Source organism: Beta vulgaris, chromosome 5 (genome assembly GCF_026745355.1).
Source record: "Beta vulgaris subsp. vulgaris cultivar EL10 chromosome 5, EL10.2, whole genome shotgun sequence".
Taxonomy (NCBI): domain Eukaryota; kingdom Viridiplantae; phylum Streptophyta; class Magnoliopsida; order Caryophyllales; family Amaranthaceae; genus Beta; species Beta vulgaris.
Window position 1 is genome coordinate 61222861 of NC_079206.1, and position 67075 is coordinate 61289935.

The following is a 67075-nucleotide window of genomic DNA, read 5'->3' on the forward strand; positions in this document are numbered from 1 at the left end:
CCAGATATACCTCCATGATTAAGTTATTGCATGAGTTTATACGTTCCAAAAGTTTGAAGAGTTTAATCTCAATCATATGTGAATATGTCTATGTGATAGTGGATCAGCGGTCCCCCAAAGCACTCCAAGCCTGTCGTATGTGAAGCTGAAAAGTGCACAAGTCACTTAGTCTTAAGGGTTGTCCGGTATATTACGGAGATTTAACATATTTATCAAACAAGTGACATTTTTGTAAACAAAATGTCACTAACATCTAATCGTGGATGTCAAACATCCAGCCATGGTTTTGAAAGAAAAAATCACAACAGAATATTTAAGCTCTATAACTAGATATTTATGATTGATTAGTCTTACATGCACGCAATGCGTGCGATAGCGTGTGAAATAGAAAATAAAATTAATTGGGTCGAAAAACCGTCTTTACATTTTGTTTTTTCAAAAAACTGATGTTTATTTTGAATATCTACTTTCCCTCTCTTTTCATTCAAATGAAAAACAGGTAGTTATCTCCCTATTTTTTTCTTTTTCTTTTATTCTTTTTTCTATTTTTTGGTGTCCCCCATGTGTTGCCTTATACTTCCTCCGTTTAGAAATAGTTGCACCATTTCTATTTTGTGCACTATTCACATCTTACACTTAGATTGTCTTTGGTGATTTATATTTTAGGAAAAACATAGTCATGTGGGATCTTGTTAGATTTGTCTCGATGTAAATTTTTTTAATATCAACTTTTTATAATTTTTACTTATTGATAATTAAAGATATTAATGGTTGAAATCATACATCGGCATGCGTGAAAAGTAGAAACGGTGCAACTATTTCTAAACGGAGGAAGTATAATAGAGATTAACATATTATTCACATTACGGAAATGTATTCTTAATTTCTCTTAGTTTTTACTGCGTCCTAAACTTATATAGGTGAATTGAGAGATGTTAAAAGAGGCAAAATGAGCATTTCAATTAGATTTGAGTTGGAATAATTCTGTTAGGATCATATTTGGGTAATAGTTATTCTATTTGATTTTGGATAAATTTATATATACGCACTTAAGTTTTGGGTTTATATCTTTTTTTTTTAGGGAAATGATATATGCAGCTTTAAAAATTGCATATAAGAAGCTAAAACTGAAAGTATTAAGCAATAAATATGCATCAATTATATCGATTGACGTGTGAATTGTGATTATGTCATAGTTATTCCATGAATCCACTTTATATGGACAATTACGAAGCACAAGACATGTGGTGGTTGGTCCACTTCTCGAAGAAGCTTGTTTTAGGAGTTTTTTTTGCCATATCCACTCTCCTCACCGTGGTAGTTTTGATGGACAAATTCTGCTTCCTCGATGATGAGGAAACTACCCCAGGTGTTGAGAGTATAGCCCACATGCATGTGAGTTAGAAAATTGTTGTCCCACATTAAAAAATTACAGAGAGAATGACTGACATATAGATTGTCGGGTTACTCCACCTACTTCCAACTTGTCGGTTTTAGGATAGAACGATCCTGTCAACCTTGTATGTGGTCAAATTGATCTCCTCCGGTGTGGGCTTGTGTTTGGCCCAACGAAGTTTATCACTAGTAGATGTTTTATCTTCATCGATTTTGATCGCCGCCTCCGACATGCCTGCTTCTCCACGAAGCTAAGAATTTCCATCTAGTTTCTTTTTAGGTTTTAATTTATTTTCTTTTCTCTTGTATATTAATTTCCTAACGGCTTCTCCCTGAGATGGGCCTTTCACAAGTCTGGGTTCCTAGTGGTCTGATGGTCTCTTCTTGGAATAAGAATTCTACTAATACTTCATGTATTTAAAAAATAGCCATGATATTTCCCCCTTTTATACTTGAAAAGCGATGACATGTACACTTTATCTTTTCTCATCAATGTTTGAAATGAATCCACACTGATATAGATATCAAAACACTAATATCAATGCGTCTTATGTGAGAGTGAGACACGTCCAAGTCATTTAAAATGTCGGGGACAAGACACAAGACCCTATTATTAATTTATACTTTATAGACATATAAACTATCAGTTTATAAGCTTAGACTGATAAATATTATAGTTTAAATCGATTAATATCTGGGTCAAACATATATGTTCTAATTGTTAAACTAATAGATGTTTAGTAGATGTCAGGTTTAAACTAGTATTTGTCTCATTCATGTCTTGAACTGAGACGGTCTCAGGCCACACAAAACTTTTCATTTTAATATATATATTTTTAAGATATCAACCTTTTTAAATTTTTTAATAGTATATAATCAGCAATATTTAATGCTAGAGAATAACATTTGATATCTAGAAAAAAGAAGAAGCAGACCTAGCGTTAAATATTAAATATAAATAGAGGAATATGTGTCAAACATTTTAAAATTTGGAAAGGGAGTATGAGTTAAGCTTTTACAATTTTTTACTGGATAACTAGTATTTAGGCTCAAGAAATATAGCGGGTAATTATAATTTTCATATATTAATATTTAATTTAAAATTATAACACCAAACATTATTTGGTTTAGTGGTTAACACTTTAAGATTGAAGTCATGTAAATACTCTAAGTAATAGTGTCACGTGGAATAATTACTTGTTTAATTAAGAACGTGTTTTAATATAGTATTATAAATATAATATATCATAATACCCTTTACATCATCAAAAGCCAAAAAGTTATAAATACCCTTTACATCATCAAAAGGAGGATAGAGAAAAACAAACTGCACAAGTTTGTGATGAGTACTCTTGTTATTTTATCACTTTTTTTTTTTAATCCATTTAAGATTTAAAAGATTCTAAAATAATAAGTGTTTCACTTATTATAAAACGGAAAAAGTATTACTCATAATGTAAGTAAACAAAATAATCTATCGAAATATAACCAACACAAGTCAATCCCTCTAACTATTGCGTGGCTATGTACTTATGTTAGTAATGAGACTAGCCTTTTCTGCACGCGATGCGTGCTTGAATTATTTTAGCGATTATTATTAAATTTCATCTGAATGTAATTTTGAAGGATGTAATTTACAATCATCATTAGTTCTAATTCTAATTAAATATCATGCGGTGTAAATACAAATTATAAAAATTACTTGATGAAGAAGTTGCTTTGTTGGTATTTTTATTACTTGTTAATGGATGTTGTATATTGTTATTGCATTTCAAAGTTTATGTAAAATTAAAATTTTATGTCTTTGATTTTGTAATTGATTAGAAAACTGTTTTAGTTATGTTGATTTGTTCTTCAATCATAAACTTTTTTCTTTCAATATACATATTTTTATGAAAGTTTATTTTAACTACTTTGAACTTTCTTTGATATACATATTGAAGGGCTATGATTGAGGAAAATTTCAAAATCTTAATAGGTAATTTTTTTTATTGGATGAAGAGTTAAAAAGTCTTTTCGAAGGGGACACCATAACTCCTCCCTTGACTTATATAATAGAGATAATGAAATCGAGTAATCCACCAAATGGTTTTTTGCATCTTTATCTATTTTAGGGGAAACGCCAACCACGAATAGATAGAGAGATAGACACACGTCTATACTCTATCCTCAACGCATTGTTAGATATTGAGACCACTGTGTTACTTAGCTTGTGTGGTGCGACAGTCAAAGTTAGTAAGTTAGCATGATTGATTCTTCACTTATTCAGTCATTCTACACCATTCAGCTTGGCATCATTCAAATCATTCAATCACAAGTTTAGTTTTTGTTTATTTCCCTTATGGACTGATACTTGATTCTGAGATCAATAAACAAAAAATCCCCACACCACATAAATGTGGATTTTGATGGTATTTTAGAGGCTTGTGGTGTTACATTTTTTAAATGATATTCTAAGATTTTTTTTTTGTTGTTGAACTGATATAAAAGTGTGTTAAAAAAAAAACAAAGTTTAGATAGTCGGGACGACGAAAAAGTGGCAAATTACTCTCAACATCTACATCAATAGTCCAAGATTACTCTCTAATTTCAAATTGGAGCAAATTAACCACTGACAAAGCCATACAATTTTTAAAGAGGGGTCATTAGTGAGGAATTTTCGTACATCAATTTCGTTTAAATATATCACAATATCAATTTATATCAAACTCAAAAGATATTCAACGGGTGGGTGTGAGTGAAGAGGCAATTCTTAATAGGGATGTTAACGGATAGGATTTGGACCACATCCTCTAGGATCCGTTGGGTATTAAAATTGAGGATCCATATCCGGATTCAATGGATCCTACAGATCCGGGTCCAAAACAGGTCCTAATATATTTTCTTTATATGAATCTAATTTTCACGATAATTAAAGATTTTATACAACAAAACAGCGCCATTTAGCATTTCATTTGTCGAATGTTGAAGTGAACAAGTACTTTCAATTTGGTCATATCAATTACCAACCTGGTACACACTTTAGTATCCATGCAGGTTCCATTTAAGTTTTTTGGTAGCCATGCAGGTAGTGTTAATGCTCGGATACCAAAATTGCAAGTTTTCGTCTTTTTAAGGTGTTGCAAGTTGTAAAAGCCAACAGAAACATGTATACTTGTACAGTTAACAACATTTATTGATCTTCATAGTTTGTACCTTTTTGTGTACCATCAAGGATATGCCAGAGGGAGAAGGGTCGTTGCCAGATCAGTTTGGCAACTTTCTCTTAAAGTTTGCCGTTTGCTATTAACAGAAAGTCAGAAAGTATGATGTCCTATGTACATTTTTCTGTTTGGCTCAGTAAATGAAAGTCTTATGATGATCCTTTAGACACTGTTTGGACCTATAATATGTGGGCTTATTGCATACTGGGCTAGGAGTAGCATTGTACTACTCTATACTAGCATGATTTTTGTTGCCAATAAACTCGATATGACCAAATTGAAAGTAGCCAAACAAGGCCTCTTCCCTCCACCAAGCACATACTCCGTCTCTTTTTAATTACTATATTATGTTTTATCTTGAGTTATATATAAGAGAAAATTATAAAAAATTATATATTTAAAAGTACATATTAAGAGGAATTCAACAAGATTCCACATGACTATGATTTTCTTTACGTATATAAAATAAAAGGAGGTCAAAGTCGTAATGTGAATAGTACCCATAAGTTGAATTGAAGTGAGTATATAAGGAAACAATGCATGTATCAACCACCAATCCAATGGGGAAGAGGGAGACAGTATGAACCCCTCCTATGTTTTATTTTATTTCAACGTTTCCTTTAATTGAAGGTTTCATATCAATTACAAAGGTTGCGTATTTGATAATGTATTCTATTTATCTCTCATCTATTGGATTCTTACAGTTTTACATACGGCTCACTTTTAATCTATCTTTATCTTTCTCCTATTCACATGACATTTTTATACAGTATTTTTTTAGGTGAGAAGAATTCCCTTGCAAGGAAAGAGAAAATTGAGGATCTTTTTTGCAAGGGGTGAGAATCGAACCACTAGACCAACCTTAATTTTTACATTTTTATAAAATATGTCAAGAGGTAATGTTGCAATCTCATAAATGTCTTGTTCTCACCCAAGCACCTCATCTCAACACATAAAAATACCAAAATACCCCACCTTAGAATTTTAAGGGTTCAATCTTTGTGAAACTTATTCTTATAACTCGTTGGAATTTATTTGAATTTAATAGAACTTATCTAAACTTATTTTTCATCAACCCTCGACCGTAAGAGAGGCGGGGGTAACCACCTGGTAAAGACGGTGACTTGAGTTCAGACTACAAATGTAAAACAGCTTACAAAAGGACATGGATACAGTAACATCTACATGAGCGAACATCAAGTACCTTAACAAAAAAGAAAGGGTACAAGAGACTTGGTCTTTATTCTTCAAAACCTGGTCACTCATTTACAAATCTTATTCATAATATTACATCACACAAATTTCAGAACTAATCATTGCGAAGAAAAACTACAGAAGCCGCTATGGTTTTGTATATAAACCATAAGAGCTTCCACTTTGATTTAGTATTAGCTTCATTCCAATTCAATCATGTGGCAGGAGCTCTATGCCATGGACAATGAGGCCAGACTTATACACACATACCTCCGTTCCCATCAATGTCATCTCCAATACAGCAACATCACTGTCTACCTGATTAAAGTATTTCCCCATGTCTATCTTTATCCATCTATGACCATTATCTCTACGATGCTCGAAAGCTTCTTCACCCTCTAGAGTTTCAAGAATATCATCATTATCGGGTGCCTTGAGATAGTAAGTTTTTGAGGCATCATAGCTACTATCTCCTAAATATGCACCATTAGAATCAATCCTTGACACAAAAACCTTGACAGGGACGACATCAAAACCACGAGACCAACCCCCGATCATGAAAGAAAAGTACATGTGGTAAGTAGTGTTTGGTGAGAGCAATTTTGTGCTTATTCTGCCTGCTATGTGAAGCTGGGCCACTCCCATGAGTTCTGCCACCTCTGGGAACCTATAATGGGAGCACATCAAAGTGAATAATAAGCAGCTGCGCCCTTGGGGGAAAGTCACTTGAGCTCTGTTTGGCTGAATGGAAAAGACTGGACTAACTACATATGAAATGTTACAACTGAGAACAATTCCTTTTTATTCATCATAAAGTTTATTTTTTTAGGAAATAATTTGATTGTATGGGTTTAATAGATATCTCTAACACAGTGTTCACCAAGATCTCTATCCTTTCAAAAGATTTCTTATTAGGTGTAACTCAAGTAACGTGACATTATTTCACTAGAAAAATATAAGTGCTCCACCTTTGAATTATCGCCACATTATTAGGGACCACATACTCTTATATGCACCAGATTGATCTGCCCTTTGCAATACTAATCAACTTGCTGCAAATTGTTACATGACCTCAAGTGTGTGCAAGTATAACATCTTGATTAATGAAGAGGGAGAAAAAGAGAGAGACCTGGACTCGGGGAGGGGTTTCCATTTCCAGCAATGAGGACTATCACCCGATTCGATTGCGAGTTCTCTGGCACCAAGCATATAAGATTTCTTTCCAGTCCATTTATCCAATGAAAAGCTCTACAAAAGAATAGCACATCAGACAGTATGTTACACCGAGTAATAATCACTTACTCACTACCTGGGATGTGATGTATGCACTATGCCAGGGAGGATTTTAGGGATTGACTTAAATTTTCATTTCAGTAATAAAAATAAATTATAAGACCCACTTTTCCTTTTAACCCTCATATTATTATTGAATATGACCAATTGACTTCTGAGATTGGAGACTTCGTCAATCTCTGATTAGCCTCTGAACCAGGGAGGATCATAAGATAATCTCAGAGATTGATAGAGATTGTCAATCTCAATTCTCAATAGGCTCCTAGCATGTTTCTTTGTTAATTAGAAGTACTACGCCCCTACAAAAGTTTCTCTGTTATTGATCAATAATCGCTTAACTTCAAAAGATGTAGACATTTCTGTCAATCTCTGAAATTAACTTACTAGTTCCCATTCCAGAATGCAAGAAACCAGAGAGTTATCAAATCAAATATAAACCAGAAATAGTTCCGCTATCTCAGCTCTCAACGAATACAAAAAAGGGTCTTTTCGTTTTAGTCACAAGGAAATCAATTTGTACCTACAGAAAGTATACAACTAAACCCACATGTACCAGTAAGCCACAGGGGCTTTGCAGCCAGCCAGCCAGCCACTAGTACCATTGTAGCACCATGGTGCAGGCACCCTACAGGGTTGAGATAATATGTCTCAACTAGTGTCTCATCTTGTATCCCATTTCTCTATATCTTAGGCACATCACCGAATTACAATCATATAATTGGTAAATTTAGATGAGGACATGAGGTGGCTTTATCTAAGATAATCGGACATAAGATGAGACACAAAATAGGTTAGAAGATATCTACCGACCCTGAGAGTGACCCTGAGAGTGCCAAACTATGGCTCAAATGACATTGTTTCTATCCACGATAGCAGGTTGTTGAATAGAAGCTCAATGGAGAATGGGCCAACCAGCAATACCATATGTCCACCAATTATCGAACAAACGATCTCTACAAATAACCCTCCCCTCTGCATTTTTATACAGCCTATTCATCATATTTGCTTACGTTTCATCAGTCAACCCTGCGGTCCGCGGACAGCTCAGATATTCTTCCCTGCAGCCATCCTGCCTGCTAGCGCCTAGAGGACAAGACAGCATACCGTCCTTACTCCCTACTCATCATTCCAGTTTCCAACCCCAAAACACCACAACTATAGATACATCCATAAATGAAAGAATGAAGTTTTCGTATTCGGGTTGATCAAACAAACAACTATCTTCTAAAATTCAGTGTTCTTAAGATGAATACATATCAGTCACAAAATAATGAACACTAAAAAGTCACTCATGTACATAAGTGATTTAAAACAGCTGGCGCTTCTTTACAATCTTGCAATTTCTATCAGAAAAACAAAAATTACTTTACACATTACAACTTACAAGTAAATGGTAAACACATATAGATCAAAGAGATGAATCCCACTAAATCAACCCTTAAAAGACATAATTAATCACTAAAATAGATAGCCAATTTTTCTTCATCAATTGATAGCAGCTAAACCCTAGAAAAAAATTATAAAATTTAACATAACCCATTTCTCTAATTGATCTAAAAGCACAAAAAATAGTACTTTAAACAACAATTAACAAAAAATAAAGAACAATTACATAAAAACATAAACCCAAAAATTCAAAGATTAAAAATTTGGTAACAAAATTACCTTGTGACCATCTTCTAAGAGAATGAAAGAACGGCAAAGATGAAGGACAAGATTCTTCTTAGAAAGAGAAGCAGATGGGCGTTGGATGATGGGTTGAAAATCAGACGGCAGAAATTTCTCCCAAACAAGATCAGATTTTGCTAAAGAATGAAAAAGTTTGCAAACAATGGAAGATCGGAGAACATAGAAGGGAGAAGTGAGAGAAAGGATGTGAGAAAGACAACCTTCTGGTAAGTCTAACAAGTTCATCCCTTTCTTATTGCTTTCTCTCTCCTCCATTTTTTGACTTCTCTGAGTTGTTGAATACTTGAATGTTGGTTAAAGATGGGTTTTCGACATTTTTATTATAAAATGAGTAAGAAATTTTATAACTTTTGGCAAGGAAAATGAGTAAGAATTGAATAGAAGAATTTCACCTTCACATTACTGGGTCTAGCAGTCTAGGTCAACTTCAAGTTCACGTTTGTGTGTTTCTTAGATGACCAAGAATGACCAAGAACAGTTGGCCCCGCAAGATACACACTTTCGGTTTTGCATATGTATTGTGTAGAATTGTTTTTAGTCATGGCTTTGATTTTTCTTTTGCTTTTGCCTTTTAATGGGTTAGGTTAGGAGAATGTTTGCTCTCAATAATCTTTCGTGTTTGTGGTGAGAGGGTAACGCCACGTGACGATGTTACGTTGTCATATTGGTTATGTTTGACAATTAGCGGATAACTGTTAGCTGATTGTATTAGGTGATAGTTGATTGTAATAACTGATTTGACTAACTGTTTGTATTAGTTGTTTGTATAGAGAATGTGTTTGATAAGTACATAGTTATGTAAAATGACCAATAAAGAGATGTACATAATATGTTGTTGTATTCATGTTATTTTAAACAGTTTTAGGACATAAATGTAATTGATAAACTCATTCCCAAATCTCTAATGCCAATAAGCTCCTCACATCAACTTTTTCGAAAAGAGATTTTTGGGCTCAATGGGCTAATTGAAATATCTCTTTACCAGACACTCAAATTAGAGGATTGAATAGTAAAATTTTCTAATATGAACCTGTAATTTTACCCCAAACCATTCTTTAGCAAATAAGGTCGTAATTATATTGAAAATGGTTTGATTGAAAATGGTTTGAGAATGTGGATGCTTAACCTTAACAGTATTATACCTTTTTTTTTTTTTTTTTTTTTTTTTTTGCTTTGAACTGAACTTAGCTAAAGTGAGCTAAACTAAATTGAACTAAAACTGTAAGAGGAACCTAGCTGAACTGCACTGAACTAAAGTGAATTAAACTAAATTGAAATTATGCAAAAAAATAATGAAGAGTTAGTCATCCTCAAATTTGATCAAGTCCCATGTAAATGTTATACTTCCTCCGTTCTGTTTTAAATGAAACATTGGATGAAATGACACTATTCACTAATCAATTTTAACTCCAATTTATCGCTATTATATAAAGAAAAACATAGTCAAGTGGGATCTTGTTAGATTCGTCTCGATGCATACTATCAAATTATAACTTTTTTATATTTTTTACGTTTACACAACTAAAGATATTAATGACTAAATAAGCGCGTTGGGTTGCGTGAAAAAGCAAACGTTTCATTTAAAACGGAACGGAGGAAGTATGAATTTTGGGTCACTTATGTTCTTACACCGAGCATATATCTACTCCGAACATAATCATCCAATTCAGGTTATGATAAGGGATTTTGAGATTGAGCTGATATAGTTTAATTTATGATATTAATCCAATATGTATTCTTTTGGTTTTCTCTTACCGGAGTATATATGAAAATAGCCAATATTATTTATACTAATATATTAAAAAGTGTTCTTAAGCAAGTTTATGCACCATGTAGCACTTGATTTCCTTTTAGTTGTTTTATTCCGTGTATCATCATTTCTTAAAAAAAATAAAAACATATTCCATATAATATTCGACCACGTGACCTCAAATTAATATATACTAAAGTTTTAACTAGTGAGCTTTGCAACATTAGATTGTCTTTTTTAACTTGAAAATCTGAGGCATCATCCGGGACTAGAATCTAGTTTACGTTTAAATGATGGCAAGAATATGAGATGAACCTCTAAAAAGCAACCTAAGATGAAAATTTCCCAGATTGCTATACGCCCACATTAATTTTGAAAGGAAGTTCATATTTCTAACTCTTATGATGCCTGAAAAAGATGCAATTATGTGATAGTTTAATTTTAGAGCTATTGAGTTTTTTTTTGACAACGAAAAATCGTACATTAATTAAAAGCGTAAGTACATCCTAATGCTAATACATCCAAAGCTAAACCAAACAAACGAACCTAAGTGAACTTTATGAGCTCATACATTCCATCTAAAACCAAAATAAATACGACAGATAAAAAGTCGCGTAGGAAGGGGGGACTTTGTTAGTCATTGCTTGTGATGGTGGAATCAAACCTCGGATGGCTGATGGAAGTGAGAGAAGAAGCGGATGATGTTCACGATCTGGACAACGAACAACCAACGACGAGCGTCGCATCTCACCGCATGAGCAATCCCAACAATCCGCTACCGCTTGGGAGGCTCATGGTTCTGTGAAGAATCACGTTCCTTTGTGATCCATACTCTCGCTCGAGAGTATTTCTGGGTTCTCCATGAGATTGGGAAAACGTAGATGGGTAGGCGTGCTGAAAACCCCCAGATGTAACTGAGGGGTTGCCTGCAGATTTGAAGTTTTCAGGGCAAGGACCATTAAGATAATTGCCAAGCTAAAAGAGAGCCAAACACGTTGAACCCTCGAACATACTTTCAGTTTGCAAAATTGAAAAACGTATGTCCCAACCATGAAAAATTATCACCGCCTCGTCCATGCGCACGAACTTCGTGAATCACCTTGTCCCTCAGCACATATTCCCAAAAACCGACATATTCTAATATCACAACTTTGAACCATCATTCCTGATTCAACTAACAAACACTTATCGATGGTCACAACTAGACCTGGCAAAGTTGGTCCTGATCCGAAAATCCGGTCCGAAATATCCGATCTGTGGTCCGATCTGGGTCCAAACGAGACGGTCTGAACCTTGATCCGAATCCGAAACGGTCCCGATCCGAAATAATCTTGATCCGAAACTCACCCGAAATCCGAATGATCCGACATAATCTTACCCGATCCGAACCGATCTAGAACTGATCGGACCCGAAGGTAAACCGATCCGAAATTATTGGTTTCGATTAGGCTTTGATCCGAAATACCCGAAACTTACCCGTTTTTTTATATAAAAAAAATATGATTGGCATAAGTATTCCATTCATTCCACCATAGTCCGATTCCGATCCGAAATAATAGTCCGAACGATGACCCAATCCGAAACGATCCGACCCGGTCCGAATGTAATTTGATCCGAAAACGGTCCGATCTGAATTGGTCCGGTCCGATTCCGATCCGAAATAATAGTTCGAATGATGGCCCAATCCGAAATGGTCCGATCCGGTCCGATCCCAGTCCGAATGTAACTTGATCCGAAAACGGTCAGATCCGAATTGGTCCGGTCCGAATCCGATCCGATTGGTCCGATTGCCAAGTCTAGTCACAACCAACCATGAACAACATATTTTACAACTCGAAAACAACGCACTCCTATTATTTGGAAATTTAACACACATTTGAAGAAAAAACCTGACATACGGGGAAGGGGGAGGGGAAGGCCGACACTAATAGGGGGGTAGGGGAAGGGGGAGCCCAACTTTAACAAGGGGGAGCCCAACTCTAACAAGGGGGAGGGGAAAGGGGAGCCCAATACACAACCAGGGGAGGGGAAGCCAAAAACAACTAAAAGACTAAATAAGGGACTGTGTTTACCAGACGCTGGGATGGGGACGGAGACCATGAAAACCGAAACAAACTTACAACAGTGGAAGCGGGGAAGACTGAACCAAAACGCAGCCCAGATAAATCGCGACCAATAGGCGACGGAGACCCGGGAATGAAATTGAAAACAGCGAAAGACGACGCAACTGAGGGAAGGGGTTAACGACACGACTTGGGGAGGGGAATAGAGCAACGTAACGAATGCGACTCAGCGATAGGGGAGACGACACGACACGAGGATTGGGGGGTGGGGAACGATGCAACTGGCCGAAAAGGAGACAAACACTAGGAGGGGTGGGGGAAACGAACGAAACATAGCGATGGGGGAGACGTCACCAAGCGCGACTCAGGGAAGGGGGAGGGGCTCAAACTGGTATCGTGAGCCCAAGGTGTCTCACACGGCGGCAAGCCCCCTAGGGTTGTCTTTGGGTGTTGGGTTCTTAGGTTTCGACGGGTAGTTTTTTAGAGAGAAGAGGTAGGGTCTCTTATATGACTTCAATTATCGTTAATTAGTAAGGCAAATATATATTTAAGCAATTGAATTAGAAATATTAAGTATTATGGATCAAAAGTTGCATTTTTATATTCCTACTTTAGTAGAAATCTAGAAAATTAAGATGATAAAGACCGCTAGTTTACTCAAGCACAATTATTTTATAGTTCCTCTAACCCAAAATATATTTTTCGTTTTATTTTTCACGATTAAGAAGATAAAGACCACCAGTTTACTCAAGCACAATTATTTTATAGTTCCTCTAACCCAAAATATATTTTCCGTTTTATTTTTCACGATTCAATTTTAAAACCTTTGACCGCATATTTTAATTGCTATATATATACAGACAAAAACATACTCATATGGAATCTTGTTACATTCGTATCAATGTGTAGTTTTATAATATATTTTTTTTTTGGAAAAATTGACAATAGAGGTCTGAACTTTGGGTGATAATTTTTAAAATGTCTGAACTATTGATTAACCTGTGTAGGTCCCAACTTTAGGGGGTCTTAACTTTTAGCGGGCCTCGACGACTTAAAACTGAAGATTTTTTTTTAAATCTCACCTAGTTCCTACATCCCTCCCTCAATTAACCCTTCTGATGTGACCCAAGTTTTACAAGTGATGACCTATTAAGCCAGTTTTAAGTCACTAAGGCCCGCTAAAAGTTAAGACCCCCTAAAGTTGGGACCTACACAGGTTAATCAATAGTTCAGACCTTTTAAAAATTATCAACCAAAGTTCAGACCTCTATTGTCAATTTTTCCTTTTTTTTTCTAATTTTAGTTAATGTGTAACTAAAGATAGTGATGGATAAATATACATATTGACGACTGCATAAAAAAAAGCGGGAACTATATTCTAGGACAGAGGGACTATACAACAACTTTCATACTAATCTCAAGGATATCTAAATATTGATAATTGTCTTGCCTTGTGGATCTTATTGACGAGGTTGCGTTAACGGTGCATCTAATTGTTAACGATGCGAGCTTGGTGAGAGATATACATATTAGTGATAGGAAGCCGAGATATATCCTTTATTGGTGGCCTAATACAGATTATGGGGTTTACTCAACAAATTCCGGGTATTGGTTAGGGAAGCTTGGCCACACTAGGGGTTGGATGGAACACTTTGGTGGAGATAGGAGTGAGTTATGGCGAGCGATTTGGAATTTTGGGGGAGGGGGGCTCCTAAATTGGGCCACTTCGTGTGGTGCGCTTGCTAGGGGGCTCTTGCTACTAAGGATAGGCTGCGTGAAAGACATATTGTTGAGGATGGTGGGTGTGGCCATTGTCATGGAGAGAGGAAGACCATTATTCATGCAATCTTCCACGGCTCTTTAGTGCAACCTATTTGGAAAAATTCCCCGTTTGCTCACTATCTGGCCGATGTCACGACGACCTCCTTTTTCGATCTCTTTACATGGCCGCGCTCAAGAATGGACAATCATGGGCTGTTGTCGTTCATGGCGCTCGCTTGGGCTGCGTGGTCCTATCACAACTCTGTTGTGCATGAAGAACCAATCACCATTAATCAAACATCTTATAATTAAACGTTTTCATCACCAATCACCATTAATCAAACATGAATAAGCATATCATTTTTAGGGAATTAAATGGAAAATAATACAGTTTTGAAAATAATTGTCACTTATATTTCGTCGCTCAACAAACTCACCAAGTTATTTTCTGATGCAACAAACTCACTAAGTTATATGACAAATAGATCTACAATTTCATACGATATTGAATATTGATCTTACTTCGAGTTTATCCTTCAATTTTATGACTTTAATTAATGTCTTGCCATGTTGAATATAAGAAATCAAAGAGGAGGAAAACGTTTGAAGAAGACTATCGTACTTCTTATTCAATTGACAATAACAACTTAGCTTAATTGCTATATATAGGCTACAACTTAATTGCCTATATATAGGCTACAACTTAACTAATAATCAGAAACGAAGCAACTCCTAGCCTAGAGACTAGGAGCAAACATCTCATTAATTAATCCACTAAATCAAATAAACACATGTTATTTGACTAAAAACAATTAACTTACATCAATCTCCTAAAGATAAGATGCACTAATTAACTAACTTTGAAGCATAACATCCAACATTGTATGCAGTTTGTACTTGGCCTCAAAACCCAACATTATCGATCATACCAAGTCATGCAGTCTCTCATACACTCTCGAAGCCTCCACCCCAACTCTTGAACTCCGAGCCTGTAAATCAAACAATTTGCAATTGTAAGCCATACATTATCTGATTTAATCCAAAATCTCTCCTACGCATGAATCATGATTGGAGGATTTATCTATCTGTTAATATAAAATCAGGATTATATTTCCAAATATCACAATACATAAAAAGTTCCTCTCACTAGTTATGTCGAATTGTATTTCCTGCTATAGTGAACAACATTGTTGACTATGTACTAGCAGTGTTACTTTACTCGTACGAGACGTAACACGTAATCACGTAAATAACATGTTTATTTGGTGTTACAGCAAAAACATCTTAAAATTATGCTAGTTATATGTTCATACCTTGGCATGAAGAGTGTGGATGATGTTGTTCCCAGAAGTTGAGTAGGTAGCATTCACAACTTCAGCACCTTCATCCTCGAGAACCCTAATGATTTCATGTAACTTGATGTCATACCCTTGTTCAATTACCAGTTGCACTGCTAAACTACTACCCAGATCTTTCACTTCGACGATTGGAAATCTTGGATTCGCCACTGTTACATCGTTTAAAATTGCGTTTTGCTGGTTAATAGATGGTCCTTCTTGGTTAACCAATAGCTTCAGTTGCTCTTTACTCTTGTTTAAGTTGTCGACTCTCTCCCTCAGCTCCACTATGTAATTTGTTGCTTGTTCTATCTGATCAGCTTGAGATACCATATTCTACAGAACAAAAGTTCAATTGACCTAATAATATTAATACCAAACCCATTATTCAATCAAATAACAGAAGAATATTTGTTATCCTATAAATATATGCATGCATAATTGCATATTATTGGACTAAAAATGAGTTAATGAAGAATATACAAGCATGCTTTTATAGGGGAGAGCTAGAGTTTTTAACCCATGTAGTTGATTCACCATGTTTGACGATATATATTTGAAAATTATTATGTGTATATCATGTGTAGCGGAACTAATTACCTATTAACCAATCATATTGTTGGACGATAAGCCAAAAATTAGAACAATTAACTTATGTGGGTTGTGCACTACCCTTAGCTCCTAGTCCTAAATCAGAATTTCGCCGTCAATGGTGAGGGACCAATCAACTCCGATCCAATACACAACTTAAAAAATACTTCTTTAATTTTGTTTATCTTAATCATTTTCCTAAAATTCCCATTATCTTTCCGACATTGTGGAAAAGGTTATGTATTGATATTTCGCATAATCATTATAGTCAAAATTGGCCTCAACACCCTAAACTATAACTCGGCTGCACCCAACACCACCAACTGCGACTAGTAGCCTAAACACCACCAACTATGGGGTGGGGTGTATTTCGTACCATAAATGAGGCCGGAAGCCTAAAATGTTGCTGAAGACGGTGGGTTTTTATGATATAGACTGCACCTCACCCCGTAGTTAGTGGTGTTTAGGCTACTAATCATAGTTGGTGTGGTGATGGGTACACCCGAGCTATAGTTCAGGATGTTGATGCCAATTTTACCATCATTATATAGAAAATCTTCCGCAGGCTTAACAGATCCATACATTCCAATTTCCAGGGCCAACTTATAGTTTTTAGCTAGAAGGTTAACTTTTTGCACATCAGCACATGTATTGATGAGGGACTACAATTGCTAAGATAATAAGATGGCAGGGCCAAGCTTAGAGGAAGATTGATAAATAACTCAATAACACGACTTTTCTTTGCAGGATTGACTCGGGTCATTATTAGCATTGCTAGTTTGATTCAGTTAAAGCTGTTTTTTTTTTTTACTAATTAATGGGGAAATTTTTTATATTGATTATTTGAATAATACATATTAGCGTTTTCTTTTTGTTGTAGCACAAAATGTTGCATGAAGTATGATTATTACGTACAAAATATACATACCTTGAGTAAGTGATAAGTCATCTTAGCAATTTTTTTATGCTGTAGCACAAAATGATGCATGAAATATGATTGTTACGTACATACAAAATATATCTACCTTGGATTGGAAATGTTGAGGAGGAATAATAGAAGTGAGGTCAGAACAAAGTTCAGTAATGCGATTTCTCCAGCTTTTCTGAGCAATACTCTTCTCCAGACGCTTTGATGAAGATGGAATATCACTTTTCCTTTTCATGATGCAAAAACCTACTTAAAAGAGAGAGAACGTAGCTTAAGAAAGTGGGAAGGATAAAACTTACTAACACGTTTCAAGGGCAATTTATAGATCCTTATTTGAGTACTATTTAGCGAGTATTGATTATGAAAATTGACAAGGAAACTTGATGTTTTTACTTACGAACGTCTGTCATGACGTAAACACGCGAAGCTACTGCCAGTATCCAACTTGAAATTTATTATTTTGGAATTGAAAGAAGTAAAGACAGAAACAGCTTGAAATTTATGTTCTAGCAGACGCGCGCACACCGGCCAACATGTATAGTATTCCCGTATGTACGTCTGAGTAATGAATACAACCGTTAGGCTAGATACATGAGCTTACTCATAATTAGAAGTCGCAAAATGGACCCAAACTTGAGACCCTTTTTTCACCCATAAGTTGCAACGATACGGGATAGAAACTAAAAGAGGTTAGATGAAATGACGAGTCTTTGGAAATCCTTACCTGAGGTCAGGAGTTCGAGCCCAAACTTTAGCACATGCAACGCCGCACCCTAAGATACTCTTCACGAACCACTTGCAAAATATTATAATGAATTTACCAATGATGTCTTGGCCTAGTGGTTAAGATTGAGGTGCTGGTGAACGATAGGTCAGAGGTTCAAATGCCCCTCCCCTTCTTTATACGGCCTTCGTGATTCATATGGATATAGAAAAATACGTAATAGAACAGAATCCAAAATAACCTGACCCCAGCTCGTAAGAACCCAAACTCAAATATGACTAGTACCCGAAAACGATCTGAACCGAACTTACCCTACCCGAAGTGACTCCCTATGCCTCTCAAAAACCACACCGAAAAATGAGAATAGGTTTTATCTTGCAATGCAAGAAAAATTAAGTTTGTGGTTTTTTTTCGCAAAAAATGTTTTAAAAGGTTTTTTCTTACAAAAATGAACATTTTAAAAAAAAAATTGACAAATTTTCCTTTCATAAAGTTGGTACCCAATATATACTTTCCGAAAATTTGGATCCCGAAGTTTGAGTATCTGGATTTTATTGGTTTAGTTCATGGCAGTGGTGCTCATAAATACCCGATTCGTTTTTTCGAATATTCGATCAAATTTGTTTTTGTTTTCAAATATTCGAATTTTTTTTGGATAAGACACGTCTCGTCAATTTTCCTTTTCGTATATCCGAAACATGGACATTTTTCGAATATTTTCGATACCCGATCCAAAATATTCGTTTTCAAGTCCGGATATTCGAAATATCCGATGATCAGAAACTTATTTTATGAACTTTTCCTTTGAAAATTTCAATGTTAAGTTTTCAGATATTCGACCCGGATTTTCATTTTTCGAGTCGAATTTGGATCACATTTTTCCCGATCCGAAATTTTCGAACATGCGAACTTTTGGATCAAATATCCGAAATGAACACCCTAGTTCATGGGCATCATTTTTAGTGGTATTGATTAAGGCACTCGACTGATGCTTATCCCTAGTGTTCACAATATTGTCAAAACTATATGTTGGGAGCTTATGATCCCGTTATTTTGAATTAAATTAATGGAAATTTAGTTCAGTTTAGATATATTCCGTTCATTTCAATTAGTTGCCGCTCACAATTTTAATTCAATTCACACAAATGAAATTTATTTCACTTCACTCTTAACACTCTGTAAGAATAAAGAGTGTAGTCTTATCAAATCCTTAAAATAACAAGCAAAGAGTGGTTTCAGCATTTATATTGATATACGTATATGTAGGAGACCATGTAAAAAAGCTAAGTAAAATCTGAAATCAATTAAAGGAGGTGTATACTCCAAATATTTGTCTAAGTAGACGCATATCCTGACTTTTGAACTTTAGAGCATACCCAGTGCCCAGTGGTTGGACTCTTGGGAGTTCATGAGGAGAGAGAGGGAAAAAGTAATAATAAAAAATAGGAAAGAGTACAAAGAGGAGAGAGAAGAAGATGAACTGGGCATTGGGATGGACCGTTCATCCCAAAAACTTGTCAGCCAAATTAAAGTTATATAAAGGTGGACATGTGGCAAGAGTATATTGGGTTAGTTAATTTGGTTTTAATTTTTTGGGGTATGGTAAATAGTAGGAGAGAGAGTTTGATGATCCTTTAAATCAGTCTAACCATTGAGAGTAAAAAAATAAGGGTTTTTGGGTAAGTTGGGCATAAATAAGGTGGTGGAAAGAGAAAGTAATAAAATAATTGGTGACCCCTAAAATTGGTCTAACCATTGGTTATGCTCTTAGTCCTCTAAATGCGAAATTGTAGTTGACCACTAGTCTAAGTTTTTTTAGAAGACTCGGACACATAATTAAGTACCATTAGATTTTTATGTTTCTTTCAATTGATACTAGAAATGGAAGATATGAAAGTGTCTGAGTATTTTAAAGATTCATATGGTTGGTTGCCAAGACAACCTCTCCTGTAAATAAATGCAGCAATAGATATTCATGGTTTGAGTGCCATTTGATATTCATATCTCTTTTAATTGGTACTAAAAATGGAAGATGTGAGTATCAAACAAAAAGTATTCAAGTCTTCTAAGAACTCGGACAGTTGATTGTCAAGACAACCTCTCTGGTAGATTAAGAATGTTGCAGCGACAAATATTCATGGTTTAAGTACGTGTACGTTATCATGTTGTCCAGTGTTTCTGTGAAGTATTCTTTTCCAGCTGCTCTGATAAAGATACGGAATCGTGGTCGCCAATACTCATCGTGATATAGTACGTTGGCTGAATACAAGCTTGACTAGAATAATCCTAATCTTCTAAAATCTCGACGAAAAGAAAGATATTTCTTCTACGATCGAAGTCTTCAAGGCTTTTTCGACTCTTTAGATATGAAGTATACGTACTACTGGACTACTAGTCTAGTACGTATGTTTTCACGTTTGTCACTATGTGAACAGGCTGAGGAAGGTGGAAAAGTCAAGGTCTTTATTGGTCTTGTTTTCATTTCTAAGTAAGGTTCATATCTCTGACAGGTAACAAGTACTAGGGTAGGTTCTTATATTCCAAAAAAGACACACACCGGCCAACACTACTCACTACTCCATCTGTAATATATGCTACATATGTTATCTTGAAATGGAAATAGCATAATATATGAGTGTACATAAATATTCGATTCGATAAATCTGATATCTTATTCAATTTTTTAGTTTTTGGATATTTCAGATTGAATATACGAAAATTTTCATATCGAATATGGATCAGAAATTATAGCTTGGATCGGATTAATGAAATAAACAACCCCTAACACAATATTTGGTACCTGTTAGCTGCTGCATTATTTTTAAACATTTTTTTCTCAATTAAGTATTAGTCGATTGGTTGAACATATAATACTTTTCCCATGTAGTATCCTATTTTTATCGTTATTAATATTTTACTGATTTATGTATAATCGACAGAAACTAGTAGAAATTACTCCTTTATTCCTGCTATTGAATTGATGTGACAGAAACTAGTAGAAATTACTCCTTTATTCCGCTATTGAATTGATGTGATTTTACCTATACATCGCAAACCTTTTTTTTTTCTGGGGGGTAAGGATCGAACCCTTGACCTCAGGAGCCAAGGGGGGAGCGTTCTACCCACTTGAGCTAACTCCTTTCCTTTACACCGCAAACCGTTTGAGTAGGGAAAAAAAGTGTGCGAAATTTCCTATTGCTCTGATTTTATAGAGAAACAGCAACAGTCGATTGAATTTTTTTCATTAATCTATTGTTGTAGTAACCGCAAAGGATTTTAATAAAAGTCGATTTTACTAATAAAAGTCGAGCTAAGGATTTTAATGTTCATTTATGGTAGGCGCTGTTACTTCACTCTCTTGGCTCCTCAGTCCTCTCTCGCTCGTCCTCCCTCTCTCAGTTGGTCTCCCTCCTTCAAATGAAACAAATCTCGAGCTTCCTCTCTCTTCCTTCTTTTAGTCTCGAGCTCTCTTTCTCTCTCCTCTAGTCATCCAAAAGTGAACCAATTGAAGCTTTCTCCTTCCTCATCCTCACCAACCTAAATCTGGCCGTTGTAAATTGAATCTCTCTCCTCCCTCATTCTCATGAGCCTCGTATAATAGCCGCCTATCACCAACACTTTAAATGGTCCGACGCTCGTCCTTTGACGGCAAGGCGCTTGACACTTGTCGCTCGTCGTTCGACCACACGAAGACCGTTGCTCGAGCACACGAAGCACGCCAATCTCCAACAATGTAAGCAGTCGTCGCTCGACCACAAAGTCCCTGGATTCGAGTGATTTGAGGTCGGAATTGGAGACCCCTAATGACGTTCATTTTTCAAGGTCAAGTGTACCGGAGTTTATGTGGATAGTCGTTCGATTCTTTTTTTTTTTTTTGTAGTTAAATTTTTTAATTTGTTTATCAAGATTTGTCAGGGGGGTGATTTTTTTTTGGATTTTTTTTATTTTTTAGAATTAATATGATGTTAGGTTTTCTGATTTTTGATTTTTGATTTTTGATTTTTTTAGTATATTCTTCTCCTATATCTCTTTTTTTGGGAGTTAAGTGTCTAGGAGGGTACTGAATTTTGATGAAAGTATCAGTTAAGGTACTGAACTTTCAAATGTACCAGTTAAGGTACTCAAATTGGACGGCCGTTAGTCTAAGGTACTAAACTTTGCTTTTTGCCGTTAACAGTCCCTAAATTAAAAGTAAAATGTGACATGGCAATAAATACATGGTGACGTGGCAATAAAATACAAAATGACAGTTAATTCAGTACCCTTTAATTCAAAAAAGCCAGCGAAATTCTTCAACGGTAACAAATGAACATATATATTTAAAACTGAACCATATTAATAGATATATTAACATTCAAAAAATCATCTCTCTCAAGAAATCAGGAGCAGCAAAAAATAAGAACTTCTACAACACGAAAAAAATCTGATATTGGTGGTGTTCTTCCATCAGCAGCAAAAAAAAATCAACTTCATCACCTTCCATTAATCAGGTACAGTACAAAGCAACTGCATTAAGGAAAATAAACCTAATGTTAATTTTTTTGCCCTTTTTTACCAATCTGAATTTTAATTCATAGTATTTTGTTCACCTAGGCAGCATAATGTCAAGAAATAGCTATGGTGGTTCCATGCCCCAATTCCCAAAAGATGTCATTGTGGGTTTGTTGTAACCAAAATCAGAGCCTGGACAAGGGACAACCCTGGTAGAAGGTTTGTAGCATGCCCTGACTACGATGCTGAGACTGATACAAGGGGGTGCAAGTTATTCAAATGGTGTGATGTTGAAGAGCCTATAGAGTGGCAAAAAAATGTGATTTTGAGGTTAATGGAGGAGAAGCAGGAGCTTAGAAGGGAAGTGATGTTGCTGAGGCACAATTTGAAGATAGCAAATGAGAAGGCAAGGAAGATTGAATCAAAATATATCATGCTTAAAATGAAAAAGGGTGGATTTATGTGTGTTAGGGCTTGGATTTGTGTACTCCTTGTTGTTCTTGTTTGTTTATGGTACAATATATAACTATGTAAGGGGTTTATTTAGGACTCTAATTACTATATCAAGCCATGTAGTAGCATATTATTAATTAAATATAAGTTACCTTTTAACTATTTTCTCCTTTGCATCCTTTTAGCCATTGCTAGGTCCTGAATATATATAAACAAACTAATTCAGAATACATGTGCAGATTATAAGTTAAGAAAATGTTAGCTAATTCAATCAAATCACATACCTGTAAGGCTTGGCTAGTTATTGTTTGTGAAGCTTGTGAACCCTCTGGTTGTGACTGGCTAAATGAGTATTCTTGGCTGAATGAATATATGGTCTGCTCACCCTCATAATCTGAATAACATGCTACTCTTCTTTGTGGGATTGTGTGATTGAGGGGTTGAGTAGGTGGCTGCTGTGGTGGCTGCTGTTGTTGTGGTGGCTGCTGTGGTTGGAGAGTAGCAACTCTTTGGTAGCCACTTGGGTAGGTGTATACACCTACACCTCTATGGTGCATGGGTATAGTAGGTACATTCTGTGCACGGCTACTAATTAACTCACTTGCACCCATGCGCACAGACTCTGTAGGTACATTCTTGCAACCTCTCTTGTTATGCCCTTGAACACCACATAGGCTGCATGTCATTACTGAGCATGTTTTTTTCAATTTCCCTGAACTTGTAACTTCTCCAGCTGCCTTCCTTCTCTTCACTTGGCGCCTATTGTGCACTTTCTTGAGTTTTGGCGCATTTACCAAAGTTTCTGAACTAGGCCACTCTTCTGCTCCATTTATAGGCTCCAACAAGTAGTCATATGCCTTCAAATACACTGATTTGATGAAGAATGGATTAACATAATGTTCTGGTTGATCAACTTTGTTCCAAATTGCAACCACTGCATGTTTGCATGGAATCCCACTTAATTGCCATGCATTACAGCTGCAAGTTCTAGCTTCCAAATTGACAACATATTTTGTTTGTGTTGCCCCTTCCCTCACCCCATAAGAGAACCCCCCATCCCAGAATGCATTCCATCCCCTAGCACCAATCTTGTGCTTCTCAACTTGCTGTTGTATTCTTGGACACAACACATCTCTTTCTTCCCTATTTCATCCCTCTTCTTGTGTAGCCTCTCCATTATCCCCTCCCTGATGTCTTCCAACATAGTAATTATAGGTTTATGCCTTGAGTTCAATATGTAGGCATTGAAAACCTCACTCATGTTGTTATCCACACTATCACAACAAGACAGAGGAGTGTAGAAGGCTCTATACCATTTCTTGTAGTTCCTATTTAGGAGATTATCAGCAGCTGCATTAGATATTATCCTCATCTTCTCTCAGTTAAGCAAAAATTCATTTTCTGTGGTGCTCTTAGCCATGATCCAGAACTGCTTCCTATACTCTAACCCACCACCAAACACCCCTCTGAAGTTACAATACACATGCCTTGCACATACCCTACTCTCACTTGGGGAAACACATCTGACACAGCCTTCAATAAACCTTTCTGCTGATCAGACATGAAAGTGTAACCACACCTTCATTTGATAATATCCTCCCCTAAAAATGTCAAAAACCATGTCCAACTAGAAGTTGATTCAACCTCTACTACGCCCATGCAATTGGGAACATTTGGTTGTTCCCATCCCTCCCAACAGCAACTAAAAGTTGTCCATATAGGGTCCTTTTAAGAAACATCCATCAAGAGATATAAAAGGCCTACATCCAGCTAAGAACCCCTTTTTCAGTGCCTCAAAACAAATGTACATTCTTTCAAAAATATTTCCATCCATCTTAATTATCACTGTATTAGCTGGGTTACTTTTTTTTATCTCTGCATCATACCTTGGCAGCAAGGTATATTGCTCCATATACTCCCCTACTATCAAACTTTGCCCCCTCCTCCTAGCTCTATATGCTACATTTCTGCTCACCCTAATCCCCCACTCTAGCCAGACTGTCTCTATTATATCTTGTAGCCTCAGATAAGGATTTATTTTGAACTTGCTCTTCTAATTTTTAGCAATCCAAGAAGCTGTCATGTTTCTGTTTTTAGGGGCTCTTCCACAAGTGTGATCGGGCACCAAGGTTTTCACCATAAAGTTTCTCTTAAACTTCTCCAATGAAGCCCAAATTCTCCAAGGACATCCTTTTTCCTTGTTCATGCATCTAGCACCTACCCTGTTGGGGTCATTCCTATCGAATGGTAGTTCTCTCCCAATCTCAATTGAGTAGTCAATTAATGCTTTTCTGAAAGTCTTTGCATTACAAACTGTTGTCCTACAAAAAACTTACACTCAACTCCAACATCCCCTCCATCTACCCCTTTGCTGCAACTGGGTGTTTTTTTTTTTTGAAGGTGCAGCTTCTAAGTACCCATACTCCTCATCTTCATCTTCACTATGACTGTCAAGATCAGTATCACCTTCAAAGTCACCATCAAATAGATTTTCCCTAATCCCTTAGTTGCAGATACTCTTTTTAACATCTCTATTTCTTCATCAAAAGACTGTTGTTTTTTCTTTTCATCACTGACTTTGGTCCTGGCACTAACTAATTCATCATCATCCTCATTTGTGCCTTCTGTATCATAGTCTATATCTACATGGGGTTGGGGTCTAGTATGGTCAGTATTTTGAGGAGGGACCAATGCCTCATCTCCATCACACAACAATTGCACTAAGGACCCTTCACCATCTAAGGACCCTTCACCACAATGAATTGACCCAACTCCACTCCATCCATTACCCACTCCAAATGGCCTAACTATTGCATGTTCTGTGTACACATGTACAAGCTTGTATTGTTAAAGTAGTGCTAAAAATGGATCAAATAATTGCTTAGCATAGCCCAAGAATCTAATACCAGTACTAAAGTCTTTCCTAGGATCAACAAAATGCAGCTTAATGATGTTATTGTAACCCAAGTTGTCTATGATTTGTTTTACATATGAAGCATCAACATTATCAGGTAAGTTTTCAAACACACTTACTTGACCACCTTCGTATCTAATGTCACCATGTACAAACCACTCTCCACCATGGTGCACACTTATGCAAGGTTTTATTTCCATAAAATCTGTCATACAAAAATTTATATACTAAAGTAAGTGCAAGGAATGGAAGAACACCAATGATATTGTAGGATCCATAAAAACCATTCATATATAGTTATATAGTAAAGAGTACATAGCATTCATTACTACAAAAATTGGCAAGCTCCAACCAATTACATAACAACATACTAAAGTTTTTTGGAGCTTGCATTCATATAAACCACAAAACAAATCTGTCATAGCAGTGACAATCACCCTAAATAAAGCCAGTGGCTGTCACATTCTACCCCTCCTACAGCTATGACAGAGGCAAAAAAATCAAAACCCAACCCAAAAAAAAACACCAACTTCCTTCATCTTCAATCCTCTTTGAACAACCATGGGAACCCATCAAAGTATTGAGTCATGTCTAGAGATGGCAATGGGCCGGGTCTGGGTCGGGTCCAGCCAGACCCAGACCCGTTTATTTTTTTAAGATCCAGACCCGACCCAGACCCATTGGGTCCAGAATTTTCAGACCCGGACCCAGACCCGCTGGGTCTGGCGGATCCATGGGTCCTAAATGGGTCCTGAATGGGTCCTTGTTAGTTTCTTATTTTAAAACTATTACACTTATTTTACAGTAGCTAATTTGCAAATTAACAATAGGTACTACTTACTAGGTAGGCAACTAATTACCATTTCAATTTGAACCAAACTAATTTACAGTGGCTAGATTCAAACCAAACTAATTAACAAAACTAATTAACAGTGAGTCATAGCTAATTTCGAACCAAACTAATGGACGATTCATACCTTGCGAGTTGCGATTGCGAAGTGGACGAATGCGAGTTGCGAGTTGCGAAGTGGACGAATGCGAGTTACGAGTTGTAAGAAAGGTGGCTGGTCGTCGACGAATGGAGGTCGCCGGATTGTATGGTTAACTACAAATTCAACTACAAATCAAAAAAAAAAGAAAAAAGAAATGTGTGATGAATTGATGATAATGAAGAAAAGTAGGAGAACAAACCAGTTAGAGAGTAGAAACAAGGAAGGATTGTTACTGTTAGAGCCATGGAGAATTGGAGATGGAGTTAGAGAAAGAAAAAAAACGACTGTTAGCCTTTTTTTTTTGAAGAATGTTACTGTTAGAGACTCCTATAGTCATATTAGGGTTTTAGTTTTTTTAGAATTTTTTATTTTTTTAATATATTATTATATATGGGTCTGGGTCTGACATTTTTGGACCCGGACCCAGACCCGACCCATGCTCTCTAGGACCCAGACCCGACCCAGACCCATTGGGTCTAAAAAAATGGACCCAGACCCGTATAAATGGGTCGGGTCCAGGCGGGTCTGGGTCGGATCCAGGACCCATTGCCATCCTTAGTCATGTCCTTGTTGATCCAAGCATGGAGGTCCGTCCCATTGTTGTAGATAATATCATCTATTATCCACTTCTCAATGTGCCTACGATCATTAAGCCAGAAATAATGACTACTACCATATGTTTTGAGTCTCCACCAAAGCCTCCATTTCTTACAAGTTAGCTCAAGCTTGTACTGATCCTCCCACCTTACCCTAGAGAAAATGTGGGTCACTAGGATATCTTGATGCGAACACAAAGGGTGTGCATGGATAAAGCTTCCATACCTAGTCATTAACAGAAACATAAAAAATTAATTAAATTTCACTTAACCCTAATCTGTATAAATTATACTTTAAGTTTAACAACTAAACTTCATAAACAATTAACACCCACAATCTGCAAAACCCAAATCCAATTACAAAAAAAAATTATTTTACTAACCATCAAACCCTAAGCGTCATCAACATGCAACAAAAATCCAACAAAAACAACTTAAACTAGTTCCAAAAATCGCCTTTTTAAACAAGAAAAAAAAAAATTACTTTTTACTCCAGTTCACAAACAACCAAAAAGGTAACCAAAAAGTACTAAAAAAGGAAAACAAAAAAATAAATGAAGTTCTGTACAAAAAAAAAAATGGAGTAAATGAAGTTCTGTAAAAAAAAAAGGAGTAAATGAAGAAGAATATACCTTCTTCAGAAGTCTCTGTAATTCTTGGGAATTTTGGTGGTTTTGGTGTTGGCCACATACTATGATTATAAATGGCGTAAATGAAGAGGACAAGGAGTTGCAGTGATTTAAATAAGGACAATGAAAAGAAGGAAAGTAAATATAAACAGTGAAAGAAGGAAAGTAAATAAAGACAAAGAATACAGAGAGTTGAGATAAATACCCGCGAAATAAACCGCCTCATTAAAAGTAATCATTAGGTGGCGTTTCGTGTTGCACACGCGCCTAGGAAAATGTACCAAACGGTGCATTTGACAGAAATTCACCATAAAGTAACGTCCATCCAATTTGAGTACCTTAACTGGTACATTTGAAAGTTCAGTTCCTTAACTAGATACTTTCATCAAAGTTCAGTACCCTCCTAGACACTTAACTCCTTTCTTTGGTACGAGCACATGTAAAAGTTCTATGTCATTACTTTGAATTGTTGTGTTTTATTTTCTTTAAATATTTTTATCCTTCAAATTTGATAGCAAAATGCAAAAAAAAAAAAAAATTATTACCTAACCAGTACCTATTACTGTCGTTTTGGACAATAGTCGCAGCAATATGTCAAACCTATTGATGCGGATCTAAAATCGTAGCAATAAATTTTAGCTATTAGTGCGCCTTGATTTGCGATGGCGCCAAATCTACAACAATTGGCCACTGTGAAACCGCATCAATATACAATAATTCTACTAATGATATTTAATATAAGTATGACTAACTTAAGTTCATTATACCTCTTATAACATATGACTTTTACATTAAGAAAACTAAAAACTAGAAACTAATTATAGTTGTGATGCCGAATAGGTCCTAACTTTCCATGCAAAAACGATGTTCATATATTACATCTAAGAGGTTGTTTGGTTCACTATTTTTTGGCTCCAAGAATCAAAATCAATTATCGAGTTTCTTACTTCTTGTTTAATAGTTCAATTCCTCATCAATGTATTACCATTACTTTATAGTAACGAATTCCCCCAATTTATTACCCTCGCTTCCTCTTCAAGTAACAAAATACATTACTTGGTGGTAATGGTTATCATTCATTTTCATTCCTTGACTTGAACTAAATATTCAATAAAAGTAACTATTTTTATTGAGATGGTATTATGTCAGACGAGTCTGACACAAAACCACCTCGTCGGACAAAGCGCCAACACGCACAAAAATGCGCATCCTAACTTAAATATTTTCAGTTAGTGTTCACATTGCTTCAGTTAGTTCCTCTAAAATTTTCATTTGGTATTTATATTACTTCAGTTACTGTATAAAATTTTCATTTACACAAATGTATTCCAACCAGACTTATTATTTTCAGTTAACTCTACAAATTTTTCAGCTGGTATTTATATTGTTTCAGTTATTGTTTAAATATTTTCATTTATAGAAATGTATTCCAATAACACATTATTTTCAGTTAGAGTTTTACAGTTTTCAGTTGGTCTTTATATTATTTCAGTTACCTCTTTAAATTTTTCATTTAAACAAATGTATTCCAATCAAACTTATTCTTTTCAGTTAGTGTTTTTCACGAGAAGCTGCGTCAGTCTTCACCTTCTTCGACTTCGAACTGCATTACAGTTACATCAACAACAGCAACATCAGAAAAACACAATAACACACTAAAAATTTGAAAAAAAAAATCAGCGAAAAATCCAACCAAATTATACCTAGAAACTTCATCTCTGATCCTCTTAACCATATTTGCGATGTAGTATGTTAAATCAATTTTCGATGGTAATCAAATATAGAATTTCGAACAAAAATGGAGTAAATTGGAAGAGAAGAAAAGCAAAAAATCGAGAGCAAAAGTAGGAATAAGAAGAAATTTTGAAAGAAGAAGAAAGATTGAAATAAGAACAATGAAGAACGAAAGAAGTTTAAAAACCGTATAAAAACTTAACTGTACCGTTAAACAAAAACAAAGAAAAGAAAAAAACCAAAAAAGCCTGCGCGCGCTTATAAGTGAAACTTTTGGGCTCAGCCCGTCCGACCAAACACATTGGGTCAGACGGTCTGACCCTATAGTTTTACGTTTTTATTACTATTTTCCTCCTCTATTTGTATCCATTTCCTTTTCATTCGATATCTTGAACCAAATTACAAAACACCTAAAATGTTTCAAGGGAGATTTGACTGTAGTCGGTAGATAACATGGTTTTCATGAAACGAAGATTCTACATTTCTCTCACCAAATTTTATGTTTACATTAGTTCGATGATAAAATTATGCGCAAGAATGAAATAAGAGATGTGTGATAGATATTGACTGTTAAAGTATTACTAGTCATGAACTCATGACAAAACTTAATTCGACACTTATAGATCTCATGAAACCTAATCAAGGAAACAATTGGGGGGGGGGGGATAGCATAAAGCATAAGGTTCACAGGATGGTATATACTTAGGGGGCGTTTGGTTCATATTATGGTATGGGTTTGGAATCAGGAATGAAATCAAGGTGGTATGGGTTTGGAACTTGATACTTAATACCTTGTGTTTGGTTTCATTTAGGAATGAAAAATCTTCTTTTATTTGATACCTAGAGGTAAGGTATGAGCCATACCCACCTCCCCCCATGAGTTTCTAAACCCCATACCTTATGGGTTTGAGGTATGGGTTTAAAATTTAGAAATAAGTTAAACAAACACTAGGTATGGATTTTGTTCATTCCAAACCCATACCTCATACCTAAAACTAGTGAACCAAACACCCCCTTATGTGTTTGAATTCAGTAATCAAATCAGGGTGATATGGAAATGAAACTTAATTTTTAATACGATATGTTTAATTTGATTGAGTGCTGAAAGGAATATGATCACTTATCTGTGGTTTAGAATAAAACATTGTGGATTTGATTATAAAGTATTTCTATCATAATTATACATACATGGAGAGCTTTTCAATTATCTCATAGGTAGACCACATAGAACAAGATGAGGACACTTTGACTGTTTCAACATTAGTCTTCCTACTTTTTTCTTTCCTCACTGTCCGTTTAGTTTCTTTCTTAAATTGCGCAACAATTTGTGTACTCTTTTTTTCTCTTTTGTGGCAGCGGTTCAATTCTCCTTACCTTTAAAAAAAGTTGTGTAATATTTTAAGGACAAGGCAAAAAAAAAAAAAACTTCAACAAAGTGGAAAATGATTATATATTACAAAGAGATCCGCAGGTAATGCTTGACGACAAGTGATCAGCAATTCAGCACACAAACGTGGGGACTCATCACCTCCCCTTCTCTCTCATCTTCTGTAAATTGTTAATAATGTTAACTAAGTGTTTGGATTAAGTCCACCTGAAGGATATGTCCTTAGACATCCCGATAATAAAAATAAATAGGGATAATATTATAAAGATAATAAAGTTAATTATTTTAGTAATCGTATATTCTTGCCAAGGAATAAATATGATTAATAGGACAATGTTGATTGGGCCACAACTAAAATAGATTAATCCTATGAGGTCACACATTGTACCACAAGTTGGACAAAGCAATCCAAATCCATTTAGGATTAGGGTTGGGCCGGTTCAACGGGGATCAGGAGGAGAATTAATTCTCCTAGCTATCCTATGACTCTTCTATTATATATAGGATATACGGTTTTTCACCATATACCCCCGACAAATTTTTTTTTGCACCGTATACCCTTTCAATTTTCCAAATTCACCATATACCCCTCACTTTTCGAAAAATACATCAACTTGCCCTTTTGACTAACGGTGTTAAACTTCCGTTAGTCATTAACCCCTAATCTCCTCTTTAATCCTAATTAACTACACTAAATCCTAACACTAACCCTCAATCCTAAACCTAACTAACCAAAAAATACCTAACTCTAAAAGCCCACTAGCCCATACCCACCCTCAGCTCACCACCCCACCCCTAGCCCACGACCCACCACCCCCTAACCCTAACCCACCCTAACCCTAACCAGCGCCACCACTTGACCCACCCTAGCGCCACCACCTGACCCCCAGCCTACCTGCCGCACCTCCCTCTCCCCACCCCCCAGGCTGCCGCACAACCCCCTCCCTACAACGCCCAGCTTGCCACGCCTCCCCCTTCCCACACCCTCTTTGTAACACCCCAATAATTCTCTCTTTCTAGAAAATACTTTTATAACAAATCTAGAGAATTACCCAGGCATTATCGCCCGTGTGATAACGTTTCGGCTTACTCAGAATTTTGCAGCGGAAAAAATTTACTAAAAACCAACTTTATTGAAACCATTAAATAAATGACAATGTTTGAAACTAAACACACCAACTAAATAAACCTCAAACTTAGTAAAATGTCCTACGAAAACAACTTAAAACTATGCTAAGTATAAGCCTCTCCATTCCAGATTCCCAATGAGATGCATCTGCGAACCTGTAATGTCAATGCATACTGACTCTGCTCACCAGAAGGATCATCACAGGATCAATAGGCAAAGCCATGATCACACACACAACAAGCACGTAATCAGCAAAGCTGAGTACTACATATCAGACATAAATAATCCTAAGCATGATACTACAAACATAACTTGCAGGAATAAATAATAACATAAGTAAATAATACTCTACAGACAACTTTTACTGAACTACACTGACCCAACTTTTATTACTTTAATGGAATAGTTATTGGACGAGTTGACCAACCAAAATAGGAAATACGGTCATGACTCCGTAACCAAATGACCTGCGATATCGAGGAACCTTTGAACTAAAGAGGAATGGTGATCAATCCAATCCTGAAAATACATATCACGCGGACTATGTATCCCAACCCTTAGTGTCCAACTCTAGACGTGCACCAGTCTAAAGTCTATAACTTATTCTCGTTTCACTTTACGTTAAATATATTTTATTACTTGTGTTGACACCAACCAAGCAATAACACATAAAATATAATCACACAATCATACAAAACCTTTTTATCTTTGGATTAACAAGTGTTCACAACTTATCAATCAAGACTCCTTTTATTTTTTTTATCCTTTGTTGAACCTAGCCAACAGAAATCGTACCTTTATATAGGTATAACTCATACTTACCAAATAAGATCCACGGTTCTTATAAGATAAATAAATAATCTCAAGAATCTATGTAACACATGATTCCAACTTACTTACATTAATTCACTCACGAATTAATACCAAAACTGAACTTATCTGCTTGCATCAAACTTCCATACAAACAGTCATACTCATAAATATTCTTAGTTCACATGTAGCACACAGGCAAGTAACATGTAAAACAATTTCAGTAAATCATATATATGAACAACAAGGTCCTATACATGATACTAATAAATAAAAACATCCCTAAGGCATGTTTCTAAACCATATAGCACGTAGACTATGTACGTACCTTGTGTAAACGAAACGGTAGGCCACTTTTCATCTAAAAGTCCCCTACTATGAATTCTCCGCCTAGAAAATAAAATAACAAGTAAATACTTGAACTAAAAATTTACAGCAACTTTAAAAACGTCCCAAACCCTTTTAAACGTCTTTAAAATCGTTTTTATGTATTAAACTTTCGTTATTTTTAATCCCTAGTATAGTACAACTATTCTAGTGATTAAAAACATTAAAAACCTTTAAAATACAACTTTCTGAAATTCCAGCATTTATAAAATTTATAAACCTTCTGAAAATATATTTAATGCATATAAAAATCATATTTAATCAAAACTCATATTCATACTTTAAAATATAGTTTCTAGTGATTTAAAACCCTAAAAACCATATCTTTCATAAAATAAAACTGAAAATAATAAATCTGAAATTATTATTTTTATACATATGAAAACCGAAAATATATTCTTCATATAAAATATAATTTAAATCATAAACATGCTAATAACAATAAAATAATGTAAAAATTAATACTTTAATGGAATCTTAGAGAAGAAGAAAGAAAACAACACAACAAGGAGGAAGGAAAGAGGCCCGGCAGCTGTGACAGCAGCAAGGCGGCGGCAGCAAGGCTTGGCTTCAAGAAATATTTGTGACGTTTCTTGTTCAACAAGAAACGTTACTTAGCGAAGAAGAAACGATTTTTGAGAGGAAAATATGGAACTCACGCACAAAGGAAGAGGAAGAAAGAGAATGTCGAGTGAGAGGAGGAGAAAAATTATGAATGGCGTGATGTATATAAAATAATTGTGTGGGATAAAATAATTGGGTTTCGGGATATTTACAAAAAGGCTAATCCTTTTAGGTTTAGGAAAGAGATAAGATTTAAAAAAGATTAATGACTAATAAGATGATCAACTTAGGGCTTTAATCATCAATAGGACTCTTTTCCTTTTTATCCTTTTAGGAGTTTCGATTCCATTAAACTTCTTTTTCAATAAATACTTTTAATATTAAAGCTTTTATTAAGACATGCTTAATTAAAACATTTTCAATTTTATTAAGCTATGAAAATATTTTTAGTTGACTTTTAAAAATAGTCAACCCTTTTTAAAAGTCAAATCATTTTCCAAACTCATTTGGATTTAAATATAACTACATAAATACTTTAATATATTTATGAAAATCCTTTAAAAATGTGGGGGATTACAGTCTACCCCCTTAAAAGAAGTTTCGTCCCGGAACTTAACACAAACCCTCGTACTTTCAAAAGTTTGAACTAAACATTTTCGAAAACTTTTGGGGAAAAGGTAGTGCCTCTCGTGCACTTTCCCATTTTTAAAACACTTGTGTTACTATGAACACTTTTCTTATGCGGAGACTCTACTTCTTTTTTTTTTTTTGATAATTTAGCTTTATTAAATTGGGCCAGTAGCCGAAGGATTACAGTGGAGGGATATAAAGACCCATGGTTAGATGCTAACAAAGTGATTATTACAGCATTGAGGGAACATTTGCTACTATCATATCCACGCTAGGAATTCTGAATTTCTGTGAAGACCTTGCTTGGCTAGGGCGTCAGCCACTTGGTTAGAGCTTCTTCCTTGATGCAAGATGGTGAATGGTGGGTCACCGACAGTGGCATTTCTTATATAGTTCAGCTGAAAAGCTAGATTCCATGGGCCTTTTGAGATGTTGTTGCTCCAGTCTACCGCATTTGAAGAGTCTGATTCGATGATGAAGCTTGAGTGCCGAAATCTGGGAACTTTAAGAGTGATTTGGATAGCTCTAAATATTGCATGAACTTCAGCTTGATTGATCTCAATTTTGGGGATGGGAGATGAGAATAAGCATAGGAATTCACCTTTGCAATTCCTAAGAACACCACCAATGACCGAGACATTGGAGAGGGGGTGGAAGGAGGCATCGACATTCCATTTGAAGTAACCATCCTGAGGCGCAGCCCATAGGAGGGGGGGGGGGGATTTGGATTTTTGCGTTCGTGGGGGCAAACTTGAATGATTGGAGACATTGAGGGTTCCGGACAATATCATCACCGGAATATGGAAACTTCACATTCCATCCATTGATCCACCATCCCAATCTAATTAGGATTAGATCACAAATATGGTTTACTGTGTTCTGAGAACCTTTGAAAACTCTTTCATTCCTCTCCTTCCATATGGACCAAATAATTATATAAGGGATTGACCACCACACTTTTTTGAAAAAAGGATCTAATCTGCAGATACCCCACTGGTTGAGAACTTGGCTTAAAGTTTTAGGGGGAACCCATATAAAATGCCATAGATTGATCCACCAGCACCAAATTTTCCAAGAGAAGTCACAATGGAGGAGTAAATGATCAGCGGACTCACCGGGGCAAGAGCATAGGGGACACTTGTTTTCCGACGAGGGAATAATTTTTAGTTTTTCCAGCTTTTCTCTTGTGTTAATCTTCCCGAGACAGGCGAGCCAAACAAAAATTTCGATGCGGGGGGGCACGAGACCACGCCAAAGAGAGTTAGTCATAGTGAGATGAGATACTTTGTTCGAGTTTGCAAGCTCGTAGGTGAGTGATTTAACAGTGAAGCAGCCATCCTTTCGGATGGACCATATGACCTCGTCTGACGAGTCTTGTGATAAATGGACCTCTTGGAGCATATTCTGGAGCAAATTAATGTCAGCAAGATCGCGGACTCTAGGGCATCTAGTCCAGGAGAGAGTCCAATGCCAGAGATGACCTTCCCAAAAACCTACCGAAGCAATGGAGGCTTGCTGTTGTGATGAGAGAAGGAAGAGCCTGTGAAATCGGATTCGTAGAGGAGAGTCACCAAGCCATATGTCTGACCAGAAGCTTGTTTCAGATCCATTGCCTACCCTTTTACGGATTCCATTGTGGGCTAGGGCCTTGGTTTGTTCATTCTTTAAGATTGCGGAGCACAAGTTACGCCATGGGCCCCCAAGTTTTGGAGGTTGCAAGTCAGCCGGGATAAAATGAGTGGGGTATTTATATTTACACTCAATGATATTTCGCCACAAAGCATCAGGTTCGGAGTTATATCGCCATAGCCATTTGAAGAGAAGGGCAAGATTTTTGTGCAGTAGGTTACCAACCCCTAATCCACCAAGATTTTTTGGTAATTCAATCGTGTTCCATGCTACAAGCGGGAGGGATTTCTTCCCATTAGGCCCATTCCATAAAAAAGATCTTTGAATTTTGTTGATTCTGTCAAGAACTCCCATTGGAATCGGGAAGAGTGACATGAAATATAGGGGGAGACTTGATAGCGAGGATTTGATGAGTGTTAAGCGACCACCGATTGAAAGAAGATTCCCCCTCCAAGATGAAAGCTTTTTTTCCAGTTTTGTGAGAATAGGCTCCCAAGATGCAATTTGGGAGAGGGAACCTCCAATGGGGAGGCCCAAATAAGTGAAGGGAATGCTGCCCTTTTTGCATAAGAGTGAGTTTGCTGCATTTTCTAGCCATGATTCATTGACATTGAGACTCATGATGGAGCTTTTGTGAAAATTGACTTGAAGACCTGTTACAAGATGAAATAAGATTAGCGATTTTTTGATATTAGCAAGATAATCAAGATTCGGAGGGCAGAACATCAAGGTATCATCAGCATATTGAAGGTGAGTGATTTTTTTCCCTCCCGGACATATTTCGATTCCTTCCCACAGCCCTATAGAGGTTGCTCTCTCAATAACCAAATGAAGAACTTCAACCACAATATCAAAGAGGAAGGGTGAGAGGGGATCGCCCTGACGTAGCCCTCGATGGAGTTTGATGGGGGGTGATGGAGATCCGTTGATAAGGATGGAGGCAGATGCAGATGTGATACAAGCAAGGACCCATTCAACCCATTGCTTTGGGAAGCCCATTTGGTAAAGAGCCCATTCCAAGAATTTCCACGATACATTGTCAAATGCCTTATGAAAATCTAACTTGAGGAAGGAGGCTTTAGTGTGGAAACGCTTACAGGAGTCAATGAGTTCTGCAGCCACCATTGCACCATCAAGTATCTGCCTGCCTTTAATAAAGGAGGATTGAAAAGGGCTTATAATAGAGCTCATAACTGGTTGCAAACGCCTGGCCAGCAATTTGGCTATTATCTTATACAAACAACCAACCATAGATATCGGCCGAAAATCTTTGAAGCCCTCAGGAGAGGCGGATTTGGGGATTAGAGCAATAAAAGTGGAGTTGCTGCCACGAGGGAGGCAGGAGGACAACCAGAATTCTCTAACCATACTGTAAATATCTTCCTTGATTAGAGTCCAGGAACTCTTTATAAAATGAAAGTTAAAGCCGTCCGGGCCCGGTGCCTTATCGGAAGCGCAAGAAGATACCGCATTATCAATTTCAATATCCGAGAAAGGTGCTGTGAGAGTCAAAGCTTGGGCAGGAGAGATTTTCTTGAAGTTTAGGTTGGTGAAGGTTGGTCTATTATGGCATTCTTCTGTGAAGATTTTTTTATAATAGTCCATTGCAGCATGCTTGATGTCAGTGGGGGATTCCATGGGGAGACCATTATGGATGATAGAATCAATGGAATTCTTTCGAGATCTGATTGCAGCCATGGCATGAAAGAAACGCGTGTTTCTGTCGCCTTCCTTTAACCAAGAGACTCGAGATTTTTGGGCCCAAAAGGACTCCTTTCTCTTCAGCCAATCCCAAAGCTCTAATTGGGCTGATTTTCTGTCATTGAGTTCATGGGAGTTAAGATTTCTCTCAGAGGCAATATCATCCAACGCCTGAATTTTGTTTTCCGCAGACAATATGTTTGAGTCAATAAAACCGAACTCCAACTGGTTCCATTCTTTGAGAGATGATTTGACGGCTTTCAGTTTCTCTGGGAGGGGGAGCTTTTTTTGCTGAGGTCCATGATTTTTCAATGGTTTTGAGGCATTTTGGGTGAGAAAGCCAGCAGTTTAAAAAACGGAACGGCTTAGGGCCCCAGTTTTTTCCGGAAGTAGAGGCGAGCAAGGGATAGTGATCTGAGATTGCTCTTTTGAGGAGGGAGGTTTTAAGGGTTGGGAAAGGAAGAAGCCACTCAGGGTTGATGAGAAGACGGTCGAGGCGGATTTTAGAGTTGCCACGAAACCAGGTAAATTTTCCATTGGAGGGGGGAAGATCAAGTAGTTGATTCCTTTGAATAAAATCACGAAAATCTGACATTCCTGTGTTTGAGACCCATTGACTGCCGCGATCCTCAGGATGGAGGATCTCATTGAAGTCCCCAATTAGGAGACTAGGATGGTTGAATTCATTCTTAAGATCATCAATTTCCCGCCAAACTTCTTTCCTGTGATCTACATTACAAGGGTTGTAAATGTTGATTACAACACATCTGAATTTTTTTGATGGGATGGTGCCTACCATAGCGATCCAATGTTTACCAATTCTGTGGTTTTCCAGAGTGAAGAAATCTGGGTCCCATATGGACAGGATCCCTCCTGAGGATCCTGCTGAAGGTGAGTAAAGCCACTCCGTTTTATTAGACTTCCAGCAAGTCTTAATAATTTTTTGGTCAATAATTTCCAACTTTGTTTCTTGAATGAATAAGAAGGAAGGGTTTTTTTGATGATGTGAGTTTCCTCAGGTAGCTCCGCTTTATTCGGGGTCCTAAGCCTCTTATGTTCCAAGAAATTGCTAACATGAGAAGGTTTGTAGGGGTGATACAAGTGGGAGAAGCTAGGCTTGGTTATTGAGCCAGTCAGCTTTTTGACGATCGAGGATGGTTTCAATCTTCTTGCGAAGGTCTGCTATAGGGCCATAATAAGATAAGCCCAGCTGATCCGCGAAGGAGATTACATCATCGGGAGAAATCAGTGCAGTGTCTATGGGTGTCTTATTTGTGATCTGCCAAGAGAGGGGTTAATCGAAGTTTGAGGGGGGGAGGATTTTGGCTGAAGGGAGGATCTTAGTTTTTTCCGGAGGAGTTTCCTTTTTCTTTTTTTCTCATGGGCTAGTTTGGTGGATGATGGAATTGAGGTTTCGAAACCCGGCGGAAAAATTGGTCCCGATAAAGATGAAGAAGAGCATGAGGGTGGTTTTAGTGGGGCCTTCCTAAGGGGCTCGAACTTGTTGGAGGTTGGTATTTGAAGATTGGGGGGATCCAGATCAGAGTATTGGGATTTTTGGGCTAGAGCTGAAGAAGGTGGAGGTCTAGGAGGACTGAAGGAGAGGAATTTTTTTGCGGATTTTTCTGGTGAAGGATTCCAAGGAGGTTGGAGATTTGGGCTTTTTGATTTCCCAGTGGTGTTCAGAAGGGATGGGACAATTGGGCCGTTATTTTCAGAGATTGGAAGTGGTGGGGTTTGAAAAGGGGTGTTGACTTTTGGTGGGGGGAGATTTGATTGGTTGATTGGTATAATTGAGGAGGGATCATTTAAGGTGCCTTGGGGGGAGCTTTCCGCCGCATTTACTTTTGTTTCTTTATTGGGAGATGAAAAGGCATCACGTGCCATAGGAGAATGATTGGATATTGAAGGGTTAGGGGGGTTGATGGAGACATCATCGGATTTGTCTTCAGACGGGATTGGTGGGTTCGGAGAATTTTCATGATTATGTTTGGAGGGGATTCTGACGTCAGATTCAAAGGTGAAGATTGGGAATTTTACCTCGTCTAATTCCAGGTGGATTTTGCAGTTGATTCTAAATAGGCAATCTGTTATCAGAAGAATTCTGGCGCAGTCATAGTTTGAGTAGTCTATGGCAAGGACTCTCCCATATACGCTCCCAATCTTATGGAAGTTCTCATAGGTCCATGCCAGCAGTGGGACGCCATAGACGTTCAGGCTTGTTTTCTCTCCATTGAGCACTTACTTCATCATTCACATTCCTGATGGCCATAAACCATTTGTCTAACCATTGAGATTCGATTAGAGCCTTTTTTTCCTCGAAGGATTCGAAAGTTAAGAGATGGAGGAAGCCTCCCATGGGTTTAATCGTAACAGTATTGACACCTTTAGCAAGAATTCTGACAAGAATTTCACTTGAGGACATTGATGAGTGTGCAACTGCTATTGAGCTTCGTTTGAGCATTTCCTCGTTTTCAGAGGACCTATCCCCTTTTAGGACAAGCATGAATTCCTCATCAACTTCGACTGCCACAAGGTTTTCTCTTGCCTTTTCAGAAGCTTCACCCAAAACCTTGGTGCTAGCTATTCTTGCTTTTGAGGGATTCCTAGCGAAAAAATCTGGTTGGGGTTCATCTTGGAGATGGAGGGAGATGGGTGGGTTTTGGTTTGTAGGTGGTTTTTTTGGGGAGGGCGGATTGGGGGGGTTTGAGGGGAGGATAGGGTTAGAGACCTCTTTGTAAGACCTATGGTCCCTGAAGGCTGGTTTGGTGACTGGGTTTGGTTTTGTTTTTGATGGAGGTTTGCGGGAGGGGAAGTGAGGTGGGGGGTTGTGCATTTTCATGTCACTTTTTGCAGGTTGCACAGTGAGCCTTCTTCCTTCCAGCTTTAGACCATCCATTTCAAGAATGGCTTGGTACATGGCGTTCACCTCCTCGAATTTAAGGAAAGCAAATTTATGGCTGAAGTTTGGTTTGGTTAGGGGAGGGATGGCAATGTTTGATATTCTACCAAAGCGCTTGAACAGGTTTGCTAGGTCAGTTGGTCTTGAGTCAGGGGGAAGGTGGGCAATGAAGATGGTCTTGGAGGCTACGGATTTCAGGTTGGGGTGTTTGGACGAAGGATTTTTCCTCTTTGATACTTTGATCCATGATTCATGGTGTTCTTCATTTGGTTGAAAGTTTGGCTAATAGTTTCTCTCTCTCACTCTCTCTCTCTTTCTCTCTCTCTCTCTAGACATTATATTTCTATTTCTAGATCAGCGGGGAGACTCTACTTCTTTTGCACTTAACATGTGCAAATTGCCCAACATAGGCATACATGTGCATGAAAATCTCATAAAAATATACAAAAGCGCGAAATTTATCGCATTCTACCCTCCTTAAAGAAAACGAGTTACGCCCTCGTAACTCACCTCAAGGAATAGGTCTGGATACTTTTTCTTCATATCCTCTTCGGCTTCCCACGTTGCCTCTTCTGACTCGTGGTTAGACCAAAGAACTTTGACAATATGAACATCCTTGTTATGCGTACTACGCACTTTCCTGTCGAGAATCTTGACAGGTCTTTCCTCATAAGTGAGGCTACTATCGATCTGAACTCGTTCAGGCTCTAACACGTGGCGCTCATCAGGGATATAGCGCTTAAGTTGGGATATATGAAACACATCATGCATCTTTTCAAACTCCATTGGCAATGCCAATCTATAAGCTACTTTCCCAATGCGCTCCAAAATCTCATATGGGCCTACATATTTAGCACTCAGCTTGCCCTTTTTCCCAAATCTCATAACGCCTTTGGTGGGTGATACTTTCAGGAATACTTTATCACCTACAGCGAACTCATCTTCGCGCCGTTTTAAGTCTGCATAACTCTTCTGCCTATCTTGCGCAGCTTGAATTCGCAGCCTGAATCAATCTAACGTTCTTGAGGTCTCCTCAATGAATTCGTCCCCAAAACTATATTCTCACTAGATCATTCCAGCAAATGGGACTTCTACACTTCCGTCCATATAACGCCTCAAAAGGTGCCATCTTAATACTCGCATGGTAACTATTGTTGTAAGAGAACTCAATCAAATCTAATTGGTCCTCCCAACTCCCTTGGAAATCAATTGCACAAGCTCGCAACATATCCTCCATAGTTTGGTTAGTCCTCTCAGTCTGACCATCGGTCGCAGGGTGAAAGTTAATGTTGTCCCAAGGTTTGATTGGACCTTTTTCCAAAACTTAGATAGAAATCTAGAGTCACGATCCGAGATAATGTCCTTTGGAACTCCGTGCAATCTCACTACATGCTTGATATAGGTTGTAGCGAGTTGCTTCTTCTTCCATGTCTCCTTAATAGGTATGAAAACAGCGGACTTGGTCAGTCTATCCACTATAACCCAAATGGTATCATTTCCACTCCTCGACTTGGGTAAGGCAGTCACAAAGTCCATAGAAATCGAATCCCACTTCCATCCAGGAACCTCTAGTGGTTGGACTTTCCCCATGGGTCTCTTATGGTCTATCTTCACTTTCTGACAGGTTAGACACTTAGATACATACTCAGCTACTTCTCGCTTCATGTTCGGCCACCAATATATCACCTTAAGATCCTTATATAACTTGTCACCCCCAGGGTGCACAGAATACGGAGTATTATGCCCCGCATCCATAAGACGTCTCTTAAGGTCATTGCACTTCTGTGGTACACACCACCTCCCTTTAAACCTTAGACTCCCATCATCATGAATCTTGAAGTCTACTTCCTTACCTTGCTTCATTTTCTCTTTAATCTTATCTAGATGCTCATCCCCGACTTGACCCTCAATGATCTCATCGAAAACTGACACTCCCAAAGAAAGATTACTAAGTCTAGCCTTACTTTCCCCAGGATTTAAAATTTCTAGGTTCAACCTTTGCATATCTCTACACAACTCCTCAGGGACTATCAAAGCACTCAAGCTATGACTCGATTTCGACTCAAGGCGTCAGCAACCACATTTGCTTTCCCCTCATGATACTGGATGTCTAGATCATAATCCTTAATCAACTCTAGCCATCTTCTTTGCCTCATATTCAAGTCTTTTTGGGTAAATATGTACTTCAAGCTCTTATGGTCTGTAAATATCTTGCAAGTTGCTCCATAAAGATAATGTCTCCAAATTTCAATGCAAACACTATGGCAGCTAACTCTAGATCATGGGTAGGGTAATTAGCCTCATAAGGTTTCAATTGACGCGACGCATAAGCTATTACCTTACCATTCTGTTGCAACACACAACCCAAACCATTCTTTCGAAGCATCACTATAGACCTCAAATCCCTCATTCCCATCAGGTAGGGTTAAGACAGGTGCAGTGGTTAAACGATCCTTCAAGATCTGAAAGCTTCCTCACACTTCTCATTCCACTCAAACTTGGACTCCTTTTTCATCAAATTAGTCATAGGTCTTGCTATCTTCGAGAAATCTCTCACAAATCTCCTATAATAGCCAGCTAAACCCAAGAAACTCCTAATGTCAGACACACTCTTTGGAGTTGGCCACTCACTCACAGCTTGAATCTTAGCAGGATCTACAAGACTCCTTCCTTAGACACAAAATGACCCAAGAATGCTACTTTCTCCAAACGAAACTCACACTTAGAGAACTTGGCATATAGTTGGTTCTTCCTCAAAGTTTCCAAGATAATCCTCAAATGTTCATCATGCTCGGTTTCATTCCTCGAATATATCAAAATGTCATCAATGAAAACCACTACGAACTTATCTAAAAACTCATGAAAGATTCTATTCATCAAGTCCATAAATATAGTAGGAGCATTGTCTCAGGTACATCCTTATCAGCTACCCTCAATTGGTGATATCCTGAACGTAAGTCAATCTTCGAGAACACACTAGCTCCATTTAACTGATCGAATAGGTCATCTATTCTAGGCAAAGGGTACTTGTTCTTAATGGTAACATTGTTCAACTCCCTATAGTCGATACATAACCTCATACTCCCATCCTTTTTCTTCACGAACAATACAGGAGCTCCCCAAGGCGACGCACTAGGTCTGATATAACCTTTATCTAAAAGTTCTTGCAATTGCGTCTTTAACTCACTCATCTCAGGAGGTGCCATTCTATAAGGTGCCTTAGATATAGGTGCAGTTCCAGGAACTAAGTCTATGGTAAACTTAACAGCTCTTGCAGGCGGCATACCTGAAATTTCACTCGGAAATACGTCCATAAACTCATTCACTATTGGAACATCCTCAAGTTTTAACTTGACTTCTTTACTCACATCTTGCACGCTACAGAAAAACAGCTCACACCCCTTTCTCATCAACTTCTGCACTTGCAGAGCAGAGATCACTCCAAAGTTCTTAGGTTTCCCAAATCGTCTATATGAGGTAAATTTTCCCGAAGGGTTTCTCATTACTTTTTGAACTTCACAATCGATCCTGGCCTTGTAATGACTCAACCAGTTCATCCCAAGAATCACATCTAAATCTCCTAAGTTAAACTCGATTAAATTGGATGGAAAGACACTCCCTCCTATCTTCAAAGGTAAGTTCTTGAACAACTTAGTACACTTAACGACTTCCCCAGTAGGAATACTAACAGACAAGTCAATTGACTCATACTCCACTAATCCCAACTCTTTAGAACAGAAGGCGAAATAAAAGAATAGGTAGCCCCCGAATCAAATAACGTTTTAACGAAAACTGAGTTAATAGAGAAATTACCAGTTACCACATCCGCAGATCTCTCTGCCTCGTTATGACTCATCACGAACACTTTTACTGCAGGTTTGTTCTGGGTAGGATTATCATTAGCAGTAGGCCTACTATGGTTCCCTTGGTTATTCTGACCTCTACCTTAGGACCCTGGTTCCCTATTTGATTAGACCCTGGTCTAGCCTGATTACCATTCCCCTAAATCTTTAGATCTTTCCCGTGCTTGGCGTAGCACTCAAACTCTCTATGACCCTTCTTCTGGCAATAACGACAGATCACTGGTTCTCCCTTACAGTCCTTCCCAGGATGGTTTTTGTTGCACCACTTGCAATGGTATGCCCTTTCAGGTCTACCCTGACTACGGTTATCCTGGTTGGTTCTTCCTTGGAAATTCCCATTTCCATTTCGGTTTTTCTTAAAGTTACTTTGGTCTCCTCCAGTACTAACCTCCTTTCTCTTTTCACCAACTATTCCAGCCTTCTTATCCCTTCTCGATTGCAACCCATAAATATGAGAAGCTCTCCCATACACTACATCTAAGGATGTAAAGGTTTCGCCCCCTAAACCCAGCTGGATTTCATCAGTCAACCCTTGTTCAAACCTCTGAGCCTTAAGCTCCTCAGTAGCTACCACCTCAGGTGCAAACCTAGACAGGGTTATAAACTTACTATAGTATTCAGAAATAGTCATACTGCCCATTCTAAGGTTAATGAACTCTTGAGCTTTCTGCTTTCTCATGAAGGCAGGGTAAAACTTTCCTCTCAGCACAATGACAAAGGCTTCCCAATTGAATCCCTCAGCAGCACTCAATCTAGCCCCATTTTCTCTCCACCACAAGTCAGCCTCATCCTTTAGGTATAAAACAGCTGTCCTACTCTATATTAGAGGGCAATTCACTACCTCGAATAATTTCTCAAATTCCCTAATTCAGTTCTCTAGGAAGGTAGGGTCAGCTTGTCCCTCAAAATAAGGTGGTTTCACTTTGGACAGTCTTTCAAACATCTCTCCAGCAGTATTTGGACGTTCGACCTTGTCCTGATTCAGTTTTCCCGCCAAGAGGCGAATAGCATCAGCTAGTTCAGTGTTGTTAGCCATTCTACTTCGGGACCTGAAAGTAATATAACTCTACTCAGGCTCCAGAAAACTTACATAGTCATCTAAGCAAGACAATACTTGATTTGATCTTAAAGATCGCATCAACATACAATTTCACTAAGTTTCAACATGGAATGTTCTCTAATATTCATATATTTGTTCACGTAAATAAATTCATATCCACATGAAATTGAGCAAGAAAATTGTAATCACATAATGAAAAATAAGTAATAAAAAAAAATATTTCCCATTACGTGCCCAAAAATTAAATTCTTACTCCTTGAACAAACTATATTTCTATTCTTCCATAAAAGGGAAAAAAAATGTGAAATAAAATAACACACTAGTATATATATTTTCCTAAAATGCTAATCCTAGAAAAACATTTTGTCTTGTTGGCACATACCCAACATTATTCTTATAACTAAAACCTTATATATGTCTATATTATAAAAAAAAAATATCTATATGTATAAACCTATGGCACTACACTGCCATCCTTATCCTTATCTTCCTTATATTGTTGAGGTACGAAGTCTTCATCACTAGCTTCATCCTCTTCTTCGTCTCATAGTAATCAACAATTTTCTTGATCTTAGACTGTCTAGTAGGTATGGTGTCCAAGTCTCTTCAGGTTCGATTCAATCCTCATACATGCATCATATATGTCTTCCCTGTAGTACCTCTAGCAGATCCATCTCTATGATGACTTCATCATCCCTAGCATAGTGTCTTCTCAAGATGCAACGCATTATCCAATGCAGCTCTTCATACTCCCTATGGTCAATGGGTGGGTGACGGTGTCGTCTTCATCGTCAGTCAGAACGATGGGTTAAAATAGTTTCCTAAATTTGCAGCCATAATAGTAGAGCTACATCACAATAACCAAAAGGTTTAGCACTCTTCCTAACGTGTTCCCACCAATAATCAAAGGGTACACCGAAAAAAGGCATGTAAAATATAACACCTTAGCAGGCAAGAAGGATATAACCATTAGCAGGGAAGAAAAACATTCATGCATCATAGAGGGAAGAAAAATAATAATGCACTTATTTGCAGGGAAAAAATAATGATGATGCTGAACTAATTTTCAATGCAGGCATATAATATTTCTATCCTATATGCCCTTCTTATACTACCCATTCTCACAATGTCATTCTATAAAACTTAAAGGCATGAAACTAATGCAGACACTTTTTACAAATAACATTATTTTTGTGCCTAAAATAAATTTTCGGTCCTAAAGACATTCGAAAAAAAAATTTTACTCGACAAATATATTTTTTTTTTTTTATTCGGGCTTATAAGAAATTTCCGGAAAAACGAAAAAATTTCGAACTCCTCCAATTTCGGAAAACAAAATTTTCGAACCTCATTTCCGAAAAATTTCGGTTCCAAAAAAAAAATTTTGATCCTCAAAATATTTGTGTCTAACTTTTCGAAATGAAACGTAGGAGCAATACTAAGGTTTCCTTCAAATAACCATAAGCTGGTAACTTAAGAAGCTAAAGTCACTTAATAAGCTAGTTAGTTAGGCGCCTATAAGTCTTAAACTAACCTAAAGCTCCCAGATACCACTTTGTAACACCCCGATAATTCTCTCTTTCTAGAAAATACTTTTATAACAAATCTAGAGAATTACCCAGGCATTATCGCCCGTGTGATAACGTTTCGGCTTACTCAGAATTTTGCAGCGGAAAACATTTACTAAAAAACCAACTTTATTGAAACCATTAAATAAATGACAAATGTTTGAAACTAAAACACACCAACTAAATAAACCTAAACTTAGTAAAGATGTCCCTACGAAAACAACTTAAACTATGCTAAGTATAAGCCTCTCCATTCCAGATTCCCAATGAGATGCATCTGCGAACCTGTAATGTCAATACAATACTGACTCTGCTCACCAGAAGGATCATCACATGATCAATAGGCAAAGCCATGATCACACACACACAAACAAGCACGTAATCAGCAAAGCTGAGTACTACATATCAGACATAAATGATCCTAAGCATGATACTACAAACATAACTTGCAGGAATAAATAATAACATAAGTAAATAATACTCTACAGACAACTTTTACTGAACTACACTTGACCCAACTTTTATTACTTTAATGGAATAGTTATTGGACGAGTTGACCAAACCAAATAGGAAATACGGTCATGACTCCGTAAACCAAAATGACCTGCGATATCGAGGAACCTTTGAACTAAAGAGGAAAAGTGATCAATCCAATCCTCGAAAATACATATCACGGCGGACTATGTATCCCAACCCTTAGTGTCCAACTCTAGACGTGCACCAGTCTAAAGTCTATAACTTATTCTCGTTTCACTTTACGTTAAATATATTTTATTACTTGTGTTGACACAACCAAGCAAATAACACAAAAATAATAATCACACAATCATACAAGAATCCTTTTTATCTTTGGATTAACAAGTGTTCACAACTTATCAATCAAGACTCCTTTTATTTCTTTTTATCCTTTGTTGAACCTAGCCAACAGAAATCCGTACCTTTATATAGGTATAACTCATACTTACCAAATAAGATCCACGGTTCTTATAAGATAAATAAATAATCTCCAAGAAATCTATGTAACACATGATTCCAACTTACTTACATTAATTCACTCACGAATTAATACCAAAAACTGAACTTATCTGCTTGCATCAAACTTCCATACAAACAGTCATACTCATAAATATTCTTAGCTTACATGTAGCACACAGGCAAGTAACATGTAAAACAATTTCAGTAAATCATATATATGAACAACAAAGTCCTATACATGATACTAATAAATAAAAACATCCCTAAGGCATGTTTCTAAACCATATGCACGTAGACTATGTACGTACCTTGTGTAAACGAAACGGTAGGCCACTTTTTCGATCTAAAAGCCCTACTATGAATTCTCTGCCTAGAAAAATAAAATAACCAAGTAAATACTTGAACTAAAAATTTACAGCAACTTTAAAAACGTCCCAAACCCTTTTAAACGTCTTTAAAATCGTTTTTATGTATTAAACTTTCGTTATTTTTAATCCCTAGTATAGTACAGCTATTCTAGTGATTAAAAATCATTAAAAACCTTTAAAATACAAACTTTCTGAAATTCCAGCATTTATAAAAATTTACGGGATCCTCCCCTTCGGAAAACAGACTGGCGAAACAGAGGAGAGAGAGGTGAGACCCTCCCATTCGAAAAACTGGCCGACGAAACAGAGGAGAGAGGGTGTGCGTTTTTTCGGCGAAAAACAGAGGAGAGAGAGTGTGTGTTTCGTGCGTAGGGATAGGGGGAGAGGGTGGGGGGAGGCGGGTTTACGGGGGAGGGGGCTGGGGGGTCAGGTGGTGGCGCTAGAGATTTAGTTGATCAATTCATTAATCAGTTTCTTTTCACAAGAGATAGAAAGCAAGAGATTTCTTCTCTTCTGTTCTAGAAAATGTTGGTGTTAAATTGGTGCTCGTGGACTGATTAGAGGAGCAACACTTTGGGTTCTCATATTTTCAAAGCTTGCATACAACAGGAAAATCACGCTATAAAGGTTTGATATTTAATCCCTATTGAATGATTCATATGTTTGATTATATTTGCGATCCATTACTACAAAAAAACCTTTATAAGTCACCCTTTTATAGTCCCCTATCTTTAATGTTCGACACTTAAATTTTCAGGAAAAATTAAAGGGAACCGTCCGAACTATGACCATTCCACCATTTTCAGTTCCAATTAAGGATTATTTTTTAGTAGTCCCAACTATGCATCATTTTTATAAAATTGGTCCCACAAAGTCGTTGATCAGCTATAATAGGTGAAATAAATTTTCTTTTATTATTTTTCCAACTCTCATGTTCTCTATCCTATGGTTTATCCTCCACCCTCCCCCTCCCTTGCTCCCCTTCCCCCCACCCTTAAATCTGTCACCTCTCCCTTGCCACCCCTTTTGAAACCCCTTCCCCTCCCAAACACATCGGAACCATCCCCTTCCTCCCCCACCCTCGAAACTGCCACAAGCAAAGCTAGACACCTCCTCCCCTCCTCACACCACGCACTCTCAAAACCCCTCCCTAGCCACCCCTTCCACTCCCCTGCCACTCTTCTCCGACCCTCAAAATCCCCTCTCCTGCCACCCCTTTCGCACCCTCGATTGCATCTTCTTTTTGGGTTCCACAACTAACTTAACTTCATTTAACACAACCAACGAGCTGAAATTTTAAAATCTTCAATATCATTCATTTAAATTGACTTTAGAAAAAGAATTCTATTTGTAACAAAAAAAAAATCAAAGACATATATATTGCAAAAATTGTAGGGCCTTGGAGTCATGCTCTAGTTCTCAGTTGATATTTATACAGCATTCAAAAGCAAAAAATAGAACAAATTTCAAGAAAATTCATAATTCCTAAAATCAAAAGGGTGGAGAAATTTGAAAACAGATTGCAAATTTGACAGCAAATGAAATTTGTAATCCTTAAGATCAGGAGAAAGATTAATATGCTCAAGGAATCGTTGTTAAGGAGGGGTAATGTTGTAGCCCGACGAAGCACCGCGGATGCTGATTCACTAACACTTCAATTCCAAACTCTCACACCGATGGTGACAAAATTGATGTTTAATTGTTAGGGGGTTATGGTTTTGTATTTTTGAAGAGGAGATGGGGAGGAGGGAGGAGGGAGGAGGGGGTGGCAGGGAGGATGGAGGGAGCCCGCAGCTGGGACGGAGAAGGTAGTAAAGAGAGAGAAAGAGGAGTGAGAAGGTAGTAAAACAGGCATAAAAAAAGTTAAAACAAAAATTAACCGGTAAAATGGGTCACCGGTTAACAGAGACCATTTTTGTAAAAAATATCCTAAATGTGGAACTGTTCAGAAATAATCTTTAGTTATGACTAAAAATGACGGAACGCCTATAGTTAGGAGTATTCCTATCAATTTTTCCAAAATTTCAAAGTCCCATTCAATTATAGAGGCGACATAGAAAGTTGTTAGTAGATATTCCAAAAAGACTAGTGTGTCGCCTGTTTTATAAGACGAGACTCTTACAGTTTTGGTGTTGCACATTTAAAACATGCAACCTCTTCCTAATTCTTATTTCAATTTTTCTAGAGAAAATCAAATGAGATACTTTTCGTATCACTTATTTTATAAACGAGACTCTAAAAGTTTGGTGTCGCATATTTAAAAGCAGGCGACACCTATTTATCCCGACTTCACAAATCAATTTTTTTTTTCTTAAAAATGGAATGAAATACATTTCATGTCGCCTAATTAGTAAGATGAGACTCTAAACGTTTTAGTGTCAACCACAATTAAAACAAGCAAAACCTATCCTTCCTTAATCCTTATTATAAAAATTTCACAAGCGCTAACTTAACATTCAAAAGACCTTTAGGCCTGTTCTTTTGGACTTATTTTCAGTTTATTTTAGCGCAGTTTTGTTCAGTTCAGCCAAAATAAGTTTAGTTGAGCCAAAATAAGTTTAGTTCAGTCTTGTCTAATGTTGTACTTATTATTTTTGTTTTCAATATTACTATTTATATTGTTATTATTATTAATATTATAATTATAATAACGATGATTTTTTTTTATTATTACTTGATTTTCATTATCTTTTATTATTGTTTTTATTAATATTATTCTTCATATTATCAGATATTTATTAGTATTATCAATTATTAATTATTATTTACTATTATCATTGTTTATATGTATTATTAATTATTAATTATTATCATTATTATTAATTACTCCTTCTGTTTTTTATCTTTCTCACTTTCCTGTGCACATCTCCCAATGCACTTATTTGAACTTAAATATCTTTCATTATATATTAGTAAAAATTATAATGATTGAATATTAATAATGTACTAATTGAGACGAATCAAAAAAGACCCCAAATGACTATATTTTTTCTTATTAATTGAAAAAAATTGAGAATATTCTCTCTAAGTATGAGTACTGTTAAGATTATAAGTGAGAACGATAAAAAACAGAGGGAGTATTTATTATTTATTATTTATTATCTATTATTTATTATCTATTATCTATTATTTATTACTTACTTTTTATTACTTATTACTTATTACTTTTTACTTTTTACTTTTTACTTATTACTTATTACTTATTACTTATTACTTATTATTCCCTCCGTTTCCTAAAGATCTTCCCTCTTTCCGTTTAAGGGTGTTTCCAAAAGATCTTCCCTCTTTTGCTTTATTCCTTATTTGGCAAAACAAATTTCCCTATTTACCCTCTCATGTCACTATCATATGGTCCACCATTACATTATTAATTCAATTTTACTCCCTTTCTCTCCTACTTTAACCCCTTTTTATTTATTTATTTATCTTAACCCCTTTCTCTCTCCTACTTTACTCACACCATGCCCCACACAACTTGATTTTTCTTGGTATCTGCAGGAACAGTAAGTGAGAAGATCTTTAGGAAACGGAGGGACTACTTATTATTTATTATTTATTACTTATTACTTATTGCTTATTACTTATTACTTATTACTTATTACTTATTACTTATTACTTATTACTTATTACTTATTACTTATTACTTATTACTTATTACTTATTATTTATTATTGAGAAGTATTTATTATTTATTATTTATTATTTATTATTTATTATTTATTATTTATTATTTATTATTTATTATTTATTATTTATTATTTATTATTTATTATTTATTATTATTATTTATTATTTATTATTTATTTATTTATTATTTATTATTTATTATTTATTATTTATTATTTATTATTTATTATTTATTATTTATTATTTATTATTTATTATTTATTATTTATTTATTATTTATTATTTATTTTTATTTATTATTATTTATTTATTATTTATTATTTATTATTTATTATTTATTATTTATTATTTATTATTTATTATTTATTATTTATTATTTATTATTTATTATTTATTATTTATTATTTATTATCTATTATTTATTATCTATTATTTATTACTTATAATTTATTATCTATTATTTATTATCTATTATTTATTATCTATTATTTATTATTTATTATATATTATGATTTATTATTTATTATTGTTTATTATTTATTATTATTTATTATTTATTAATGATTATTATCATTATTATAATAATAAGTATGGATAATATTATGTTAATACAATTCACTTCAGCGCAATGCAGTTCAAAGCAATTCAGTTCAATACAGCTCAATGCAGTTCAAAGCAATTTAATTCAATACAACGCAATTCAATTTAGTTTACCGCAATTCAGTTCACTTCCGTTCAGATAAAATAAGTTCAAAAGAAGTGGGCCTTAATCTTTGTTTTTTTTTTTTTTCCCTTTCCTTCTTCATCAAAATACTTCATTTTCTTCTCCTCTTCACTCTGAATCGGCCTCTTCGAACTCATGTCCAGGTAATTTCGTTGATCTTCGTAACGCGACCCTTTGTTTTCAAATTGAAACTGCAGGATTTGTTATAACGGATGTGAGGAAGAACAAATAATGAATGCAAAAACAATAAAATCAGACACCAGAATTACGTGGTTCACCAAATTGGCTACGTCCACGGCAGAGAGAGAGAGAATATTTTATTATGAGAAGAAATCAGATTACAGAGAGAACAGAGTGTTTTTCGTAGTGTAAAAGATAGGTTAAAATAACCTATTTATACAAAACCGCTCAAAACGCGTTTTCCGCGTTATTTCCCGATCCGCCCGGGCGCCCGGGCGAAATCCGCCCGGTCCAGCTCTTCCAAAACAGCTTGCGCGCCCGACCGGGCGAGATCCGCCCGACCGGGCGAGACGAAAACAGTTTCGTCAGTTCTTCGTAAAACTGACATAACTTTCTCGTTTCTCATCGGAATTGGGCATATGACCTATCGTTGGAAAGCTCTCGGAACAAGCTATCATCCACTTTGAATCACCTCAAAATCATTTATAGATTGAGAGATATGTCCATTCAAAGTCAGCCTTTTGTCATTCCTTCTTCACACATTCTACCAAACACCTTCAAGTCACCATTCAAGTCACTATTCTTACAAATCTCCACCTTGACTTGAATCCTCTCACAATAACCAGAAAATCAGATGCATTGATCACAACGCCCAGAATCTCCCAATACCAGATTTGTCCCAAAAGACAACCAGACCAGATTAGTCCCTAAGGACCCCAGAATTGCCCCAAGAGGGCAACTAACAATCACGAATATTAAGTAAGTCCAAGCAATGTTGGAACTTACTCTGCGGAACCGGCTTGGTGAACATATCAGCAGGATTATCAGCAGTTCCTACCTTCTTCACCTTAATCCTTGTCTCACTCCTCAGAAAATGATATCTGACATCAATATGTTTAGTCCTCTCATGATGGACTTGATCCTTTGCTAGACATATTGCACTTAAACTGTCACAGAACACAGTTGCTTGATCATGATGTAGACCCAAATCACTGATTAACCCCTTTAACCAGATCCCCTCCTTAGCTGCTTCTGTCAAGGCCATGTACTCTGCCTCAGTAGTAGACAAAGTTACAGTAGGTTGTAAAGTTGCTTTCCAACTCACCACAGAACCACCAAGAGTAAACACATATCCAGTCATAGACCTTCTATCTACATCTCCAGCATAATCAGAATCAGAATATCCTGCAACTAAGCAAGCCATATCACCTCCATAAATGAGACCAATATCTGACGTACCTCTAAGGTACCGAAAGATCCTCTTGACTGCCTGCCAATGCTCCTTACCAGGATCACCCATGAACCTACTAACCACACTGACTGCATGTGCAAGATCCGGCCTAGTGCAAACCATAGCATACATCAGACTCCCTACTGCACTAGCATACGGAACCCGACTCATGTACTCCTTCTCCTCAGCCGACTTAGGTGCAAAAGCCACAGACAAATGACTATTCGAAGCACTTGGAGTATCTATAGGTTTTGCTGTTGACATGCCAAACCTTGACAATATCTTCTCAATATAACCCTTCTGTGACAAGAAAAGTTTCTTCTGAGTCCTATCCCTATAAATTTCCATCCCCAAAATCTTCCTTGCTGCACCCAAATCCTTCATTTCAAATTCAGCACTGAGAAGTTCCTTCAATTTCTGAACATCTGACTTGTTCCTGGCAGCTATCAACATATCATCCACATATAGCACTAAGTAGATGAAAGACCCATCTGTCAGCTTGTTATGATACACACAACAATCATATGAGCTCCTGTTGTAGCCTAGCTTCATCATATAGCTATCAAACTTCTTGTACCATTGCCTTGGAGACTGCTTTAGCCCATATAAGGACTTCTTCAACTTGCAAACACTGTTTTCTTTTCCTGGAACCTGAAACCCATCTGGTTGAGCCATATATATCTCCTCCTCCAACTCTCCATGTAAGAAAGCTGTTTTTACATCTAGCTGCTCAAGCTCAAAATCCTGATGTGCAACTATCGCTAGTAGCACCCTGATGGAAGTATGTCTGACTACAGGCGAAAAAATCTCATTATAGTCTACACCCTCCCTTTGTGTGAACCCTCTTGCAACCAGTCGAGCCTTATACTTGACCCCTTCTTCAGATGTCATCCCCTCCTTTTTCTTGAAAACCCATTTACAAGTAACAATTTTTCTCCCTGAAGGCTTAGACACAAGCTCCCAAGTCTCGTTCTTATGAAGTGACTCCATCTCTTCCCCCATTGCAGCAAGCCAATGGGTAGACTCCGTACATGTAACTGCCTCCCTATAGGTTGATGGCTCATAGACATCCACCTCTTCAGCGACCTGCAGTGCATAAGCTACCATATCTTCAAACCCATATCTACTTGGAGGTTTACCAAAATTTGTCCTTATAGGACGTTCCCGTGCCAGGCTAGGCGCCTCCTCACTAGACGTCGAAGATGATGGTTCTTCAGAACCAATGTGTTGATGATCATCACTCTCATCATGAGTGACTTGCTGCTCCACCTGTTTATCAACACTACTACTATTTGACACTCAGTGGACATCACAGTAGGATTAAACATAGAATTTTCATCAAAGACTACATTTCTACTAAGTATAACCCTTCTCTCAGATGGTGACCAGATTCTATAACCCTTAACCCCATCTCCATATCCCACAAACACTCCCCTTTTAGCCCTTGGTTCTAATTTTCCTTCACTCACATGATAGTAAACATTACAACCAAAAACTCGCAAATTTGAGTAATCTGCAGACTTACCTGACCACATCTCATATGGTGTTTTGAGATTGATCCCAGAATGAGGTCCACGATTTATCAAATAACATGCTGTATTGACAGCTTCTCCCCAGAACCTTCTTGTCATACCAGCATTAGAGAGCATGCACCGAGCTCTCTCCAGAAGTGTCTGATTCATCCTTTCTGCTACACCATTCTGCTGTGGTGTATTTCTGACAGTGTGATGCCTAGCAATCCCTTCAACTTTACAGAACTCGTTGAACTCAGACAAACAAAATTCCAGACCATTATCAGTTCGTAGCCTTTTGATCTTCTTCCCAGTTTGATTTTCCACTAATGCCTTCCACTGCTTAAAATTATTGAAAGCTTCACCTTTTGACTTCATGATAATCAACCAAGTCATTCTTGAATAATCATCTATAAAAGAATACAAAATACCTGTGACCTCAAAGACTCCACGCGTGAAGGACCCCAACAATCGAGATGGATATAATCCAGAGTACCTTTTGTTCTATGAATGCCCTTAGGAAACTTGCTACGATGTAATTTCCCAAAAACACAATGCTCACAAAACTCCAGGTTTGTGACCTTATGGCCACATAGAAGATCTGCCTTGGAGAGGATTTGCATTCCTCTCTCACTCATATGACCAAGTCTCATGTGCCATAGCTTGGTCATATCCTCCTTCTGAACCTCAGACGATGCAATAGAAGCTGAACCTGAGATAGTAGAACCCTGCAGAACATACAAAGTACTACGCTTGACCCCCTTTAAAACCTCCTTTGAACCCTTGCAAACATACACAACTCCACCACTCCCTCTGAAACTGAAACCCTTACTGTCTAGTAGACTAAGTGAAATCAGATTGTTGGTCATCTGTGGAACATGCTTAACATTTTTCAAAGTATAGATAATATCATCATGAGTCCGGATCTTGATAGAGCCTATTCCAACTATCTTACAGACTGCACTGTTAGCCATCGAAATATTTCCCCCATCTACCTGCTCATAAGTAGTAAACCACTCCCTATGAGGACTCATATGATATGACGCTCCAGAATCAAGAACCCACACATCACTATATGTTTTCTCATTTGCCACTAGAGCAAGGTCATCCTCAGAATTCGAATTTTCTGCTGCAACAGCAGCAGAACCAGAACCAGACCCAGATTTGTTCTCCTGATGCTTCTTTTTAGGACATTCCTTCTTCCAATGCCCCTTTTCCTTACAGTAGTTACAGATATCATTAGGTTTAGGACCCCCTTTAGAATTTCCAGATTTCTTAAAATTCTTTTTACCATGTCCTTTACCACCACTACTACTGGCCACTAACCCAGAAGACTGACTTTCTGTACTACTACCAGATGCCTTATGGCGCAATTCCCTAGTATGCAAAGATGATCTAACTTCTTCTAGGGACACAGAATCTTTACCAACAATGAAAGATTGCACAAAATTTTCATACGATATAGGTAAAGAAACAAGCAGAATTAAAGCGGCATCCTCATCCTCCACCTTCACATCAATATTACGCAATTCTAATAAAATTGTATTTAATTGATCAAGATGATCTCTAAGAGGCATACCTTCCTGCATTCGCAGACTGAACAGACGTTGCTTCAAAAGCAACTTGTTGGTTAGAGATTTTGTCATGTACAAACTCTCTAATTTCAACCACAGACCAGATGCGGTTTCCTCCTCCGCGACTTCAGTGATTATGTCATCTGCCAGACACAACATAATCGTTGAATGAGCTTTCTCCTCCAGAACGGCCATCTCAGCGGTGACTAAATCCGTTGCTTTCTTTGCCAACGGTGCCCACAACCCCTGTTGCTTCAGTAACGCCCGCATCTTGATCTGCCACAGACTAAAACTATTCCTCCCAGTAAATTTATCGATTTTGACATTCACCCCAGACATCTTTCTCACACAGATCGAAAACCTAAGCTCTTGATACCAATTTGTTATAACGGATGTGAGGAAGAACAAATAATGAATGCAAAAACAATAAAATCAGACACCAGAATTACGTGGTTCACCAAATTGGCTACGTCCACGGCAGAGAGAGAGAGAATATTTTATTATGAGAAGAAACCAGATTACAGAGAGAACAGAGTGTTTTTCGTAGTGTAAAAGATAGGTTAAAATAACCTATTTATACAAAACCGCTCAAAACGCGTTTTCCGCGTTATTTCCCGATCCGCCCGGGCGCCCGGGCGAAATCCGCCCGACCGGGCGGTCCCCAGCTCTTCCAAAACAGCTTGCGCGCCCGACCGGGCGAGATCCGCCCGACCGGGCGAGACGAAAACAGTTTCGTCAGTTCTTCGTAAAACTGACATAACTTTCTCGTTTCTCATCGGAATTGGGCATATGACCTATCGTTGGAAAGCTCTCGGAACAAGCTATCACCTCCACTTTGAATCACCTCAAAATCATTTATAGATTGAGAGATATGTCCATTCAAAGTCAGCCTTTTGTCATTCCTTCTTCACACATTCTACCAAACACCTTCAAGTCACCATTCAAGTCACTATTCTTACAGGATTGTTTAGTATTGGAATCTGCTTCTTGATTGTGGCCTATTTTTTTTGATTTGAATATTATTCAACAAGATTCTATGGCTGCATACTTAAATTTGTGCTCTTCCCTCTCTAATACAATACTCATCTTCCTGAGTTTTCATCTCTCAATCTTCACTCAAATTCATTTAATTTGCATTTCTACCTTTGATTTGCTGCTTGAAACTCAAATTTTGGGTATTTTTTGGGTGTTGATGTAATTTCTCTACTCAAAATTGAGGGTTTTAATTAGGAAAATTAAACCAAAATAATGATTTATCTCCTCTCTAGATTCGAATTTGTCAAATTATGGTAATTAGAATTTGCAGCTACGAGAACTGAGAAGTTAGGTAACGAATGTATCGTTTTGGACTTTGGTGTGTACTGCAAACAGAGCTCTATAGCTCTAGTAACTTCTGAGTAATCCAAATCTTAATGCAAGTTGGCATAATTCTCTATCCATAACATTAGAGATGAAAGATTACAACTTACGGCTTGCTGAGTAAACCTCCTCCCTTTGTTCAAATTTTAAAGCTAGAAGTAGAAGTTTCTACTGCTCAGGTTTAAGGGAGTGTTTGGTATGATTAATGAAAACGGAATGGAAAAGATTTGTATAAAGAGGGAAAACGGAAATAATAATTGTTACCTTTAATAGTTTTTTGGTATGCTGGTGGAATGGAAACAATTGAGAGGTTTATGATTGAGAAAAGAAATGTGATTTGTTTCCACTAGTTTGATTAGGGTAACAAATGGGGGATTGTGTTTTCCTCTGAAAATGGTATTTGTTACTTAACAGTTAACACTCATACCAAACAATTAGAAATGGAAACGCTTATTTAAATCCGTTTCATACATCAAATTTTTCTATACCAAATACCCTCTAAATCTATATGAACAAGAGGCTAATAACTATAATTTAACTACAAAACCCTTTGTTTGTTGACATCATTAAGATAACAGATCTTAGTTTGGTCTTACATTGGTCAGTGGCCATCTAATGATTATTTGGAACTTAATTGATTTGCGAAATGTTAGTTTCGAAAGTGAAGCAACTGATCGAGTCATTGGTAATTGGTAATAAATGTTGCTGCTGCTGAGATAGTTTTAGAGCTGGTAGCTTCAGAGTCGCTTCTTAGGCAACACTAAAGATAATTTAGAGGCGACTAGCAAAGGTATTTTTGTAGTAGTGATCCTATGATATATGTTAGGAATTCTTTTTTGAAATTCCGCTATATGCATTTATATATATCTCTGCACAACCTACTTAATTAGGTTTCTCAATATCATATGCTGAAGGTTTGAGATATGGGTTTAAATCTTGTAATTTTCTAAAACAAATACCAAGTGTGGATTTTAACCATTTCAAATCCATATATACCTTATACTAGATATTTTTAAACAAACACCCTCTTTATATAATTTAGTAAATTAGTGTTATTAATCTTCATTTGGCTGGAAATTGAATATTTTGAACATAAATTGATTTTACAAGAAAAATATTATATAACAGAAAATACAATTACATAGATGGGATGACAACGGATTATCCAATTCACAGATGTAGATCCGAATAAGTTTTATAGCATATGGATCTTTAAAATTTTGGTTCGAATTTGATTCAAGTCAAATTCAGTTCCACTAAGTTGGGTCGGATCTGCATTTTTTCTTTTGGGATTTACATCGAGTCTGACTTTTTATCTATTCACATGTCTTATAGTGGCAATCAGATTTGGGTTGGGTCAATTTGGATTTGTCTAACTTTTGGTTGTGTTCGGGTCTAATCTGGTTTGAGTTGGGTTGTATCGAGTCGTCTATATCCAGTGTAGAGGTAGAGCTGATAATTGATATGAATGACTTGTCCCGCTGGCCCGATCTGAATTAAATTAATGTGTTGGTTTGGGTTGGTATTAACACTATGTTGAGTCATAATTATGCTGTGGATTGCTTGCGTGGTGGGCTTGTGGCTGTGTCTTTGCGTGCGTTGGAATGGTAGTTTTTGGTCCAGTGTTTCGCTGTTTCGTGACACATATTATTCGATGTTTTGGCTCCTCTTGGGCCCTTAGTTATCTACAACCGGTGCATGCGTGATAGGCTGATAGCAGAATAGCAGGTGGATGCTGTGGGACAAGGCTTGATGTTTGGAGCAACCAAATACAAGTTCTTTAATCCTAGTGATATCAGGATTGTGGTCATTATTATTGGTTTTAAACATAGTGCACTGACTGGCATGATGAACTGGGAGGAAGATGGTGTTTCCGCTAAAAATACTTACTTATCCTTAATGATTTACTGAAATGAAAAAAAAAACAAAAGAAAACAATTTAAGAACTCTTTCTCATCTCAATTTGCTATTCTAAACAAGTTAAAAATGGTATATGCATCTAATATTTCAATCAAATAAATTAAATGTACAAAATATCTTTACCTTTTTTTTATACGAAAAGATGGTATACATAACGTCCACGTGAAATGTTTGAAATACTCACTACCTTGATACTCTTTAATTCAGTCAAAACAATTCATTACATTTATTCTTTTTGTTCAAAATTCATTCACAAAATATTAATATTAATAATCACTCACAACCTTTGTTAGTTTTTTACATTAGCGAACTAATATATTTTAATTCATCTAACTATTAATCTACATATTAATTGTAATAATAACTACAATACGGATAGAGTATATAATAGAATAACAAGTTTTGAAATTAACGCACGCATCGCGTGCATATAGGGTTAGTACTAATATATTAAAAGACGTACGCAAAAAAAGTTCATGTGCCACGTGACACTCTCCTCTAATAGTTTAATGTAAATGGTATATTCCATGTCAAACCCTCAATTTTAAAAATAATGTTTGTGTATTTATGAAGTATTGAACACGTGACCTTTTAAAATGAAAAGCAAGAGTTAACCTCAAATCCAACATAACATCATTGTTTGATATTCCAAAATTAAAATAAAGGTCTTATAACCATTTATCTGTGAAGTACATATAAAACTAGTTAGATCGCTAACACTCCACGACAATAATATGAGACTATTATATACGTAAACTCTTACCTCGAATTCCTTAAAAAAAGTTTAGTTATCACTTTCATCTCCTAAATATTAAGGGTTTATTTTTCAAAATATTATGCAATTACTTAATTATGTCATAACATCAATTTTTCATCACTAAACAAAAAATTATGAAAAGTAAAAACCAACGGCATCGCCCGAGACACTCATAGTTAGTTATATTATACTTCCTCCTTAACAAAATAGAAGTTATAGTTTGAAAATTGCGCTATTCACCTATTACATTTGACCATGTATTTTTTTTGATAAAAATAAAATCAACCGTTACTATATGATATGTTGTTGGATTTGTCTCAATATATACTTTCATAATATTAGCTTTTTAGGGAAATTCCCTCAGGTACCCCTGAAGTTTGGCGTAATAATTCCCAAATTACCCCCGGCCCACATTTGGGGAAATCCTTATATACCCTTGAGGTTTGTGTTTGGGCTCAAGATACCCTTACTATGGACGAAACCCTAATGTCGTTAGGTTTTCCCTCTCTCTCTCCCCCAATTTTCTCTCTCCACACATTCCCTCACCCACTACTAAACCCCCTCCCCCACTCCGGTGCCGGCAACCCTCCCCCCTTCCCTTTCCCATTCCCGATTCCCTCACCCTCGGCATTGGCGCTGCCCAAAACAGCACCTTAGGATGGTTTCGAGCGTGGGTTTAAGGGTTTGGGGGCGGCGTATCTGGTTGGGGAAGGGGAGGGGGTCGACTCATGAATCACGATAGGAGACAGGGAAGGGGGGCCATTTCCGAAAGGGGGGAGGGGGTGGTGTCGGGGTGGGTGGGGTGGGGTGGAGGAATCGAGAATGGGGAAAGGGAGGGCTAGGTTGGGGTGTCGAGGGTGGACGAAAGGGAGAGGGTGGGGTCACCAGGGGTGCTGCGGCCGGCGAAGGGAGGGGGTAGGGTAGCCGGTGGCGGAGTGGGTGGTGGTCGTCGGCTAATGGTTGTCGGCTGGGGAGGGGTGTTGGCAGTGGGTAGAGGAATGGGAGGAGAGAGAGAAAGGGAAAACCTAACGGCGTTAGGATTTCGTCCATAATAAGGGTATCTTAAGGCCAAACACAAAAACCTTAGGGGTATTTAAGGAATTTCTCAAATGTGGGGGGGTAATTTAGGAATTACGCTAAACCTCAGGGGTGCCCGAGGAAATTTCCCAATTTTTTATTTTTTTCACTAATACATAACTAAAATTATTAATGCTCAAAGTACTACATTAACAAGAATAAAAATCAAAGTATAACATCTATTTTTATTGTGAATAAAATAATTAAATCACTACTTTCTTTCCTAATTACCGGATTCAACAAATTTAGGGAAAGTAGTATCTCAATTGATTTTCCCCTCAAAAAAAAAGTATCTCAACTGCTTTTGTTTGGGGAAACCAAAAGTGGCAAAAAAGGGATAAACTTTAGAAAAAAGAAAATAGAAAAGGCAAAGAAAGAATAACTATAAAATGATGCAACTGTACCTCTAATCTCTTTTCTTTGCATATCTCATATCAGTAGGAGTTTCAAACCCCGGTTAAGAGTGTCATGAAGAGTCTCTCTCTGGCGTCCGTCTAGGGTTTGAGTTATAGTCATGGGTTTCCATTATTTTTTCTCGAATTTTCGATCTGTGTGATCCTATCTTGGGATTGGTGTCAGTCATCACGGCTGATGAGATTATCTTTAAAGTCTCTGAATTGAAAATAGCGGCGGAGGAGGACAAAACCACAGAATTTGATGATATTCCTGACACCGTTTACAATCAGGATTTTACCCTAGCTTTGATTAGTAAGGTTGTGACAGTACGATCGTTCAATTTCAAAGCGCTTAAACGAACCCTAAATCAGGTATGGGCGATCTCGAAGAGGCTATTTTTCGGATTATAGAAAACGAATTATTCGTGGTCCAGTTTGCTTGTAAGCGTGACAAAGAGATGGCCATGGCAGGTAGGCCATGGACCTTTGATCAATGTTTGGTTTTTTTTATAGGAAATTGACGCCAATATTCAACCCTCAAACATTCACATGACTCATTCTCCGTTCTGGGTTCGAGTTTACAATTTGTCGATGCGATGCCGGTTGGAACCGCATATCCGAATGATAGGATGGAGTCTTAGGGAGATTCTTGAAGTGGATACTAATGAAATATTATGGGATAAGTCAGCACGTATTCGTGTATGTGCTCATTGATATTACGAAACCGCTTCGGAGAGTGCAACGTTTTTCTTTGAAAAATGGAGTTTCGGCCTTGGTGGAGATCAAGTACGAGCGTGTCCCTACATTCTGTTTCTCGTGTGGTGTGATAGGCCACATAGGGCGTGATTGTGTGGAGGTTTCTGAAGAGGATAAAGAAGGTGAAAGACAATGGGCTACTTGGCTTCGGGCATCCCCTAGAAGAAGTAGGCAGAAGATGGAAGAGGAGGCGAGGTGTTTCTTGAAGGGTGCTCGTACTTTAGAATTTGGGAGGATGGAAGAGGAACCCATGGGGATGGCCAAGCAAGGTGATTCGAAGGAAGGGGAAAAGGTTCGTACACCACCTACAACCATGGAGGTTCAGGTTACGGGTGAGACGAGATTTATCGCTGGAAAAGTGGCTGCTGCTGCCGAGTCTGAGGGACCAACTACTGTTGTGGTCGAGACTGCTGATATGGCGCCTCTTGGTGACGTGGGTGTGATGTCGGTTCAGGCCACCACTCATCCTTCCTTGGATGTTGTTGATAATTACCCAAGTGATTTTAATAAAAGTCTTTACTCTTTCGCTGATGGGGAGGGGAAGGTTGCCAGAAAATTCAAGAAACAAAAACAAAAATTCGGTCGCCTAAAATTGCTCGGGAGGCCCTTATTGATCTTAAAAATGTGAACCCATGCAATATTGATTCTGCTGGTTGGTAGGGGCAAAAAGAAGGATTGTTGATCATATGATTGTGGATGATATTCATGAATCTAATAACTTGGGTTCCAAGAAACCTAAATTAATTTATTTTTTTGACAATGACAATAATATTGAGATTGTTGAGGCGGAGGTTGGTTGTAACCAACCCCGTCGGGCATTACGAAAATCTTGTGTTGGAACTGTCAGCGTATGGGTAACCCTTGGACAGTTCGTCAGTTGAGAAGGCTTAATGCTTCTAATACCCCCGACATATGGTTTGTGTCGGAAACAAAGGTTACTAAACATATTATTGAGCAGAAGAAGGAGAGTCTCGGATTTTCTGGGGCCATGGGAGTGTCGAGTGTTGGGAGAGCAGGTGGCTTATGCATGTTCTGGAAGGAAGAAGCGATTTAGTTCAGAATGGTTTCTTTTTCCCAAAATTATATCTGTGGTGATGTGGTGAGTAATGGGGATGTGCGGTGGAGGTTTGTGGGTCTTAATGGTTGGCAGGAGGAGGAGAATAAGTATAAAACATGGGCATTGATTCAAGGGTTATGTGTTGAATATGAAGGGCCTATGGTTTTTGGGGGTGATTTTAATGAGATTTTGAGTTATTCGGAGAAAGAGAAAGGTGCTTCGAGAGAGATGAGAGCTATGGAGGGGTTTCGAAGTATGATGGTTAACTGCGATCTTGGGGAGTTGCGACATGTGGGTCAGTGGTATACTTGGGAGCGGGGGAGGAATCCGGAAACTCGTATTAGAGAGCGCTTGGATCGCTTTATTGTGTCCCATTCCTGGATGAATTTATTTCCGGAGGCTTTTATTGATCATAAGGTGGAGGTGGTGGGGGATGCGTGGTGTGCAGCGGAGGGGGCATAACTTGTGAAAAATTAGGGGCAGTTATGAGGGAGTTGCAGGGGTGGAGTAAGAAGGCTTTCGGGTCTCTTAGAAAGCAAATCGAAGTGGTGGAGAGAGGTTACATGAAGCCCAAAATGAGGCTATTTCGAGGGAAAGCTGTGAGAGGTGTGCAGCTTTGGAAAAGGAGTTGGATGAATTACACGCTAAGAATGAGGCTTATTGGTACATGAGATCGAGAGTGGCGGAGGTGAAGGATGCATGGGAATAGAAATACTTCCTACTTTCACCACAAAGCGTCTCAAAGGAGGAAATGGAACCTCATTCATGGTATATTTGATGGTGCTTGGTGGGGTGTGGCAAACAGAAGGAGATGAGATTGAGAGTGCGGTGGAGCAATATTTTGAGTCGATTTTTACCTCTTCAAAGCCTTCGATTGCTGCTTTTTAGGAGGTACCGCAGTATGTGAGGGAGTCGGTAACTCGTGATTATAATGATATTCTGCTGAAACCTTACTCAAAAGAAGAAATTTTTCAGCTTTGTCTGATATGCAGCCTTGTAAAGCGCCGGCGCCTGATGGTGCATGCTATCTTTTATCAGAGATTCTGGTACACTGTTGGGGATGAGGTATTTAACTTTGTTAGCAATATTTTACATGATTTTTCTTTCCCATGGAATGTTAATTGTACTAATATTGCCCTGATCCCCAAAGTACAATCCCCCACTATTGTCGCTGAATTTAGGCCTATCAGGTTATGTAATGTATTGTATAAAATAGCTTCTAAAGCTATTGTTCTGAGGCTTAAATAATTTCTCCCCTGTATTGTAACGGAAAACCAGAGTGCTTTTGTACGGGGAAGGATGATTTCAGATAACTCCCTTATTGCGCCGGAACTCTTTCATACTATGAAGAAGAGGAACAATAGCAGCAGGAAAGGTTTTATGGCAATGAAGTTAGATATGAGCAAAGCCTATGACAGAGTAGAGTGGGGCTTCCTTCGAAAATTGCTGCTGACTATGGGATTTGATGGTCGTTGGGTTAATTTGGTGATGAGTTGTTTCACCTCAGTTTCTTATTCCTTCATTGTTAATGGCAGAGTGTGTGGTCCAGTACTGCCCTCTATAGGGTTACGTCAGGGTAATCCTCTTTCTCCCTTTCTATTTATTATGGTTGCTGACGCTGTTTCTCAGATGATTCAACAAAAGGTTGCTACCAAGGCTCTCCATGGGGCTAAAGCTAGTCGAAATGGTCCAGAAATATCTCACCTTCTTTTTGCAGATGACAATCTACTCTTTACAAGGGCTACTCGTCAGGAATGCTTAACAATAGTTGATATTCTCGACAAGTATGAAGCAACATCAGGGCAAAAAATTAATTATGAAAAATCAGAGGTATCCTTTAGTAAAGGGGTTCGCTGTGAGAAAAAAGAAGAGTTGATTCACATTCTCCATTTGAGGCACGTTGACAGACATCAGAAGTATCTTAGTTTGCCCATCATTTGTGGAAGATCTAAAAAAGTGTTGTTTCGGGAACTCTTAGACAGAATGTGGAAGAAATTGAGGGGATGGAAAGAGAAGTTGTTATCTAGGGCGGGAAAGGAGATTCTCTTAAAAGCTGTAATTCAAGCCCTTCCTATTTATCTGGTGGGCGTCTATAAAATTCCTACTGCTGTTATTCAGGGAATCCACTCGGCTATGGCCTGTTTTTGGTGGGGAGGGAGAGGTGAGGAGAACAAAATGCACTGGCTGAGTTGGGAAA

The 67075-nt window shown here is 37.3% G+C and overlaps 2 protein-coding genes across 2 annotated transcripts; both read right to left on the bottom strand.

The window, feature by feature from the left end:
• Window positions 1-5784: 5784 nt before the first annotated feature.
• On the bottom strand, window positions 5785-9317 carry LOC104894258 (putative F-box protein PP2-B12). The gene is made up of 3 exons (XM_010680444.4): window positions 8751-9317; window positions 6922-7040; window positions 5785-6459 (listed from the first exon to the last, which is right to left on the bottom strand). The coding sequence occupies exons 1-3, from the start codon at window positions 9027-9029 to the stop codon at window positions 6003-6005; spliced, it is 855 nt and encodes a 284-aa protein (XP_010678746.1). The 5' UTR covers window positions 9030-9317; the 3' UTR covers window positions 5785-6002.
• Window positions 9318-14956: 5639 nt separating this feature from the next.
• LOC104894259 (transcription factor bHLH167) lies at window positions 14957-17503 on the bottom strand. Its single transcript, XM_010680445.4, has 3 exons — window positions 17302-17503; window positions 15662-16021; window positions 14957-15337 (listed from the first exon to the last, which is right to left on the bottom strand). Exons 1-3 carry the CDS (start codon window positions 17437-17439, stop codon window positions 15272-15274), a joined length of 564 nt encoding a protein of 187 aa, XP_010678747.2. The 5' UTR covers window positions 17440-17503; the 3' UTR covers window positions 14957-15271.
• Window positions 17504-67075: the final 49572 nt, after the last annotated feature.

Excerpts from the sequence above, each read along its gene's own strand:
- LOC104894258 (XM_010680444.4), bottom strand. The coding sequence starts at position 9,029 with ATGGAGGAGAGAGAAAGCAATAAGAAAGGGATGAACTTGTTAGACTTA. Across the intron at positions 7,041-8,750 it reads TCTTAGAAGATGGTCACAAG|AGCTTTTCATTGGATAAATG; the intron begins GTAATTTTGTTA and ends ATTCTTTTGTAG. Across the intron at positions 6,460-6,921 it reads AAACCCCTCCCCGAGTCCAG|GTTCCCAGAGGTGGCAGAAC; the intron begins GTCTCTCTCTTT and ends CTCCCATTATAG.
- LOC104894259 (XM_010680445.4), bottom strand. The coding sequence starts at position 17,439 with ATGAAAAGGAAAAGTGATATTCCATCTTCATCAAAGCGTCTGGAGAAG. Across the intron at positions 16,022-17,301 it reads CTCAACATTTCCAATCCAAG|AATATGGTATCTCAAGCTGA; the intron begins GTAGATATATTT and ends TTTGTTCTGTAG. Across the intron at positions 15,338-15,661 it reads TCCACACTCTTCATGCCAAG|GCTCGGAGTTCAAGAGTTGG; the intron begins GTATGAACATAT and ends TTTGATTTACAG.